General features: G+C 43.4%; 2 protein-coding genes across 5 annotated transcripts; one reads left to right on the top strand and one right to left on the bottom strand.

The window, feature by feature from the left end:
* Positions 1 to 14,953: 14,953 nt before the first annotated feature.
* On the bottom strand, positions 14,954 to 28,015 carry EAF2 (ELL associated factor 2). The gene is made up of 6 exons (XM_082285097.1): positions 27,875 to 28,015; positions 25,414 to 25,508; positions 24,610 to 24,746; positions 23,700 to 23,845; positions 20,182 to 20,448; positions 14,954 to 15,698 (listed from the first exon to the last, which is right to left on the bottom strand). Exons 1-6 carry the CDS (start codon positions 27,975 to 27,977, stop codon positions 15,652 to 15,654), a joined length of 795 nt encoding a protein of 264 aa, XP_082141223.1. The 5' UTR covers positions 27,978 to 28,015; the 3' UTR covers positions 14,954 to 15,651.
* A 230-nt stretch (positions 28,016 to 28,245) lies between these two features.
* Positions 28,246 to 48,215, top strand: IQCB1 (IQ motif containing B1). Of its 4 annotated transcripts, none has more exons than XM_082285369.1 (15): positions 28,452 to 28,539; positions 28,687 to 28,922; positions 29,727 to 29,889; positions 31,523 to 31,652; positions 34,295 to 34,388; positions 35,435 to 35,534; positions 35,918 to 36,090; positions 38,591 to 38,703; positions 39,777 to 39,886; positions 44,599 to 44,741; positions 45,145 to 45,293; positions 45,757 to 45,885; positions 46,266 to 46,422; positions 47,501 to 47,730; positions 48,011 to 48,215. In XM_082285369.1, exons 2-14 carry the CDS (start codon positions 28,829 to 28,831, stop codon positions 47,728 to 47,730), a joined length of 1,785 nt encoding a protein of 594 aa, XP_082141495.1. In that variant the 5' UTR covers positions 28,452 to 28,539; positions 28,687 to 28,828; the 3' UTR covers positions 48,011 to 48,215. The 4 variants fall into 4 exon arrangements, with proteins under 4 accessions (XP_082141493.1, XP_082141495.1, XP_082141494.1 ...); XM_082285368.1 differs by having other exon boundaries at positions 48,001 to 48,215; XM_082285367.1 differs by lacking the exons at positions 28,452 to 28,539; positions 48,011 to 48,215 and adding an exon at positions 28,246 to 28,368 and having other exon boundaries at positions 47,501 to 47,944.
* The last annotated feature ends 22,930 nt before the right edge of the window (positions 48,216 to 71,145 follow it).

The following is a 71,145-nucleotide window of genomic DNA, read 5'->3' as shown; positions in this document are numbered from 1 at the left end:
TGGGACTGACAGGAGCTCAGGTTTTTGCCTGCACGTTCCCACCTGGCAAGAGGCGTGGAGCTAGCAGTGAAAGAAAAATAGCTTTCTGCATCCCAAGCAGGTTTGGCTTGTATTTTAGGACACACTAAGTCCCTTTGGTTCCATCCCTTCCTGTCTCAGGGACTCTCTACATGCTGCTTACATAAAGCCACAGGACCTCACAGGCCAAAGAAGAGGCTTCTTTCAGGTCTGTTTGCACACCACAGACCCTCACTGCTGCAGACGTGGTAGATGCAGAGTGCAGACCACTGCTAACTGAAACCCCTGTGATTCCTCTGCTCATTTACAGGCCAAACACACCACGTAAAATCGATTTCTTGTTCAGAAGCTGGAAAACCAAAGGAAGTCAAGTTGCAATAACTGCATTCCTTAAAGACACCTTGAGGAAAGAACAACACTTAAAGGCAACCAAAGGTTGCAGATGGTAATCCCATGTTGCAGTAGGAACATCCTGAACAACACTGCACATGAACTCAGATAGTCTGGGGCACCAGATGATCCTCCAGTGGAGTCAGCTGGCAACCCACAGTACATCTGGACTGGCCCATCAGCCTCTCTGCCCCTACACATGGGAGGGGGATAGCTGTAGTACCAGTGAAGGAGATACTGTACAAGAACAAGGCAGATGATGCTCTGAAATGGGGCACAAGGTTGGAGATTGTTTGTTTTCACTGTGTTTGACCTGCAAAGCCAAAGCAGCAAGGGAGCCTGCCCATCCAGTGGGGTTCTTTTAATTCAGATTCACAGAGACTTTTTAATTTGAGGAGGTCAGGGGTTCAGTGCTCTGTGCCCTGTGCTCGCCTGGTTACTTCACAGATAATACCTAATAGAGTTTGAAAGGAAACTTATGTTTATGTATTTTCAAAGATTTCTAGCAAGCATTCTGGGCAATGTTTCCAATTTAGAATTTATCTGGAAACTAGAGAAACCTATTGAGTTGGAGTTTCGTTGTCCTATTCCATTAGAGACTGCATGGATATGAACACACTGCACAGTAAATCCTGCATTTCACTCCCATAGCTGTTCTACTGAGACAAATATTGGGTAGAAAATGGGTTACCAACCTAAAAGAGATTTTTTGCAACTTTGAAAAAGCCCATTTTAAAATAAAAACAAGGCCTCTCAAATCCTTTCTGAAATAAATGCATGTGTACCCCAGTGGTGAGGGGCTATCAACTAGGACAGGGTGAGACTCTTCAAATCCAGGTTGAGTTTTCAGCAGGTCTCCTCCAAGCAGGCTACTGGGCATGCTACAATCTCTGCTGCTGGAGCTTCTTCACACTGCATAAACATCACAGCTTCAACCAAACAGTGTCTTGAACCCAGCTTTCTCAGGGCTAATCGTTATTTCTCTTCTACAAAGTGGAACCATTTCAATAGGATGAATTTATAAAAACTTTACCCAAAAAACCCAGCCTGGTACACAAAGTTGGGATACATTCACCCAAACTCGCATTCAGCATTCTCTCTCAGCTCCTGCTGTCCTGATGAGTGCTGTTAACTCCCATGCTCTGCGCTGTAATAGAGCATGCAATCATTTCTCTCTTTCATCCGAGCAGAGTTTAATCAAAACCACCCCCCTTTTGAGAAGTGTTTTCTGAACAAAACTATTTCATCAAAATATTTTCAGCCATTTTAAGTACAACAGCTCAAAACCATTTGTTGCATTGTGCATACTCTGCAATTTAGAAAATCAGTAGGAAATCTTTGCTTTTGTCGCTAGCTAACAGTGAGAACCTTTGCCATGCAGACACTCCCTTCTTTTTACGTGCTTTTAAGAACACTTCTGCCTTCAGCTTCTCTTTGCATCCAGGCACTCTGCAGATACACTTATAAGCCAAGTCAGCATCTCTTTCATGGGACAGATGAGGCAGAATAAAAAGAGGGCTGAAAATACATCTCTCTTGCAGAAGGAAAAGCTGAAGTCTCTGTAATTCTGCAGGGCAAGTTGAGCAAGCAACAAAGACCCTCGCTTTCCTCAGTGAATGACAGCTCCAGGAAGCCAGCTGGGAGTGCAGAAGCACATTGTGAGCACTTAGGCTAACAGAGCAAACTCCCAAACGGCGAGGGACGGAGAACGTTCCCTGTGCTCTGCAAACTGCAGCTGACCTTCCTTCCACATCCCTGCTCCATCCTCCCAGCACAAGAGAGCCTGCCCAGCACCTCCCGCGTACCAGCACACGCCTTGCCTGGGCTGACGTCTGGGCTTTAGCTTTGCTTTCAGTGCCACTGCCTGGCCAGTCCGGGGACTGGCGTGTGCTCCGCGAGCCTCGCGTCTGCCTGCTGCAGCAGTGGTGTTAGACACGGGCTCTCCAACTTGCAGAGCTCATCCCGAGTCACTGCTGCATCAGAGACACACAGGATGCAATCCAGCACGTAGCGCAGAGTGCTTCTTCATTGACGTCCACGTTTGATGGATGAACCAGGCTTTTAAGATTATGTTACACGTCTTCCAGATATTTTATCACTCCTGACCCTTACTAATCAAGTTCTTACAGAAGGACCCCTCAATTTCCCCATCAGCACATTTGAACATAAACAACTAAAGACACCAAGTCCAGCCCCTCAGTTTCAAGAAAAAGAAAACCCAAAAAACAGCGTTTCCCAACATAAAGACCTCACAGTCACCACCAAATCTTGGGGCATAGCTGCAGCAGTTTCTCCCTCGTCCTCCAAGGCTTCAGGGCTCGTTACCAAACTAACAGATAGATAGGGTTTGTCTCTTAGGAGCTTTTCCCCATACGACAATCTATCTGCAGTTCAAACAGATTAGAACACAGCAGGGACACCACATAACACAACTGAAAACAGCTTGAGCCTGGCACTGTTTGTCTCAGAAAACAGGGCTTCCTCCCAGTGTCCTGGAGATACACAAAGCTGTGTGTCAGAGGTGTGTAGAGGATGATGCTGAGCACTTCCTACTCAATGAGGAAAAGAAGGCTGGCAGCCCTTCTAGGGGCTTGCTCCATATCCTAAAGCCCATCCGTAGGATACAGTCACCAGTTTCAAGTAGTTATTTGGAAATTGTTATCACTCCACTGTGTTCTTCACTGAGGTGCAAGCCAAATTCTTCCTGCAGGTGAGAGCAGCAGCAAACTGTAACTCTGAGATAAGAAAAGCATCAGGGAGTCCTCTCATCAGTCCAGGCTTATAATGATGAGGACACAGAGCTTTGAATGATAGCTGAGAAAAGAAATTATCATAACCCATAAGTTAGTCTGACCTCAGGCAGTTCAAGGTTTTTTGAGGCTTTTTCAGTCAGCTCTGAGCTCTTCCCTCCCCCAGGCCACACTACACATCCCATTTTCCTCCCTAGAAATTGTAGTGATTTAAACAAACATCACTTTCCATGAAATGTGTCACACTTTATTCTGAGGCTCTCAAAAAAACCCTTCCTTGAAAAAGTTCTCCATCTTCATTTTTGCTCAAAACAATTCGCTGAACTCAACACAGACTCACAGACAATTTTGTTCTGCAAAACTGTTTTTCAGTGAATTCAGTATTCCTCAAAAGGTATGCTGATGACCTCCATCACCTTCTTCTTTGATGTGGTAAATAATAAAAGATTATTGAACAAGAACAAAACACTCCTTTACTGCTACACAATTGATTCCACACACAATTTCTAACATCAGAAACAGGCTTCTCAGACTTTCAGAGACATGAAGTTACTCCAGAGAGAAGAAATTACTTGCCTACAGTCACACCAAGCCAATGGCAAAGCAAAAGTGGTCCCTTGCATTGTAACCCTGCTTGAACCACAAAATACCCTAGAGAGGAAGAGATTTATTTCTATAGTTTCCTGTTTTTCAACAGAAGCACCACCACAGGGGTTCCTGCAAGGAATAGTCATTAGCAGAAATGCTCTCTGGTGCCTAAAAGCACCAGATAGAACAACTGCATTGTGCAAGATGTCATCTCCACACCTAGTGAGAGATGGGCCTTGGAGCAGAGGGCTTGCAGTCTGGGAAGATGGCAGAAGGATGGGATGGGGAGTGCTAGTCCCTTCCAAAGGCACAGAGGCAGTGACTCCATGACATTTCACTATGCATTCCCACAGTAGCATACCCAAAGCTTAGCTAGGCCAGACTTTCTTCATCAGTGCATATTAGCCAAGAAATGCAATTCATTTTTGTAAATCTCCTATTTCTCACTGGTTGCTTGGTTGTCTCACTCATTGCAGACCATGGAAGGATCCATCCAGAGTTGCAGTTATCAGGGCAAGGACGTACTGATGAGATTTCTTTTTGATCCCTCAGATAACAACCATGAAAACCTCTTGAGGCTGACCCTGAGTAAACTGAGGGAACCAGCATGCAGTGTACCATGCCTCTTCTTAACTCCTACAGCTCTGTGAAACCTCAGCATGATTGCTAAATCCTGGTCCCCAGAACCCCACCTTCAGTCAATGCTTAGCAATGACTGAGTGTTACGCCCTCCTCCTTGAGACACACTGAATTCGGGAGGCTCTTAAGTGCAAATAAGATCTTTACTGAACACCTCCACAGACTCCGTCGGCATGTCTGCATAGACAGGCACAGCTCCCACCAGTCTCACGCTCTGACCTGCCTGGCACAAGCCAAATCTTGCCTGGAAATAGGGAGCAGGGTGAGTGCAGCACCGCCTGCTCTGACTCCCGCTCGGGACAGGGTCGAGGTACTTACCCAGCCCTCAGAACGGGTGTCTGACGGGGCAGTACACATCCCACCACCTTCGCCCAGGAAAAACACCTTTCCCATGGCTTCCTGACACGAATGAGATCGGTGCATCTTCTTTCCCGTGTTCTCATAGTTAGCATTCTGCTGGGCAGAATAAGTCCAAGGACTCCCAAGGCCACGAGGCCTGCATGGCCCACGCTGCCCCGTGCGAAGCCTTGCCACGCCAGCGCTGGCAGTCAGCCCTCAGCGCGTTCTTCCACAGCTGGCAAAGCACCTGGGACCGCGCTGGGCTCTCTGCCCCGAGCTGAGCGGGTTGAGAAACACCGGGCTGGAAGTGATAAAAGCCCCCGTTAGCAACTGAGGAAGGGGAGAGGAGCACAGATCCAGAACACAGAACACTACTGGGGGGTTTTATGAATGCCCGCCTCTCCTCCAAGCTGCTAGCAGGCCGGCGGAGCACCCTGGCTTGAGGGCATCGGGTTGTTCTTCGACCACCGACTGCACTTGGACGTGCCCTCCCAGCCGCGGTGCGGGCGTTTCCCCAGCCCGGCTGTGCCCCCTCAGCCGTGCCCAGGAGGTGGCGCCGGCCCCTCGGCCATGGCCGCCCTGCCGGCGGCACCTGCGGGCTCCGAGGTACGGCACACGGGGAAACCCGCGCTGGCCCCGGGCTCCGGGAACGCCCGGAGCAGGGCTCCCCTGCCACGGGAACACGGGGCTCGGGAGCGGGAGTGAGTGCGGTCACCCCGGGAGGGAAACATCAGGTTTTGTCAGGGCAGCCTGCAGCGGGCGGGGTTAAACAGAGGCCTGAGGAGACCCGGACATTTGCTGCTGAAGAAGTTTTGGAGCACCAGCCGGAGGAGCCCAGGGGCCCCGCGAGTGCCTGGACCTGAGGCCAGGAGGATGTTTGCTCTGGGCCGGGCTCTCAGCACTCTCCCTGCCGCTCTCCCCAGTCGTCACTACCTTCAAATCTTGAAATGGCCGCTGAGCCATTGCAAAACAGCTTATATGCCAAGCTGGTGCTCTCAGGCTGTGTCAGGGGTTCTGTGAGGGTGACTGTAGGATGAGGTGCTTGCAGCCAATCTTGGGAATTGCAGGTGAAATTTTCCTCTTACAAACAACAAAAATGCAGTGTAAAATCGTAGAACCATTAAGGTTGGGAAAGAACTCTTAAGATCACCGAGTCCAGCTGTTAACCCAGCACCACTGAATCACGTCCCAAAATGCCACATCCACACACCTTTTGAACACTTCCAGGGATGGTGATTTCACCACTCTCCTGGGAAACCTGTTCCAATGCCTGACCACCGTTTCAGTGAAGAAATTGTTCCTAGTACCCAACCTAAACCTCCCCTGGCACAACACAAGGCCATTTCCTCTCATCTTGTCACTTCTTACTTGAGAGAAAAAAACAACCCCTACCAGGTTACAACCTCCCCTCCCTTCAGGTTGTTTGTAGAGAGTGAGAAGGTCCCCTGAGAGCCTCTTCCTCTCCAGGCTAAAGTTAGGGGTGAGGCTGTGGAAAAATGGTCTGCCTTCCTTGGAAAACTGTGGCTGCACAAAAAAGAAAAGCATGCAGCATGTAAAAATAACAGATTTAAGAAAATTGTGGGAAGAGGCCCCAAACCAAATAGCTTCATATTTCCTTGCAAACCACAAGTCCAGGGAGTCAAACTATTCCTGAACACAGCACCATCTCTTGTCTTGCACACAAATGCCACAAACTGCTCGCCCAGTGCCATGTGCTGAAATACTGGTTTTAAGGATAGTTATATATGCATGTCACCCATATTTGACTCTAGCTTTTTGGGGAAAGACAGTCTCCTGGAAAACTGTGTATCCGAAGGAACTGAAACTTAAGCAAAGGTTTGCCCAGAGAGGGTACAAACCAGTGCTGGGGGTCAGTCTGGTCAAATAGGTTGAACTATTCGGCATGCCAAGTTTAGGCTTTTGGAAACCTTCAAGCACATGAAATACAAGCACATTTACCAATTGGGGTGTCCTCTAATTGCAACTAAAAAAAAAAAAAAAAATCCGGCTTCAATTTAAATTTCCTCTATGCTGAGGAGCAGCTCTAGCTCAACCCACGTCCAGGCACCAAAACCTCCAGGAGAAGGGATGCTCCCTGGTTCTTTACTCTCTTCCCACCAACAGTCCAGCTGTGCTAGTGCATAGGGATGAGCAGTCCTGCTGGTAATCAGTAGAAGAGTGAAGTACAGAAAGACCAATCAAACCACACCAGTCATTCAAAATAAGCTGAGAACAGGGGCTGCAGATGTCATTGGGCATTTACTGAACCCTCCTGGAAATTACTTTTCCATGCCTGAAGAAAGCCACTTGGATATTTGTAAATTCAAGTTGTCATTTTAATCAGGTGGAAGTCAGTTAGAATTTTGCAATTAATTTAAATAATGGTCAGAATTTAAAATCCATGTTCCTTCTCTAGGGCAGTTAAAGCCATTGTAAATGAGAAATTAAGTTTATCAACCATTTCTCCCTTGCACTGAACAAGTGGCCTTCACTGAACAATTGCTGCGTAAGACTTGTCTTTATCTTGCTGAAGCTGAGACCAGAATCTGCAGCAGCCAATGCTCTTTCTTCAGAGCTATCTGTATCTCAGCACACACACACACACACGCACAAAGGAGAGTTAACAGCAGGCCTTGCCAACACAGGGGTTTATCTTAACACAGCTAATGCATTACCAGCTAATTCCTGGAAATTCAAAGCAGCCAGGTCTCAGACCCTGCTCACACATGTTGCTTGTGATAAGAAGCCTCACTTTTGTATTTCTGCATCTGCTTGTTAGTGTGACTGAACAGGTAAGCTGCTTTACTGCTAAAGGTGCCCTGACTGTCTTGTTTCCTCACAGCCCCGTGCCAGCCTGCTGCTCCAAGGAGTTCTTTTGGCTCTGCTGGTTGCTAGCAAACAGCCATCACAGTCTGGGGGAAACTGCACCATGCCTATGGTTGGGGACATACACATTTTACACTCTCCATAGAGGGCCTCCCAGTTAAATACTTAATTTTATCATACCCTGAAAGCTCAGATAAAGTCATTTGAGAAAGGAGTGCTCTAATTTCCAGTTGTTTTGTTGTTCAAGAACTAGCAATGTTAAAAGCAGGAACAAGATTCTGGTCAGACAAATGTCTCTCTGCAAATTGCCAGAGATACACAATTAGTACTAAACTGTCATTAACCCTGAGTACAGCTTTACAAAGCAGAGTATAAAGTAATCTGAAATTGTGTCCTTGCCAATTTCATCAGGACTTGCTTTTTCAATACAAAGACACCAATTGTTTGAAACAGCTCCTAATGAGTCATTTTGGGCCACACATAAGTTGTTTCTGCCTCAAGGGATTTGACTGTCAGATGCAAGAGCAACAATGATACATTCCTAGTTTGCTTTTTATCACTGATTTTGTGTTGTCTCTGTGTAAATCCAGACAGATCCAGGCCTGGGATATCATTTTGGCAGGGTGGCCCAGGATCAGTTAAAATGTTTCTGCACCTTTCAACACCGCCTTGAGCTTTAGCACAGCCAGATCCATTTCCTTCAGGACAAATTGGGAGCAATACTTGCCTGTTGTTGGGGTGGGTTAGTCAGCACAGCCTCACCTAAACCTACTCACCCAGCCTTTGTTTGTGACTCAAACATTTACACTTTATGATTTTTCTTTCTTCATGGGCAGTAGTGCTGGAGGCTGGGAGACCATGCAGCTGGGTGGGTTATGTCCTGACAGGACTGTGAGCTTGGATGTGTGACTAACTCAGACCCAGAGGGAAAAGGGCTACCTGGTGTGGTTCCCAAGGCTTGTCTCCCTTCTGAGATGTTCTTTATGCTTCAAAATGGGCACCTTTTTAGGAAGACTGGGCCTCATTCCTTTGTCAGAAGAGGCATAGCAATGATGTAAAATACTGTTACATCAGCTTGAACAATATAGAGTAGCTACATGAAGAGTAGAGTGAGAGACTCATGGCATAAATTCTCTCTTGCATGAGAAGGGAGGAGGGAAGCTCATGATAGCATGGGGGAAAAGAAACCTGTGAGGCCAGGTGGCCTGATTTCACTGGAAGTGGGTTTGTGGCAGTCTGGAAACACTGTAGTAGCACAACAAGCTGGTTGGGTGTTAAATTGTGTGGCTCTGTCACCTGAGCAGAGTCCAGCAGTGAGGAGCCCTGCTGCTGAGCCACTGCACTACCTGGAACAGTCACCTCACCTTATTGTGGGATGACCAAAATATTTCCCTCCCCGCTGAGCACCCTGCCAGTATCCCTGTAAACTGGAAAGCTGTGAGAAGTGCCAAGGCAAGCAAGCTTGAAATTACAGTTTTCATTTAGCTTGGAAAACAAATTTACCATCTGTAAAGCCCATCCTTCTTGTCAAAGAAGCACAAGGTGAAGAAAACACAGCTGTGAGGCAGCCTCTCGCAGCTGAGCATCTCTATCAGGAAGGAGGTCTCTGTGTGGTGTGAGCTGCTGATAAGACCCAGGAGACTCACAGCTACCACACAGCAGGGAGCAGTTTGTAGCCTCAGCCCTTCCAGTAACAAATGCACCTGCCTGGGTGTTGCTCTCAAAGCCCCAGGAAGCAGCAGATCAATCCATCATTACATTCCCATGGACACTGGGGGTTTGTCAGCCTCCCATCACAGAGCTGTTCCCACTGAACAGCAGCTGAAGTTACCTGGCAGCAATCGTTCTGCAGTACAGCACAGACAATCTCACATGAATTTTTCTTGGATTTAGGGAGATTCGTGCAGCATGAGCATGTACTGTTTCCACCATGGAGGGCATTTGGATCAAAGGCTCTGATGTAACACGGCAGACTCTTTCGCTCACTCAGCTCAGCTCATCCCTACAGAATTATAAATATAGGCAAGACATTATTAAAATTTTAACAAGTTTCTCTCTTGGGGCCCTCACTTATTCACCTGTGAGTAGCTGTTGTTTCATCACCAGGAGGGAGTCAAATGGAAAGTACAAAGGCAGGGATTGGTTCTAATCTTTTAGCAGTCATTTTGTTTTACAAATTAATGGGGATAAAAAGTCCCCACTAAGCTCAGTACACTGCTTCCAGGTGGTACTTTCTAAAATGTAATCATTGTGGAAAGAACTTCTTAAATAGCTTAACGGTCTTGCATCCTCAGTTAAACATAGCCATGGCCACTGATGATCACTGTCCTTGACAAACACCGTGTTGGTGAAGGCTACTAGGCAAAGTCTGGCTTGTAAGGGGAGAAAGAGTTCAAACAAGGGAGTAACCCAAGTGTAGCTGATAATCTGCATGGAGTTTTCCCCACCTGCATTCAGGTCACATTTGGCAAACATTTTTGATGACCAGCATTTCTAAAAAAAAGCAGTTGTAAAGTGTTAGCTAAATGTCAGCTTTCACACATGGGGGGGGGAAAAAAAAGAAACAAAAAAAACCCCAAAAGCCCAGATCATTGTGCAGCATGGGAATGGAAGTTACTCCACACTGTGGTGGGAGAGGATCATAAGGTACACAAACACTTCCAGCAGAATCACTGAAGGACAGATAATTCCAAAATAGTTTGTTGTGCCCTCATTATTCCAGCAAACTGGCACAAAAATGTTTTTATTTGAAGGAGGAATTTCAATCACACATTGGCCTTTAAAACAGCCTTAGCTTTTAGAAACACTTCACAGTGGGAAATTTTTTATTACTACCGTGAACACTTGGATCAAAACTCTGGTAAATGCCTAAATATTTTCATAAATTGCCAATGTGCAGAGAGTCAGGCATAAAGAAGATAATTGGATAAGGGATGAGTTGGTATTTTCATGCTACAACCAGCTCCCATGTCCCTCTGGGAGCTGTATATGAGGATGCCCATGAGTATTTATTCCAAAAGTCGTAGCAATGAAAAGGCACAAGGAAAAGGGGGGTCTGCAGAGTTTATTGGTAATTCAGCACATATTAGAAAAGGTACATCCTATTAAGTGAGCTCAAGTTTAATTCTGCTGGTTGCTGAAAGGAAGCCATTGTGCAACTGTTTTGCAAGAGCATTGAAACTGGTAGAACAAGATACACAGCATGTGGAAGTGAAACTAAAGATATTAAAGAAGAGTTTGGGCTGCTGTTGGGTCTTCTTTAATTACCTTTTTAAGACACTCCACTTTTCTTTAAACTTTAAATAACAGCATGAAGAAGGCCTCATCTCTTAGACAGAGCAAGTAATCCTCTGTCATGCGTAAGCACTTACGAGAACAAGCCAAGCTGCTCAGCGCATGGGAGATGAGAGATGGAGAACAGGTTCTGTAACAAGGGCCCCTGTTCAAAGCGAGTCAAGAGAGGTCTCAGCAGCTAACTCACCAGGTATGTGTTGTACATCAACAAAGCCTGCTCTGTTGAATGAAAGGCTCCTTCATCTTTGCCTCTAACCTCCATTCCTTCCTCACCACAGCAGAGGGATTTGCTTTTCAGAGAAGGAAAATCTGAGAGCACACTCATTTCTTCTATGGATTTAGAAAACCACAGAAACAACTAGAGCCCAAGCCCTGTTCCCAGCAGATGTGGCACTGGTTTTACACAAACCCTGTATGAAGTTGGGATCTCTGCTTAGGAGCTGAGTCGTTCTCCATGCCAACAAAAGCCTTGAGCTCTGAGTCTGCCCTTCAGGAGCTTTTCTCCATCATGAGAATCCACAGGTGGGGAAGTAAACCCCACAGTAACAGATTCTTTAGATACTTTCACTACTTCAGGCCACTCCTGTGCATGTATCTGGTAAGCAAGGAGCTGCTGCCTTGGGATGCTACTGCTGACCAGTTAACAACCAGCTGTTACTGCAGTTTCATTGAACTGGGCAGATTAATAGGTGAGACATCCTCCCTCAGATGTGGATGACTACTCCTATCCTATTTGAGGTCTAAACTGTGAAAGAAATTATCATTTCTCACTTTTTTTCTCTACATTTCAGTGCATCTTCACCTTCTTATTACATTTCCCTTACCTCCATCAAAGCAGCAATAATATATATTTTAACAATATTCAAAACTATTCTTCCTCATTCTTCTTTTTACATGTCCTCAAAAAGCTGGTCTGAAACCCATACGTACTTAAGACTGTCTTTAGCACCTTATGTGGTTGGCTGAATGACCTCAAAAAGTGGTGAGAGAAGGAATTCACATGTACTGCAAGCATTCAGCCTATCAACCATCGTGACCCAAGTTTCTTCCTCTGAGCTTCTTCATTTCTGTCCAGCTTATGCATCCTCATCTCTTCTGTTTAAGGAGGATTCAACAGTCTGCTTGGCTGTGCTCAGAAACCTTCCTTTACAAGTTCTAAAGAAAATAAGAAGTGTTGGCCCAAAATGGTACGATTTTTGTAGATCAAAGTCTTGAGTACCAAATCAAACTATTATCTGAGATGATCTGTTCATATTTGGTTCCCCAGAAATCCATCAAGAAAGACCCAGCAAATAATTCCTAAAAATACTGTGCTTCTGTTCTGAAGGTGATGCACTGTCTGTTAGCACAGAAGTGACTTAGTAAAGTCCTTTAATCTGAAAAATTATTATATCCTGCCTTCAGAAAACCCCAAGTAAATGGCAATCCCAGTGTTTATCATGGAATACAGGGGTGCCAGAGCTACCCTGAAGGGATGACCTCAACCTCTCCACATGCCCCAGGGCAGCATTCATGAAAAACAAGAGTGGGACAGAGTTCTTAAAAAAATGGAAGCTGCCAGGCAAGGTAGGTACAATTGGAAAGCACACTTAATCCCCATTTCAGGACTTAATGGGGGTTGAATACTGCAACTGTGAAGGAGCTACCAGACAAACTGTGCTTGTACCACATGCCATGCAGAGAGAAGGGGCAGGTGAACTGGGGCTGCAGTGGTCCTTAGCGCTGAAGACTTAAATTTCTCAAGTTTTCAGCTGCATTGGGAAGGTGGTTTTGATTTATCAATAGAAGTGATAAGCAGCTGTTCTTCAAATCCAAAACATACACAATAGCTTCATTATAATGTCACAGAAAAATATATAATGTCTCAAAATATTATTCAAATGTATCTGCTGCTTAGAGATACACATACAAATGCTTTAAACATCTGGATGTAAAGACGTAACTGAAAGCAACAAGATAGAACCAGATGTATTTCAAGTCATTTTGAAAGAGGTACTCAGAGGTTGTAGGAACAGTGCTCATGAAACTTACAGCTGTTACTGATATTATTACTTTGTAGTTAAATTAATATCACATGAATAAAACTACTTTTAAGGGAGAAGAATAGAATTTTCAAATCAGGGTCAAAAAAAGGAAAGTTGCTTTTAAATCTCAACGCAATCCCCTTCTCACTCCTGCCATTTGGGAACAACCTGCAGCAGGAGATATGGAGGCTCAACACCACTCAGGGCACACGACCCAAGCCTTATGGGAGGAAATGCCCCTGCAAGTCCCAAATGAGACTCTTGACAAGTCCACTGCATGCCAAGAGGCTGAACAAGCTCCTTAGCTCACCTGCCAAAGTTTGACAGGTACATGGATAATGGGGGAGCCAATCACATATATTTGGGCTGGAAATAGCAGGCAAAGCTTTATTCCTTAATGCATTTACATGTTATCTTTTCCCCCTTCTCTCTCCAAGAACTGTTAGAGAATCTTATCTCCTGTCATGTTACTTAAAGGGAAGCTTTCCTGAATTATCACAATTGTGCATCTGACAAAATGCCAGACTGGCTACTCACCACTCTTTACTACACACTATACAAAAGCTTCACTAACATTCTTCTCTTCCTAGAAAGCTTTCAACCCAAAGATCAAATCCTAAAGATAGCACAGGCTTAGTTACAGTCCTGAGACCCAGGAACTTGGAAATCTTCTTTACTCCCAGAGCTATATTTAAGCACATATATACCTGTGAGGGCAGTTATATACAGATTGCACACAACAGTTTTATCACTGAAGGATGACTATAATCCATGAATACATGTGCTCTGCATGATTTAGACTGTGGCCTGCTCAGTGCTTCCACACATCTGCTTGCTCTGTACATCCTGAAGGCCCTGTTATTCAGAAAAATTCTGGCTGGAATTAGAATTTAGCATCATCCTAAGGGAAGGCTGATGTAAATAAACCACTGGGGACAGTGGAAGGCAAAGAGAAGACAGTTCAGGACACTGCATTATCATGCACCCCTTTATTGAGCACACAGGGCTGCTCCTTAGTGTGAAGGAGCAACATCTCAGCTCCTCACACTGCCCTAGTAGACTTTTATCAGCAGCATGTGCCAAGAGAGTCAGGTACTCCGCTAGAGTTCCCACACAACAGCTGGGATCCATCAGAGACCTCAGTACCCTTTCCCTCAAGAGTTTAAAATGTCTTACCGGGGTTATTACATAGCATCTTTCCTCAAGGTTGGGTATTAGCCCTTCTCTAACACCTGCTCGCCCATGGCTGCTAACTGGAGCTTTTTCCTTTGAGTATAAACACAAAAACATTTTGCTTCTTATGATACCAACTTTAGGAAGCCAGAAGACTAATGAGCTGTGATTTAGTGCAGAGCACAAGGTATGGAAGCATTGGAAAGCAGCATTTCCCATATATTACTGGGATAAGCTCCTCTAGTACCATCTATCGTATACATTTACTAAGTGTGCATTTTTTTCCATGTCTGCGCATTCGGGCTGACATATGGGATTCAACCCTCACCGTTTAGACACAGAGCTGTGACCCAGTCACTGCAATCCAGCAAAGGAGACTCCTGTGTGAGACTGAGGAGACTTATCTTGTCAGACCTCACCCTACAGACATTTGCTACTGTTACAAAACTCTTCAGTAGCAAATTACAGGATGAAATTTGGAGTCTGATCCCCCGTTCTTCAGGTCTTGAAGTATAATTTCAAACGTGGAAGAAATAAGACCTTTTCTTGTCTAATACTACAGTATTACTTTCCACGGGCATTTGGATGTAATCTGTAATAAACATTCAGTTACATCACCATAAACTTTTGGCAAGCTCTTACTAAGGGTCAGCTCATGTAACAAAAGCAACAAACATTTCAGTCTTGTAGACAGGGTGGAGAGTCCTTATTAGCTACTATTTCAATGCTTTATTTCTTTGCCTGACCCCTTCACTGGCATGACTACTTTAGGTAGAAAATCGAATTCATAAGCAGTAAAAACGGAATCTGATGCATGAAAATGATAAATATTTGCTTTATTAAATTACTTTTATACTTCTACAAAGAAATTTTCTGACTTCCATTACAGAATTAAATGAAGGAAATTCATTGCTGTCTCTGCAGTTACCTACATTTAGATACAAAAAGGTTGTAAAAAGACCGCCCTAGTCAAGTTACATAAAAAAGGCAGAGAATAGATAAGTTCCCTTAGGAATCTTGAGGCTCAGAAATACGAAGTCCCATAATACAATGAAATTAATAATTCAGCAATGTGTTGAACAATTGTAAACTGTAACTGCACTAGTGGACCACATTATTCAGCAGTTTCCTTAAAGGTATGAACTGTGAACTGAACAAAAAGTGTAGCTGACACAGCAGACCTCATTTAGTTGTTCTCCCTTTCACTCCCTCCAAGTCAAAGTTGTGAGATCAGCATTTAAATGATAGGAAGGAAACTTGCCTCCATAAATATCAGAAATTTCTCCATTCCATAGCTATTTATATAAAGTAACTAGCTGTTACAAATCAGTTTCAAGTAAAACAGGTGGCTGAGGCAAAAATAATCAAAATCAGATCATACACAATTTTACTGTAAATACAGTAATTTGAAAGATAAACACATAACCATAGCACTGACAGGATATCAATGCTGCTGTATTATAGACATGATGTGTCAGTAGAAAATTAGGATGTCTATTATCAAAATTGAGGACATTCATTCCAGTCTCTGGTAATCTAATCTTAGTGCAAAACAGATGCTAAGACATATTTAGCAAAAAAAGGTGATACATTTAAGGCCAAAAAGTTGTTCAGTCATCACTGTCGCTTCCAGATTCACTCAGCTGCAAGTCATTTCCTAGAAGAGAAAGAGTCAATAGATTAGTCATTTTCAAGGAAATAATTTTCTTTCAAGGTATTGCCTTTCCCAATTAAGGCTTACAAAAGCTAGTACCAAACAGGTCAGGGAAGCTGGACTACATGATCTTTCAAGTCCCTTCTAACCCAAATTATTTTATGATAAAAGAGTAAATAGGTGTAGAACCAAACTCCCCTTTGAAGAACCTTAGAGATATCACTTTTCTACAATTTTAAAATCTTGGCAAGGAAGCCATTAGCTTATTTGCACAAGAGCATTTATTTAATATCACCGGATCACAAAAGACAACACCTAGCTATCTCTGCCACCCACATTTTCATGCTTCACAAGTGGAAAAACTGCTGGTGAATGCAGTTTTATGAAAAACAAGTTGTTGGTTTTTTTTGAAACACATCTGAATGCTACTCAGCTGTGCTTGAAAACAAAGTGGTGTCTCAATCAAGAAGAGCAGCTCTTTGACATACCACTTAAAGATGTATCAGTGACCTACTATTTCAAACTGGTTTTGGAACAAGTGAGCAAACAAAACATCAAAAGGAATTTTACACAGCACTTTAATTTGGTGGCTCTCTCTCTATATATATTTCAAAATGAGGAAGTAAAAAGACTACACTGTGCTCGCCCTGGATGTCCATAAGCTCAGGGGGTGGGAGGGAGGGAATCTTCCCAGGATGACAGATAAGTAACAAAAAATACAGCAGCATGCTCTACACAATCTACATCATATCTAGCAACTTCCCACACATTTTTAGGAGTCTGTTCCAACTGGTATGCTTTTATCCACACCTCCCTTGCCAAACAACCATTACAAAAGAAAAAAAATTCATCTCAGGTTGTGCAGAAATGGCCTGAAAACAAAAGAAAAATCACTGAAACTGAGAAAAATGAGTCAACACACTATTTTCACGTGCCCTTTCCTCAGCTGCAGCACCCTTCACAGATCCCTTTTGCAGATGGGTGAAAAAGTAACCTCAAGGGAGTAAACCCCACAAGACACTCAGATTGGATCTTTTGTTCTCAGGCGTATCATTTCTTCCAGAACACTGGAGTCTTTAACATGGCCACATTTAGCCTTCCTTTGTTTTCCACTGTGTCATCACTAAAGCTTAGAAAGTGGTACATGCTTCTCTGCAACAACAAAAACACTTTATATAAGAAAAGAATAGTGAAGATGGCTGTTTCCAGCAATCTTTAAAGTATTACTGTTGACAATTTTTTTGTTTCCAATCCTCTATATAGAGAAAATATTTACAGCCATATTATTTTAAGATAAATTTAAAAAGCAATTTAGAAAGAACAAAATCAAGTTGTTAATAATTATTCAGAACAATGTAATATCCTAAAAAATCTTTCAAGACAGAGAATGGTATTGGTAAATTAAACTCATGTATTTATCACTCAAAGGAGAATTACAGTGAATTCTTAGAAATCCCAGCCCTGTTATGCAGTACCTACTTTATGAGAAGATAGGGAGTGTGAACAAGAAGATAACCTTCCAAATAGTGTTTCTACAGCCTTCAAAAGTTATTTCAACACAGTTAATAGAAATTACACAAACCCTGTAACACCAGCCAAAAATACCAATGCTTGTGAAAACCAGCAGATGGGAAAAGCAAGAACTCCAAGTTCCAGAGTCAGAATTAATATGTTGGGATTTACTTCAGGCTAAACTTTCTGCCTCATTTTTGCAACCCTACCTCCAAAAAACACCTTCAGAGAGAGGGCAAAATAGCACAATCTAGAGCTGGTGGCTTTCAGATGGATTTGGTGCAAAGATAGAAAGTTCATTTAATGAGGACCATGAAGAAACATCTAGACTATCGTACTTACGAGGCAGCAATGAAGGGGGGGAGAGCTGTTGAATTGTTTGCTTTCATGGTGCCAGTTGCTTATTAGCAATATTAATTGGGGAAATAGATTGCACTGCAAATTACAGTATTTCCTAAGTTTTTAAATCGGTGAATATAATATACTCAACTGAATTCTTGCTAGTTATAGGGGACAGGGAAACTCATAGGAGTGATCACTGCTTCACAGATCTTAGTGGTCACACCAACACCAAACTAATGTAAGTTAGTACAGTAAGTTAGTAAGTAAGTTAATGTAAGGGAAAATTATTACTTGACAAAGTAAAACAGCTATGTTTGTACCAGTATCAAAAGTGAAGTTCTGCTGAATACTAAGTACCTAACACAAGGCCCCAGAATAGCCCATCTGTGCTGGGTTTTCTTTGGAAAGTTACTTTGTTTAACATAACCCTTGTTTAAACAAAAAGTAGATATAAAGCAACATATGATCAAATATTCATGAAGAACAGATTTATTAGTGCCACCATTTACAGACTTCGTTATACAGCAAGTTGTGAGCCTATATAACCATCTTCTCAAGGTAGCAAGGGAAAGAAACAGTATTCTGGGAGTGAGGGGCAGTCTTGAGCCCCAGATTCCTGAAGAGGTACATATGTATTTGACAGAAGTATTTGGTTACCATGCTCTAGACACCACTTCCTCCATTTTCCAAATTCTACAAAATCTCACCTGTATAATTTCTACGTGCAAGATAAAACTCTGCTCTCTAAGCTTCCCCCAGCCTTCTCCCTGCACACAGAAAGTCAAAGAACAACTTCACTAATTACCCAGTATGGCTGTGATTCTACAGAGGTGCACAAGACATGAGCACACACACCTCAAAGCAAGATGAGACAAGCAAGCAGCTTGTGCTGACATTTGTTGATTCAATATTTTATTTTTGCAAAACCTTGAGATGGAAGAAATGACTGTACAAAATCCTGACTGAGAACTCTTGCCATTCAAAGTAGAACAATGTGCTATCCATTTAGTTTCTCCAGGTTTCACTCTCGTGCCAAATTCCCTCAGCAACAAAGCTAGAGAAAAGCAATCTCCTTGGAAGTAGCTGGTTTGATCTTTAACTAGTGGAAGTGTCTTGTAAGTGTTAACTGCACTGGAAGTTGGGGATGGAATCGTTTTAAGCAGTAACAAATCTCTAACCATAATAGAAGTAAATGGCATTAATCTCAAGAGCTGGACAAGCTCAAGAGGCCTGAGGTTACAGGCAGAGGTTCTACCTGTCAACATGGATGTGGAACAACATCAAGCCACCAACTTCCCCTGAAACAGTCTTGACGTTGTCATGGTTTAAGCAGCATTTTCTCCCTATGCTGGAAATGGTGGACTTAGTCACCTGTACTTGTATTTCTCACTGGAAGCTTTGCCAGCTGAGATTCTGTCACCGGCGCTAGAGCTTAATCACATTTTCATAATAGTTTTATTTAAAGCATGGAGAATGGGGAATCGCATTCGTGAGTAAGGGCTGAAATAAGCGGCACTCTAACGTTACGCAAACTGTAAACATGAAGACATTGTTCTCTGCAGTGACAGTAAAATGAAAGCAGCATTTAGTTCTCTGCACATGAAGTCACAGGACTTTTCAGTCTGATCTTATCTGTTAATGCAGTGCATAATTAAATAACAATTCAGATTATTTAAGTATTTAAATACTAGCTAAAAACAAAAAGAAAAAATAAAGAAAAAAATCCCATTCAAGTTATCCATTAAGACCTGAAATAAAAGTAGATCTGCCAGTCTAAAATTTCAGTATAACAAGTTTACATAGAAATGATAAACCATAAAGATCTTAGGCTGCAAACCAGGTTGATGGAAATCTCTTCAAACCAAGAGCCAACAGCTAAGGAGCTAATTAAAAATGTAATCATTTTGGAAGAGTTACCATAGCTGAATACTCACTTCTATGTCTGAGTATTCCTGTTATTTAGGTAGTGAACTTAAGTTTCTCTACCTAGTGGGGGTTTTTTTTATGTGACTGTTTTCCAAACTCTCCTTTTTTTGAATGCATTGAGCATTCAATTCCAGGCTGTGCAGCAACCCCTCTTGAACATCACAGCTACTCTTCAAATTACATTTTCAGTTGCCTGAATGGGCAGAATAAGATATCACCCGAAAGAAGATCACCTCCTTCCTTATATGTAAAGGATAGTTTTGCCATGTTGGCCAGTGGAACACTGCCATGAATAGTAACTGACACAGCTAAGAATACACCATCTCTTCTGTAACTCAGAGCATTGCAACCATAGTATCCTTCCCATAGTTCTATTCAAGAAATTATAAGCATATGTTTAGGGAATGCCCTGTTAGTTCAAGTATTTTCAATACAAAATTACTGTTCTCCAGTCCCAATGTATAGAACTGGGAGGAAGCCAGAATAGGAAATATTTTCAACTGCTTCAGCTTTAATTTAATATCTCTGTGAACCACGAACCTTCTAGCTCAGTGTCTAATTCAGCCTGCTGCTGAACAATCAAACCCTAGCATCACTTCCCACAGTTTTAATTATAACAGAGACATACTTAAAAACAATATGGTTTCCTTTCAGAATCTTGATGTCTGGAATTGTGCACTAAGAAAAGAACAGCCTTTGTACTTACGTAGTGTATTCATCATATGACCACTGCTCTCTTGGGATCTGTTATGACTGGCATCTTTGTCAGGAACAGCCTGTTGTGGTATGGCAGACACAGTAGGCTGAGGCTGCAAATACGGCATCGACATAGGAAGAGAGGGCTTCATTTCCTCATCTTCAGAATCACTAGAACTATTTTCACTACTTGATGAAGAGGACGAAGAACTTTTAGAGTCAGATGAACTGTCAGAGCTACTCAGCTGGTCCATGATACTGGCTTCTGCTTTTAGCTCTGCAAACAATATGATTTGTTTCTCAGTTTACATTCATCATAATTGAAATATAAGGAAGAGGGAAAAAGGAAAAAAATCAACAGACATCGGGCACACACACTACAGCGACTTAAAAAAAACCCAGAACAAGCCCACCAAAACTCTTCAGAACAAAGAAAAGGGCACAAGTGAGTATCCAGCCTGTCATGTGATTTTCTTCTCTCATAGCTTGAGCTCCCTTTCAAGCCAAGTGTTAGAACAAGGGTGACTGTGAACCCAAATGCTTAACCCCACATTCCATGGGGTAGTGCATCCCACACAGCCTTTAATTTCTGCAACTAGCAGAAAATGTTCTGTGTTTTCCTTAGCACCCAAAAGATGGCTTTCACTGACTAAAAACTGCAGTTACACAGATCAGTGACTGTAAGATGTCTGCAGCTGCACCCAAAATGCCTCCCAGCAGTTCAGCATTACAATCAATACAGTTGTTCGGACCATGTGACATTTTGCTCAAAATCAAGTTAAGCACGAAGAATATCCAAAAGAACCATCCAAAGTTCATATTAGGAAGGTTTCTCCAAATCCTCATTTCATTATAGATTTGGAGGAGCGAATAATGCTGCACAGTATGGATTTCTGACATACATTAGCTTAAGTCCAACATCCAGAGGAAGTTAATCTTTGCAGAAAGGTACACATAATAATTGTGCAAAACATGAGTGCTGAGAGAAGTCTGAAACAGACCTCTGAATCATGGTGGAGGGAGGACTTGAGGAGTTATGGTGCAGAAGTTCATCACTATTCAAGACTGTAAGTACCTAGACATTTAAGTTGGTCTTACAAGCTCTTAGAATACTTCAGGAACAGCTATGATATAGCAGACACAATAAGGCAAGTAGAGGAGTGGCTCATCTCACTTCAGATTTACCCAATACAGAATAGGTTGAAGGTGAAAGTCACTGAGATGCAAGACAGTGCACAGTTTAAAAGAAAGGAGAGGGGAAAAAAAGTAATTAAATTAATCTTTAACACAAACTTCCATGAAACAGACTCTGAGTTATCAAAGGCCAGTCTAAAGGAAAGGCCAGTTTTACCAAAGGCCAGTCTAAAAGAAAATGGTGTTCAGGAAAAATGACACCTGAAATAATGCAGCAATGGCTACAGGGACAAATTAACCCAATGCTAGGAAAGAAAGAACAATAAAAGACTGGGCTACTCAAACATAAGCAAAAAGATAAGGGAAGCAGAAGACAAATAAGAATTGGAAGCATCTAAGCATCCTTCTTTTGCTAAGGATGTGTATAAGATAATATGATCTACCACACATCTGGAGGTGTAAGACACCTAACTGAAAGACACCACTCAAGTCATAAGCATTTAATTCCACTTCCTGCTAAGCAATGTCTAATATAAGAAAAATTTTAAGTGAATGGCCAATACCAAAAGCTGAGAAATAAGATCTCTGCCTTGAATTTTGATGTAATTTAATCAGACAGAATTTAAATTAAGTATTTTTAACCAGTGAAGGAAGAGCTGTACATACACTAGAGGATAACGGCAGAATGAGCTCCCCCCACCCCAGAAAACAAAGTTGGTACCAAGTTCCAGGTAGCGTACCTAAGCAGGAATAGTAAGTTACACAACCATGGGATGAAGAACGATGAAGCAGAAACGCTTCTGAAGAGTCCGAGAGTCACCGGGGATCCCTACACACTGTTCTACCACACGATGCTGTTGCAGAAATGACTTGATACTATTTGGTCTTGTGATACTACAGACATGATACTATTTGTTCTTTGTGTATAAAGATGAATGGTGCCTGTAAGACAGCCCTCTTGCTCAAGTCAGCACTGCTAAAACCTTAGTTGAAACAGTAGATGCGTTTAGGGACTACAGGAAGTTTTTGGACTCATTGCAAGAAAGCTAAAGAAAACTGACAACAAATCAGAGATTTAGAAAGGAACTTCTAAGGAAAGATTAAACCAACTGGTGTAATTTTGCATAAAGAATGGGAAAGACAGAGGAGTTTAAGTCCATGAAGGACTGCTCAAAAGCAGCACAGTAATCTGGTCGGTACTTGTGTACTTGCATGATAAATATGAAAGTAGTAATAGGCTTGTTGTCAGACTATTTATACAGGAGAATCCAAACAGTAAGGAGAGCAAAGCCCTGGAATGGCTTGCCAGCAAGTACAAGGATCTGTCAGTGGAAGGTTTTAAGAAGAGGTTAAAAGTTATATCAGAAATCTGACTTTAGGACAGAAGGATGGACTAGATGACTTGATAATATTTCTACCATCCTTTTCAATTTTTCTGCATTTTAAATAGTACTCAAAATTGGACTGGCACTACACAAGAGTTTGGTACATTGGCAGCTACTTTGGAGACTTTCAGTGTTTGACACCACCACTCCCCCCAAAAGAACAGACCACCTAGAAAAAGCCATCATTTTACTTCATGTGCTCCAGTTTTCCTTCCTCTTTGCAACCTTAGATGCATTCTAGTACTGTTCTGCCATATAGATTTCTGGTCAGAGCTTAAGACCAAAATGGAAACAAAAACCATCTTCATAATGAGACGTCTAAAAAAATCTGTTTAAAAAGGAATTCAGAACAACTTAGGAAGCAGATGTCAGTTCCAGTCAATGAAACTGCCACCTGTCAGCATTTCTGTAGCAAGTAATTACCACCTGCCATCTTCCTTGTCCTCCAAAAGGAAATAAGGCCTCCTATTAAGTGAAATATGAGTGTCATACTAAACCAGAGTCGCTCAAGGAAACAGTACACAGCACTGCTCAAGGGTTGATTTGTGCAAGTTTTTAGCTGTCTTTTTCATTGGAACCTCATCTTTCACAAGGCTCTATCTGGTAATTTAAACTGTATGTTGAGTTGTAAGGTACTGTAACCCATGTTGGCTGAGTGCACAGAAAGAAAAAACAGCAATGTCAAAATGGAAGTGACTTAGCTCCAGTACCACAATACAACCAACTAAATACTTGATTAAAGTAGCAGTGGAAGACAGAGTCAAGCAGAGAACAGCAGGACCCTTGGCATTATAAAGCCTAATGGTTCAGCTGGATTTTTACCTTAGCAAGCTACAAATACTGCTCTTTTACCCACTTGAGCCAGAGTGGCCATTTCCATATCAGAGTAAAGTTGCTTCTCAAATAACACAAAACAAAACAAAAACAACCCACACACTCAAAAACCTCTTAAAAACTAATTGCTTGTTAACAGCAAAGTTTCTGAAACTTATGTGCCAATGGAGCTTACGCTGTTCAATATCATCCATAGGAGAAGATGGAAATGTTTTTTCTTTTGTTGGAGAGTTTTTAACGTTGTTTGGAACCTTTGTTGCATTTCGCATTTGCTGCTGTTGCTGCTCAATGCGAGACTGGACTTTACTGCTTCCTTCAGCTCTGTGTGTGAAAGGAAAAGATTTTTAATTACTAGAAGGCAAGATACAAGGAAAAAGGCAGGAATAAAGGGGATATGGTACCATGGAATTATTTCTCATGCCTTTCTAAATAGCACCATTAGATTCTTAAGTAAGTTATTATGCTAACACACATAATATATTAATATTATACTATTAATATCATCTATAAATGTGTTAAAAATGATTTTTTGATATAGTGCTAATAACTTTATAACACTTTGTCAGTTGATTTGTTTTTATACCTTGCTACCCTTGCCAAGGATCACTTAATAATAATTCTGCTGGAAATCACTTATATGAACTCAGCAGCAGAAAAAAAATATTTAAAAACTTGGTATGAGAAAACAAAGCCATTAAAATTACTGAGAAGTGTCACAAAATTTTCTTTTTTTTAGATTTCCTCATTTACAAGTCAGAAGACAGTAGGCAAGTACCAGCCAAACAGATATTTTTTTTCCTCCCTCTAAACACACCAGAAGATAGTTACTATTTCTTTCAATAATATAACATCTTTTGGTTACAAAAAAATAAATTTCCATTTCTTCTGCCATCATGACTCAAAACACGTGAAGTCAGTTTGCTGAGAAAGCAGGCTTTTCACTCCTTTGAACAAGGCCAGGTACTTTCTAAAATTATGTTTTCCTAAAAATAGTAATGTGTAGTAATATATCTCAATTTAGACTCGTTAAGAAATTGATTTTCATAATGAGTAAAGCACAGTTTTTTCTCCTGTAAATCACCCACCTGGTTTTTTTCACAGTGATGTTGCTACTAAGTTTCTCTAGGCGACATTCTCCAGTGTCATGGTTGATAATTAAGATACATTCTTTTAAGTAAGGCTTCTTTGAGCCCTTGAACACAGTCACTGGTGGAGTTGAGCCCTATTGAATCAGAAGTCCAGTAAGTGTTACTCCTGTAGTCTTTTTTCTTAGAAACAACAATCCATCAGTGATGACAAGTTCACTACAAGTGATCATTTCTAGCCATTAAAAATGTTACTGGTTAATTCAAATTAGATTCACAGTAGCCATGTCCAAAAGCAGCTGGTGTTTGACTGGCATGGGATTTTACTTGCTTAGCTTAGTTTGAAACTGATTAAATGCTTATTTCCCAAGGAAAGCAGACTCTCTCTAGGAGTCCTCTCATCAAAAGGGGTTTCAGTTCCCGTATCAGCAGAGCAGTAAAGCATGGCAGGTAGTAAATTTCCCCTTTCCAGTCTTTCCTGCTTTAGAACTGCACTAGAGCAATAAATACCAGGGGGAAACTTGCACTGCCAACATACACATGAAGCTTTTCTGTGCACGCAACACTTCTGGGTCATCCTACAGCATATTTCCAGTGTGGCAAATACACTTAAAGTTACAGTGCACCTTTGTGTCTTTTGTAATCTTGCATTCTTAGAGCAATTGTTTTTCTACTCTAAAAGTCACACAGGCAGCTCTGAAACAGCACTGAAACTTTATGCCCTTCCATAGTCAGGATATATACTTAGGACAACAAAATAAATCGTTCCCTTAAGCCTGCCACTCTTCAGCCACACCAACTCACCTCAATATTTGGCAGCGTTATTGTCACCTGTTCACCTTTGCCAACTTCAAGGTCTCCTTCACAGGACATATCAATAGATGCAGGCTTGAAGTCATCTAAATATAAAAACAAACTAGATTATTTACAGGCTTTTCAGGAATCTTATAAATGTAGGCACCACTTAATTGCAGTTGGAGGCTGTTAAGTAAAAGCCTTTTTTGTTAGTGTATCATCTACCATTATCTACCATTCCCCTGAGCAGATCATTCCATAAGTCAGTAGAATTCAAAGTCAAGCTGCTTTTCTCAGGATTCGTTATAAGTGTTTAAATCTTTTGGTTAAAATTAGAAAAACACCTTTAGGTTTTAATGGATAAAAAGGCTGAACAAGCTGTCTTATATTTCAAAAGATAAATCCTCATATATAATTATCTTCAGAAGAATCAATAAATAATTCTTGAAAATGTTAATCCCAAACATGGGAGATGTAGACAAGTGACTGAAAATGCAAAGAACAACATCAACCCTCAACAAACATCAACCCTCTTTCTGTTTCTGACTTTACTGTAACAAGCATGTCAGAACTTGACAAAAACTTGGGGTTTCAGTATAGTTCTTTTTGTTACAAGTGAAATTCTTTCCCAATTTAACACTGATTTACATTTTGTCTTTTTCAGCATCTAAAGTACTAGTTAAAATAAGTTTTGAGCAAAAGAAGGTATCCATTTCTGGTCCTTTTCAAAACTCTGAGACATTGCAAACGAGCATGTGTTCAGGCATCAGCACGGCAGGTCTGGTACATACCATTACCTACAAAGCATTATTTCCACCGCAAATAAATTGGGAAAGGCTACAGCCAAAACTCTGCCTGTGCCGATTTAGGGAGACAGGATGGCATCAAGAGGCTCTTCGAGGTCTGTGATAACATATGTGGGGTTGAGCCCGCGGCTCCAGGTGAGGCAGGGCCAGTCTCGCACCCCGGGGATGCCGGTGCCCTTCCTCGAACGCCGAATGAGGGCGGAGGGGACCCATCGGCTGGCACACACTCCATGGCCACACCACGACACACGCTCCTCGCCTGGCTGCCTGCCCCATCTCACGCTGCTGGTCACTGGCGGCGGCATTCCTGCAGCTGGGGAGCTTCCCAGTTCCATAACTCGGCCTGCAGCCACGGGCCGGGTGGCACAGACCGCAGCTGGGAAGCATGGCTCCAGCCAGCACACCAACCGGGCAGGAAAACCAGGCTGCAGGAGCTGGTGGGTAGGGCTGTGAGCGCAGCAGGAGGCTCGGAGCCCAGACACAGGTGACAGCCCCTGCTAACCTTGCTTAGGACAAACCCTTAAATGTCATCTGACAGGAATAAGCGTACAACAGTTCCAAAGTTTCTCATCAAATCAGAGAATATTTCCTTTAATATGTGGCCACTGGGCTGTTAATACTTTAGAAAATGAAGATACTGATACTTCTAATCTTAACTTCTAACCAGCAGCTGTTTTCCCTTTACTCAACTGTTAAGAAAAACGTCAGGTATCAGAGGATATTTCTTCTGCATGTGCATTTGATAGAACTGATGAACGTGCCAGTTTCTATGTCTCATTTGTTGGAAAGGAAGAGAGATTTCAAAACAGATTTCAGAATAAATCATCAAATTACAAGAGTCAGCATGAAACTCTAAGGGTAGGAGGTACCAGACGGGGTTGTTACTCCTCTTTAAAATTAGGGTAAATTTCAAATTGCAGCATTTGCTTAAATCCATTTTATAGCTTTTTTCCCACTCTCCTCCGCTTGCACAGTTGCAGACTATCTGCCTAAGTGCCGTTCCCTTTGCTCACAGAGAGCACATTACCCATCCTGCACACAGGACACTCTCCAGAGAACATACGTGAGAATGAAGCTTGGGGATATCAGTCTATAAATAACTAGACAACAAAACCAGAAGCTACAGTCCTAAATTACCAAGGACTATAATCCTGGGAGCATTTGTTCCCTAGCTACCCTCAGAATCTTTGAGCACACACCTCTCTAGATAGTAATTATGTACTCAGGGAGGGCGTACTGGCTCCGTGATTAACACTGCCTGCCTTTAACCTTTGATTGCTGAATTGTACGGAACTTCTAAAAACTGAGCGCAAGGAAAGAGGGCAGAGCCACAGGTTCATCTTAGCTCGGTTTACAGCAGAACAGCAGGGAGACACTATGGAAAAGGCATAAAAAGCGAACTTAGTGCCCAGCGGGTAGCGAGGGACAGCTCTTGGATACAATGGACGTACGTGCTCCCAGAACCGACTGAAACCTGCACCGCTCCCGAAATCCTGGACCAGCACTCCACGGCACTCAGCTCCCAGCTGCGCCCCAGAATCCCGGGATAGAGGCAGCCACCGAGCATGGCCGCAGCCACCCCTCGCCCTTCAGGGGACCACGGGCGGCCGAACCCCTCCCCGACCCCCACAGCCCCCGAGAACTGCCCCAACCCCAGCACTCACAGCGGACGGTGTGGAAGGCGCAGCGCGGCTGCTTCTCGAAGCTCTCCCCCAGCTTTAGCACCCGCGCCTTGGGGTCGTAGAGCGACGGGACCGCTCCGTTCATCGCGGCAGCGCCTCACACCATGGCGGGCCCCGGGGCCGCCACCGCCGCCCGCACCGAGCATCGCTCACACCGCCCGGACCGGCGGGAGCCGCCCACGCGGGCTCCGATAGGCTGCGACCCGCAGAGCCCCGCCCCCGCCGGGCTGGATTGGGCAGGGAGCGCGTCCCTCTCTGGGTTTCCACCAGTGGGGGTGTCGGAGGCGCCGGCCCGCACGCGGATATGCAAATGACACCCTCCTCCCTTAGGGGAGAGTGCTGGTTGGCGGAGACAGGCCGCGACCACGCAGCTGTGAGGGGAGGGGGGCGTGGGGGAGCTGTCGCGTTGGAGACGGCGGGTTCGGCGTTCCAACCCCCCCGCCCTCCCGCCGCAGTCGGGGAGCCCCCGCGCGGCGGTGAGAGGGGTCGGGGGTGCGTGTGGGTCCCCTCAGAGCTCTCCGAGGGGGCCCCGCGGCCTGGGGGCTTTGCGGCACCGGCGCCGCCGCTCCCGGGGACAGTAGGGGCACCGGGGTGACGCCGGTAGGAGAGGGCACCACTCCCTCTGCCCTTTCCCCGGCTCTGGTGAGGTGAGGCCGCTCCCGCTGCCCGCCCCGTGGGGCCGCGCTCAGGCTGCCCGGCCGGAGGTGCTCCCTGCCGGCAGAGCCGGTCTGGCTGCCCGCGGCCGCGGGAGGGAGCCCGAATGGGGCTCCCTCCATGTTTGTTTCTTTTCTCAGGGGGAGTCCTGCGGCCCGAGGCTTCCAGCTGGTGGTGCAGGAGCTGGAGGTGGGATGGAGTAGTGGCGTGAGGACCCCGCGCCTTAACATAAAAAGGAAAGAGGCTGGAATCGATGGTGGTGTGCGCCTCTGGCTGTTCGCTATGGCAGCCACGGACCCCCAGGTCCTGGCCTTGGCTGCTCAGATCACTGAGAGCAGAGAACAGGACATCCCCCTGCTGCTGCTGAAGTTAAAGGGTAATTAATACCGTTCCTAAAAGAAAAGGATGAGCTAGTGAACTATGGACAGTCCTCCCGTCTGCTTCCTTAAATACAGAAGGTTTTTCTGAAACTCTGTAAGGAAGGTTGATACGGCAGCTTTTCCTGAGTGGCATTTGGCTTGGCAACAATAAGGAGGAGGAGCTGGGGAGCAAATGGACAGAAGTTTTATCTGCATTTCAGCTGTCGCCCTGATAAAGTAGGCCTTTTCCCTGCTGCTACGGGCAGGGGTCTTACACTTGGTCAAATAATTTCTCCCAGTACTTTTTGGACAGAGAGCCAGGGTGGTTGTTGGTATTCAGTTTTTAAATCTTAACATAGAAACAAGATCATGAGCTCCTCTGTGATTTCCCTGTCTTTCCTTCTGCTATACAGCCACTGCTCATAGGAACAGTTGAAACAAGTCAGGTCCTGTTCTAAATTGGGATTTAATTATAAGGAAGCTATATGTTTCCCAGTGGTTGTGGTTTTATCTAGCCTAGGAAATTCATACCAATGGTCCATATCCCAGGTAATGTATGTTTTGCTACTAAATATGTAGAGAGAAAATGGAAGGCTAAGTTTAGCTATCCTTCCCAATTGTCATATAATCTTACAAATGAGTTGTAGCTGCAGCAGCAAAGATTGCTGACAAAATATTTTATGCTGTTGTTAGCACTTTTACAATTACTTTAATCCTGGCTCTGTGTACATATACTCTTCTGACATTTTAGAAAAAGAAAAAGTTCTTGCACATCAGAGTCTTATGTTCCTCTTTGTCTCTCTTCTGCTTTCTTCCCACAGGTATTTTAAGTAGTTCTTCCTTAGGATGTGAAGAATCAAATAAAATTAAGCAAGATATATATGATTATGGTCTTACTCAGTACTGCTTGCTGGTCCTTAAGCGAGACCACTCTCAGCTGTGTGGAGCCTGGGCTACTGCTGCCCAGCTAGCAGAGATACTAAGGTAAAAAAAGAAAAGCTAAGAAGTTTTCCTCTAGTTTTCTTTCTGTCCTTTCATCTTGCTCTTTCTCTTTTCAAGCTGTAATACTTTGGCTCCCATCCAGAACAAGGCTTGTTGTTCAGGAAAGGCCAGGGTTAAAGTGCGGGGAGCAGTCAAGAGCAGAGGGGTCAGGCATAGCCTAATTGGTTCTGTTTAATTCATTTGCATTGTGTTTCATTGAGCTGGGGGAACTGTATGGTGGGAACAGGGTTTATGTTGGCTTTACCTTCTTTTGTGGACAGTACTCACCAGTGCAACAGTTCTTACCCAGTAATTATGTAATTCTGAATTGTAGTTATTTAAAAAGGTTTGTTTGCTTAGATTTCATCTTGAAAAATCTTCAGCCTGATTGACTCACTGCTCAGCTTGACTGTATTTAAATATTTATTTAATATACCCATTTTAAGTATTTACATTTTTAAATATAATAGATGACACAGTTCATACAGATTAGATAACCTGATGTAGTGAAATTGCGAGAATGGCACTGTAAATAAGAGAACTTTAAACTCAACCCCCCAGTGAGCCGATCTCAATTTTAAATGTCAGGAAAAAGAATACATTTAAAGTTTTCCTCAAGTTGTATTTAGTTTTGGCTTAACTAGGGAGCAAAATTCTAAGGCATGAAGTAATTATGTGACCATATTTATGCCATATCTGCAGTATGAATTTTTAATGCAAGGAATTTTAGTAAGGGATGCAAGAGTTATCACCAGAGTAGCGTGATACTTAAATCATCCCTTATAAGCTGTTTCAGTTGCAGAGAGTACTGAAATTTATTTTAGCTGTAAAAATGTCCTTTTGTAACTAGATGAATCTCAGCTTCATGCCTAGAATTTGTTTTCTAAGGGCTTTGGTAGACATCTTTATGTGTGTGCTTTCCCAAAAAGCTAACATAGCCTAGATAAGATATCAGAATGCAAAATTCATAAAAAGTCAGGAAGACTCTTTTGTTGCACTGATATCAGTGCCGAGTGCAGAATTGAAACAACTTACCAGTTGTAAAACATGCAGTTTCTTGTAAAAAGTCTTCCAGAAACAACCGACGTGTTGTGGTGAGTAAAATAAGAGAGCTGAGATCTGAGGAACTGATTTCTAGCCCACATGTCTTCCTCAGTTAGAGAAAAGTTGTAGGCAGGCTCGCTGAAGGTTTTCTGGTATATTTTTTTATACATATTTTCACTGCCTGATGTGCACTCTGTTCATCATCAGGCTTCCTTTATAATTTTCTTTTCTACCTTTCTATTTTGCCTTTTTTTTCCCTTCTTTATGACCATCAGAGCCCTTCCCTAGAATATGGAACAAGCCTGAACAGATTCTTTGAAGCTGAAGGAGAAAGTGCCTTGGATATGTTTTTAACTGAGAGATGCCATAATAAGTAGTAATATGGTCTCCAACCTGCAAGTGATTGCTCTTCCTTGGAGGCAGCCACCTTGGAGCCAGTCACAGCAGTGAGCTGTTGTTCAGGGGGGAATTATCCCATGGCACTGAAGCATTTCTTTGATGATGTGACATTCATTCAAAGTTGTTCAAACAGTCCTTTGACTATTCAGATTGATTTTTTTTTTCCTTTTTTTTTTTTTTTCCTCCTCTGCAGTCATTGTTGTGTAGGGCTAGAGGTGAAAGAAGATCCTGAGGAATTTTGCAAGAAGTTTCTTCCTTCAGCTATAGACAGCCTGCTGGTTTTGGGAAAACGCTTGCATGCACGATTTATCCGAGCAATCAAGGTATTTAAGTTTCATAGTTAAAGGAGCAGAGAATGCCTGCTAACTTTCTGAGGTCACATATTGGATAAGTAGGATGTTATTCTAGGGACATGGTATTAGGAAACTTTATTTTCCAGAAATTGCAGTAGTTTTTCTTATGCCTCGGAGCTCTGAAGCTGAAATCCTGTCATTGTGCAGCATTTGCTCCGTGATTGTGCAAAGCCACTCTGTTACCATAGGCCTGTTTAGATAGTTTGGCTACTACTTTTCACAGGTTTTAAAGGTAGAGGGAAGAAGTGCAATTACAAGAAGGATTGAAGAATTAGAGCAGTATAAGACAGGAAAAAAAAGCCCTACAAAAGGCAGCATCCCTGTCATGGTAGTGTCTCAACTTTGCATACCATTAGTTCAGCCTTCGTAATAACTTAGTTCCCATTGATTTTGTTCAGCTTTACAAAAAATGGTTTAGGAAGTATTAAGATTTTAAATCAGTTTTGCTGAAGTTTATTTTGTCATTCAATTTCTGCTGCATAATTGGCAAAAAAATACCAAGAATGCTCACTGCTTCTGAACTTGCACGTGGAGAATATCAAAGGCAGACTTCATTAATGTATAGATTTAAGCACTTTCTCAAATTTCCCTCTTTTTTTTGCGGTGAAGAAGGGTTTTGCCTGGCTAGGTTCCCTCATGCTTCTGAAGCATTGCAAGTTCTAGAATCAGAAGGAAAAAAAACCCCAACAAACAAAAACCCATGAGTAATTTAAATAACCAACTTCATGGATTCTGACAGTTTCTTTTAATATCCCCATTTCCCCATATTATCTCATTTCTTGGCCCACTGGCTTCTTGCTCTTAGTCAAAGTTTTCCTACAAAGTATTGTGATAGACACCACAAACAATAAATTCTCAGAAAGCACCAGTGCAATGACATGGTTTCTGTTAGTCCAGTACTTGAGAAGTGCATATAGTGCTTAAGGAGGAAGCTTCCTAAATGACATCCCAGGAGACTCTTATCCACAATATGTAATTTCCCCTATACTTTCTTATTATGTCTCAGCCTACATGCTACTTGAGTCAGGCTTGTGGGCAAAGATTTCTTTTGAATGCAAATCCAGTCTACGTTATAATTAGTACTTTGGCTTTTAAACTTCGTGGTCTCAGAGGTGACTGGGCACCCAGACTTGGTGCTTGCTCAGTGGAATTTTGGAAATCCCACTCTACCAGTGGAGATTTGAAGTTTATTCTGCTCTCTTTTGCTCTTTGTACAAGTCTTTGAAGTCAAGGGAAGTGCTGAAATAGCTTTCAGAAACTCACATGTTGCCAAAACACAGAGCAGATAATATCACAGCTGAACTTATTAGTGTTATTTTGTATCTCTCCTTGTCAGTATGGACGAAATACAAAGTTAAACCTTGACTGAGGACTGGGGCTCCAGCAGGGATCTAGGAATAAGCTTCCCAAGGTTTCATTTGTGGAGGCTCAGTTAAGGCTTAATATAAGGCCATGTGCTTTGTAACAGCATTTGTCAGCACTGTCGTACTGTCAAATGCCCCTTTGCTTTTCCACACACCAGGATTTCAGATTTCCAGTAGCCTGTGGCTCACACTTGGAATAAAGACTGGAATGTGCATCTGTATGTGCATTCACATGTTAAAACCTGAATTCCTACTGGTCATAGGGGAGCACTGGAGCACCTCTGCAGTGAAGAAAGGCTGAGAGAGATGGGGTTGTTCAGTGTGAAGAAGAGAAGCCTCTGAGGAGAACTTATGTCACCTCCCAGTACCTAAAAGGGCTACAAGAAAGCTGGAGAGGGACTTTTTACAAGGGCATGTAGTGACGGGAGAAGGGGTGATGGCTTTACACTGAAAGAGGGAGGTTTAAATCAGATATTGGGAAGAAATTCTGTGCTGTCAGGGTGGTAAAACACTGGGACAGGTTGCCTAGAGAAGCTGTGGATGCTCCATCCACAGAAGTGTTCAAGGCTAGGCTTGAGCAACCTGGTCTAGTGGAAGGTGTCGCAGCCCATGGGGCTGGAGCGAGATGGGCTTTAAGGTCCTTTCCCACCCTACCATTCTATGATTGATTCTGTGTTTTTTTCCAGTCCAGTATTATCACAAGCAAGCACATAACGTAGTCTGTTTGGCAAATAGATCAAATTTCAGCTAAATAGTGGTTTGGTATTTGCTCCCAGACCTCCAACTAGGTGCTGCTGAAGCTTCACCATATCAATTTTCAGGAATCTTTTTCATTTTGACTTGGTTAAAGTAATATATTTCCCACTTAGTGCATTCAATCTGTGATGCATATTTGCTGAGCCATTATTTGTCTTCTTATCCCTCCTATGCCATCAAATGTTTTTAAGGAGTAAATGAAGCTTTCTCTCTCCTTGTTGTGATTTTTTTTTTTTTTTTCCCAAATGGATGCCTTTTTTTTTTTCAGTATATTCAGATCTTCTTGATTGATCTCTGAATCTCTGACCTTAAAGATCTCACAAGCTGGTTTTTTTTTTTTTTTACTAGTTCCTACAGTTTAACCAACCTCATTTGGAAATTTGGTGGTTTGGTCTCCAGATTCCTGAGGCATACAAACTTTCCCATGACATCAAGCTGAAGTCCTTAGTGAAGATACATACACATGTTTTTACCTACTTCTCTTTTGTTTAGGATAAAGAAAAACAAGACTTTTTACACTGGTTCCAAATAGTAACTGATGCCATCTGCTGGCTGTTCGGTGGGCATATTCAACTAGCAGCATGTGGTAAGGGAAATGTCAACCCACAGAACACCTGAACATTTATTTATGGCAGCTACAAGTACCAAGAATCACTCTTAAGCTAATCTCCACCTAGTCTTCTAAATTGGAGTAGATGGTAAATCAGTCTCTCTAAGTAGTTAGCTCAGCAGCAATATCTAAAATGGTAAACATCCTCTGAAGGGAAATACTTAAGAGCTCCCCTACTAATCTTTCAGAGACAAATATTTGAAGTGTCATCCTGTAATTTCCCTTTGTAAGTCTATACCTTTTAAAAATAGTTTTGGGTTTTTTTTCCAGTTAGGGACAGTTGATCTTTTCCTGTGTGTGATTAAAATATGCAGAAATTTGACCAGAGTACATTTCTGGGCCTGACGAGTAGATAGAGTTGGAGACAGATTTCTGAAAATTTTGCCATGATGGGAAAGTTTGCAAATATCTAGCAAACTTAACTATGTATTTCTAACCAAAATAAGCTTTCATTTAAACTGATGTTAATCACACTGATTTTGAAAAACAGAATTTGGTTTTGTTTCTAGTATTGAACAAAAACCTAAAGATCATAAGATGTGTAACTAAAACCACACATGGTCAAAAAAATTACTGAATATGTAGCTAGAGATACACTAGGATAAAAAAGATGGTGCTTTAATGACATCAGTGGACTTGAATTAAATAACCTGGGGTAACAAACTGCCAAGGTGGAGGTCCGTAACCTTTTTGGATATTGTTGCCCCAGTGTTAATTCCACTGTTGTTGTAAAAAAAGGGTACTAGTGTAACATGAAGGGGTTTAAAGCTTTCATTCCATTGCATCAGTGTCTGAGGGATGTCCAAAGGCAGAAAAAACAGGGTTCAGCATGTTTTTTGGATGTTGAAGTAGTTATCTCAGTAAGTTTCAGTGTAAGAATTATAAATAAAGGAATTTGTTCCAGAAACAGTGTCTGGTTTTACTTGGTATGGCTTATGACGAAGTTAATTTGTTTTATGGTATTTCAAGTCTGGTTGTAATTGCATGATTTCTTGTTTGCTTGGTTTTGGTTTTTTTTTCAGTACTGCAAAATGATCGCTTCCTACAGTTGTTAATAACAGATGATGTTGAAACAGGAATTATAATGATGTCTGTGTTACACAATATTTTGAGGATCAATAGGTTAGTTGTTTTCATATCATTATTTTTCTTGATAATAAATATAAAAGGTAGTTCGTTACTGCTTGGTAAAAAATTTTTTTTCATATACAAGTATTGTTGTGTTTTATTGTTTGGGGTTTGTTTCTTTTTTCCTCTAGTCTTTGTTGTAGAAATTGAAAACATTAAAGAGCTGGGTTTTTAGTGTTCTTAAATGGAGGAAGTGGTAATTGGCTGATTGAAACAGTAGTACTGCCTGGATTAGATTCCTGCTCCAGCTAGCTGGGCATCTTGGCTTGCTGTATATAGCCTGACATAGCTAAAAATAAGTCACCGTTAAAAAGCTCATGTTTTTTAGTGAACACTTCTGTCCCCCTCCTCTTTTTTTTCCTTTCTTATTTTTAAAGTTCTGTCTTGCTTCAAGTTGAAGAAGAGACCCTTCACTCTGTTTTGGATGAACTTGTTTACAAGCTTTCCTCTACCACCAATCCTGCTGTAGGAAGTGCTGCCACAAAACTGCTGTTGTTGGTGGCAAAACTTTGCAAACAGCTTGTGCAGTTACTCACAGCTCGCTACAAAGGTTTGTAAACATGCATGGGACCAATCACTGAGCCTCCTCTTACATTCCCCGTGAAAATAAAAAGACAGGTTTCCCATCGTGGTTCAATAACTCTCCAGTACAGGTGGACACTACAGTGCTGTGTTGCTTTGTTTTTTTTTTTTCCTTCTATTCATTTTCATTGCAGTTTAAGGTACCACTCCTCTTTTTGTTTCCTAGATTTATTTTCTTCTGCATATTGAGGACTCTGCATGTGGCAGCTTGTCTTTTAAAGCTGTTGTTTGTCACTTCCAACCTGATGGGCTTTACTTCTTTCTGTTTCCCTGTGCAGGTTGGTTATTGAGGAATCCGCTGGCAGGGTGCCTGTACTGCCACAGTCAGAGAGCCCTGTGTCACATCTGCCACAGTGTTAAGGCTCACTAATCCAGAATATGAAAATTTTACTTAGATAAAGTAAACCTTTTGACCCTGGCTGCTGCAGTGACTGCTCATCTGATAAAGGGCTGTTTAGTTATCCAGGAGCTGTCTTTTGATATCCAAGTAATTGGAATGAACTCTTTCCAAGAATTCATGAAATGAGTTTATTGTTTTGTCTTGATGCCTTCAGATGATGAGGCTGAGTATGTGTATAATTTGTTCCATGTTTTTCATTCTTTAATCAGGTGCCCCATTTAATGCTTCTGTCTCTAGCCTAGCAGGGAGCTCCAGGAAACCCCTTTGTACACTATCATGCCCATGGAGACTAGGGAAGAGGCATAATGTTTGCCAGGTCTTTTATATTCTGGATGTTATTGTTGGTCAAAACTACTTGTGAGCAGCCTCAGTCCATTAAAGACAAGGACATAAAAAAGAGGGAGTGCTAGGAAAAAATGCCCAATTCCCATTTTTTGCATTTGTGCTGACTACTTATTATACAGTACCAGCCAGATAAATTTCTGGACCAGGTGAACAGCTTTGCCACCCTTTTGCCTACAGAACTGAGAGGAGGGATTCCATATAGTATGGAATTAAGAATAGTGTGCCTGAGGCTGGTATCACATTGTAGATTCTTGGGAAGCTGCTGTGATGGTCTGATCATCCCAGCTGTAGAATGCTGGTTTGTCTAAAGAGGTGCAAATCTCCATCAAAGGATGCTTTATTTTGCTCTAGAATCACAGTATGCCACAGTCATTTAGAAACTCTTCTTCTGTCTCCTGTACGTTTCCTCTTTCCACTAAGAAAAGAAAAAGAAATTACTTTTTTACTCTAGGTTTTTTTTAAGTTAGAATCCTTCTGTTAATTTTAACTCAGGCTTTGGAATCCTTTAGAGATTTTGAGGAATAAAAGCAACAAAGAAAGCATTACAGCCTTTCTACCATCTGGCCATTGAAGTCCCTTGGCTTCACAGTGGCTCAGAGCTGTCAGCAGTGTGAGGTGCTTTGGTGTGACCTTTGCCAGTGAAGGCAGCCTGCCAGAGGTGAGGGCATTTCCAAGACCAGCAGAGTCAGGTTTCCAGGAGGGCCTGGCCTTTTGTCTGCATGGGTTGACACATCTGTGAGACACATTTGAGGTATTCCCTGTCAGTAGCCAAAAGGTGCATATGGCTGTGTAGTCTGTACAGAGACTGGCAAATGGTTGTGTCAGACCCACAGCACTTCTCTTGTGTAGCTTAGCTCCCTGCTTTTGCAGGCTCAGGCAGCCTTGGGCACTCACTGACTCCATTTACACTCCTGCCTGTCTCTCTCCTGAAGTGTTTAACTGTCGTTGTCTTTCCAAAATGGTGCACATGGTGCCACAGAGGTGCCATTTCTGTGTGCTCCAGATCCTGTAAGTACATGTGAGTGTTGGAGTTGCCCAGTGTATGAATATGCTTATGGACAATGATTTGAAGATGGAAAAGTTACTTGAATCTGCAGTTCAGAAGGCGAACACGTGCCTACTTCCTGCCCTCCTTCCTCTTCCCTCCAACTCTCTGCAGAGCCCTTAGGCTCTGGCATTTGTCTGATACAAACATTTTAGCACATGTGTGTGTTGTGGGGGAGTACAAGTGTGCTTTTTAGCTACTGCAGACCCAAAAAGCTGTTTTGTCTCATGGATTGGATGCACTCAGAGTTAAACTATGCTGTACAGATAAGACATCAAACAATTCCAGTTAGAAATAAATAAAATATATAATGAAAAATATGAGAAGAGTGTTAATAACACCCAGAACTTGTGTGGTGCTTTGAATTCTTTTTATTACCTTAAAATGACTTACTGATAAGACACTGAAGTACATTGGCAATTTGACTGCCAGTGGTATAGACACAATACTGCCTTGGACATACAAAATCACTTGATAATACTTCTCTGTGATAGTTGGAGCATGAGATATTCTTTGATAAGATTATGCATTGACACTCAAAAGATGGCTCATGCTGTTCAGCTCTCATGCTCCTTTGCACATAGAATCACATTTGATTTGTTGACTTGCAGTTTGTTACTTTGAAAGCCTGAAAAGAAAAACTCACCTTAGTGAGCTAACTACTTCTCTTTTTCTTAGGATTAAAAGGGCTTTTAAGTAAACAGTGGACTGGCAAAGGATTTGACAGGGAGCTCAATCAACTCTTGGACCTGCTGTATTTGGAACAATCCAATGGAAAAGGAGAAATGCAGGTGATGAAGTTTAATGAGACTTTCCAGATGTGAAATCCTATTTACATGTGATTTGTGTATGTTTAGAATGGATTTACTATATCACTTTGTAGACACTTTTTAAAACTTGTGTTATTATTTCACTATGTTAATTTTTTAATTACCTTTTAAAATTTATTTTATTGTGTTTTTTTAAAAACATCAAGAAATTGCTCAGTCATTAAGATATGGGACTGTGACTCAAGAGACTGACTTTCTGTGCAAATTCACCATAGATTTCAATATAACAATGGGGCAAAATAATTTATTTTTTTGCTAACTGTAAAATTAAAATAACTGCATCTGCTTTTCTGACATCAGTGTTATAAATTTAGATCTCTGAATTCTAGGCAGCATTTACATAGAGCTAAGTCATATGCAGAAAATGTGCAGTAAGAGCACCACCTGGACTGTGTTCCCAATAAGAGACAATGTGTGTTTCATGATCATCTTAAAAAAATTTTACATGCAGGTTTCTCAGAGACAATACTTTAAAGAAAATCAGAGTTATGTTTGCTGAGACCTGCTTTCATCTCCAACAGAGAAGGGTGTTTTGTGTTTCAGTTTGTTTGTGAGGTTTTTTTAAATCCATTTAAGAATGGAATTGATTTTTTTTTCATGTTTGCATTTCAGTGACTTCTGATCATACTGCAAATGTAACATTTTTCCTGCTGCTCTTTCTCCAAACTTGTCTTTCTGTCCTCTCTAGTGTAGGTGTTTTGACTGAATCACCATCTGAAATACCAAGTGCTTCATGTGTTTTAAATACAAATTTCTAATATTGATTATATATATGGGGGGTTTTGTGTGTATGTGCTGTAGATTCATTTGTTTACCACAGAGAGCATCAATACAGGTGATCAGATTAGCTGCTTTTGGGGCAAGTATGGAGTTCATGATAATAACTGTCTTGTAAGACTTTAAATTCCCCAATTTGATGCATTTTAAAACTGATGGGGTTAGGCCAAATGTTGAGATTGTCCAATTATGCAAGCCGTAATAAAGTGTTTTTATATGCTTAGAAAATATTCTAACAACTGCTTTATTAATTTCAGAAGCAGCATCAAGCAGCTTGTATAATCCAGGCTGCATGGTGGGGATTTCAGACAAGGAAAAGGCTGAAAAAGCTACCCCAAGCAGTGATCACTTTACAGAGAAGCTTCAGGTAAACAGCATGGCTTTGTGAAAAACGGCAAAGAATAGAATCTGTAAGAAGGTTTGGGTTGGGCTGGGTTTTCTCAAGTTACAAAGGGACAGGAAAAATTCAGATCATCTAATTCAGTGTCCTGTTTGAAGTAGGCCCAGCCTCAAAATGGGATCTGGATGCTCAGGGTCACATCCTGTTTTGGTGGTCTGCAAGGATGGAGATCCTACCATCTCACTTGATCCCTTTCTTTGTGCTAGATGATTTGCCTTGGGAAGAATTCTTCCATTACAGGCAGTGGGAATTTCCTTGTTGCACTCTTTATCACTGCCTCGTCTTTATTCTGAGCACCCCCATGAGTCTAGCTGTGTCTGCTCTATAATACTTCTTTAGGTAGTGAGAGACAGATTTGCCTTCTTTTAGGCTAAACACACCTTGTCTGTCCTTATATATCCTATGTTCTATGGCCCTAATTGTCTCTGTTCGGACAGTGTCTATCCCTCCCATTTGTCAGTATTGGGCTTCCATTGGGGGGCCCAGTAGAGTGTGACCAATGCTCCAGGTTTGCCAAGTAAAGCCAAATAATCTTCCCATTAAGCTGTAGCCTTTGTTCCTGCAAGGGCTCACTACTGGCTCATGTCCAGCCTGTTCCCCCTTTGCAGTGGAGTTGCTGTCTGGGTAGTTGGTGCCCAGCCTGTGCTGGTTCATGAGGTTATTTTGTACCAGGTGTAGGATTTCCCATTTGAACTTCATGTGGTTTTTATTGAAGCATTTTCTGTGTTTGTGGAGGTTTCTCTGAGTGTCAGCCCTGCCCTGCATGGGAGACTGTGATGAGAGCCTTGGTAAAGTCAAGGAAAATGACATTCACTGCTTTCCCCTCACCCACAGAGCCAGTCATCACAGAATGCAATTCAGCTGGTCAAATCTGATTTGCCTGTGATAAGTCTATGCTGGCTGTTCCCATTCACTTTCCTGTCCTTCCTGGATATAGCTTCCCTGAGAACTTGTTCCCATGTCCCAGGCCCTAAGTTTGGGCTGACCAAGTGTTCTTTCATTGAAGATGCCTTTTTCCAGTCAGCTGTTATTTCTCAAACATAAAGGTAATGTAATGCCAATACGAGCTTTTTCACTACAGATTTTTTTAGCAGAAACATCCAAACAATGTGCTTTTTCAGCAGTACCAAGCTGCCACTTCTGGTGCCAAAAGCTCCAACTGTCCCTTTCCCAGCTGCCAGACTTCTCCATGGAAAAAACTTACTTTTGTGATGCTTTCATGTTTTCTGTGTAAAAATTTGTGGCATATGGAAAACTGAAAGTGTGGCATACTGTGGCATGGGATCGCATTAAATCGCACTAGAAGATGATATACTGGTGGTAGGACAGTTAACTGATTCACAGTTAACTTGACACAAAATTGTAAATTATATTGGAGCTATCCTGGAGCTTCCACATGCCAGAGTGCTGCAGAAACCGAGGCCCACAGTGCTTGCTCAGTGTTGTGCTTTCAAGACCTTGTTCTTCATTAATTTTTTTAAATCTTTGGCTCTCAGAAGTAGAGTCACTTCAGTGACCTAGAAATAGTATCCTCTGCCTTGGAGCAGCACAAAAGAAGGAAGCTATGTAAATAATGCTTGTCTCACTTGAATAAGATTTCAGCAGTAATGTTAGCACATGTTAGGCTAGCTCTTTTGAGAAATTTAGTGTGAATCTAATGTAGGTTAAGGGATCTAAATCAAGTGCAGACTCCACTGCAGGTTTTTCAAACTTTTTTTGCATGTTGATCATTACTGTGTCAAAAGTAGATCTTAGAAATCATTGTCAAATTACATTGCATTGTGACCAAAGTAAGACAAAGCAAACATTTATGCTTTATTGTCTAGACTGGCCTTAAGAGGTTATTGGACTATCTAAGGTGTAATCTTTAAATTCTGAAAGGTTTGCAGTGGCAAGCAGTGTGTCTGTTGAGGGCTACTGATCACCACACTTTTGTGCTGCAGTCAGGCATCCTTGTCACTCCTTTTTACTCCTTGAAGTAAATATTCCTTATACACTTGAAGCCTATATTCCTTCCCTCATCAGGCACCTTGCAAAACTGCAAGCCAAACTCATAACCCAAAAAATTTGGATGATGGGCTCAGACATAACATGGGAAAGCAGCAGTGAAAGGGTGGTGAGACTATCAGCAACCACCAAGCTGCTTGACTCCCTTGTGTCGTATTTTTTATATTGTAAGCATTAGTGTGTGCCTTTTAAGTAGTTCTTGAGTCATTTGAATGGACTTTTGAAAGTGTTTGTTTAATATTGAGAGGAATGGAAACTTACAGTGTTCATGGCTCACTCAGTGCCAGTGTACTGAGCAAATACAGTAACTGTACAGTGCCAGTATTGGTTTTCTTCTGTCTAGGTCAAAACATTACACTGAAAAATAGTGTTTGGAATATTGTAAACATGAGTTTTTAAGAGGACTTTTTAATTTTTAGCAGTCAGGTTCTGGTTATGTTCACAGATTTATTTTAGAATAAGTGTGGTTAAATACTGCTGAGACTGAAACTCCAAACTTTGCTCACCTGCAGCTGCAGAGGAAGATCTTACTCTGCAAGTTATAAACTTTTAAACTGTGGTTTCAGAAATATCTCCTCAGTGAATGTTAAAGCCTGTAGTCTCTCCTTGAAGCTAGTTCACTGTTACATAGCTAATTGTAGGACATTTAAAATGGCAATAATTTTTATTAATAATGCATCAAAAATGAAACCATTTTACATTTCTAAAGAGATGACCAGAGGGAGGCTGCTCTGTGCCATGAACTGCTGAAGGAAGCTTAGATCTTACTCTGTGTGTGTTTTACTTTAGCTCAGAGGCAGTTCCCTGTCACGGTGTGGTCTCGTGCAAACAAATACATCTATCATTAGGAGAAACAGAGGATGAAGACCATGTGTTCTGCAGACTACATAGGAAAGAATCAGTATCAAAGATTTATTTAAATACCTGACAGACACTCTTGGTTTCACAGATGTGCATCTGAGAAGTTCATGAAACATTTCTGTAGTTTTCAACGTAGTGAAGCTGATTAAAAATTGATGGGCAAAATATTAATAGTTTTATCAAGAAAATGACACCAGAAGTCCTGTTTGGTCCTATGACTTCATTCACCTTACAAATATAATATTTGGATTAAAATATTAATTACCTGAATTAAAATTGTAAAAATTTACAGCTCTAATTTGCAGAAATGTGTGGGCTGAAAACCTTTAGTTTCCTTGAAATCATTCTGATATAATCACATGTATCATGATCTGTCTCTGTAGGTAGGTGTATGGGCACACCTCAAGTCTGCGTTACAGTTGTAAAAGGATTATGGTCTGTCAGATTGTGGCGTAGGCTTTTTTATCTGTTAGGGTCAGATCTTCTCTCTCCAACCAGTTAAAAAGACTGAAGAGAAATTATGGTTGGTAGAAAAATTATAGCTCAATTTATACTAGTGATGGGAAACACACAAATAGTTCAGTAGTACTGTGAGTCTAAAGGCATGTACCATGCAGCAATAGCAAAATTGCTGGACATTAGTTCTAGTCTGTGGACATTTTCCTCCTTTAGCATCCCTTATAACTCTGCTCTGTCCATTGGTTTTCTTTCCTAGTGCTTAAAGCACTTCTTTCATTGTCCCCAGAAAAGGGCTAGAGGAGAGCAGGATGCAGGGCTGTGGGCCCAGTGGGAGTACTCAGGTCCTAAGTGGGGAAGTGATTTTGCTGCAATAGGAACAGAGAAGTCCCATTGTTACCTTGTTGTGGGGTAAAGTTGTACATTCTCAGGCCTTAACCTGCTAATGGGGTCTATGGGGATGACAAGGGCAGTGAAGGGAGGGAGAGTCTTAGCTCACACCTCCTCATACTTCACTGAGAGCATGGCCAAGTGATCTCACGAATTACTAGTATTGATACGTAAGTATGTAAAGTATTTATATGTTAGACTCTACATAGATATGTTGCTATGTATATAACTGATGTACATGTTGTTATTAGCTTAAACACGCCAGGGCCAGTTGCAGAGGTTTTCAATTGTCTCATCTGTGAAACATCTGCTGCGGCTTTTTCAGTGCAGAGCAGGGCAACATCCTAACATCAAATCTAGAACACATCAGGAGGAATTTGCAAGAAAATTCTTTCATAGTGTTCTCTTAACAAAGCTGATGGAGCAAATCTGTCAGTCTGTATTTCCTGGAGAAAAAAAATCCCTGCAAAATTAAGAAGTGAGGTTTGGCAGCCAAAATTCTGATCTACTTTTGCAGTCACTACAGAAATAATGATATGTATTATGGGAAGCAGGTGCCATGCATGCTGATGGATGGACTGGAAAAGGTGCATGCTGGAGCAGATGGCTAATGTTGCTTTACCTCTGCCCCAGATGATGGACTCAAAATTTTTGTTCCAGTTCATTCTGGCTGTGAATGTCCCATCATTCCCTTCAGGGTTTTTGGAACTTTATCCTAAGTAAAGATTTATACTTTGATTTCATAGAGTGGTTCAGAGTTTTTCATGGCTATAGATAGCGTGGTAATTTGTTAGTTTGCAGGAGACTTCTCATTGCTTGGTGTCATTCTGCAGCCAACAGCCGGCATAGCAGAGTGTTTTGTGGATTTTCTTTCTTGATGCTGGACCACTTAACACAAATAAAAAGAGAGATACTTTAAAGAAATGTACAGCTTAAGGTAACAGTTAATGATTTTTGTATTGCAGAGCTAAACGGGAACAGGAGCTGCAGCATTTAACAAAACAGAAGGAAGATGAAGCTCTAAAACTGCAAATGCAACTTCAGAGACAGAGGGCCATGAGACTCTTCCATGAACGACAGCTGGCCTTACTGGAAGTTGTCCATGCCAGTATGATTGATATTAAAATATAGCAGAACATTAAACTGTAGACAATTTCCCCAAATCTATTTCCTAATCTTGCATGTCTGTTTGCACTGTAGTCTTACTGTCTCTTCTCCTGACGCAGTTATCTGAAAGAGAATGTGTTAATTCCCCCAGGGCTCAGTAACTACTGATCAAGATCTGCTGCCTTCAAAATGGTGCAGGGGAAAGGGAGAGCCAGTCTTCTTGTGTTACAAAGCTCCATTGTAGCTATGATCTGCAAGACTTGGCCAACAGCTGGCAGACCTTGGGGGCTTTTAACTGAGAGCACCCAAGTTTTTTGGTACTATCTAGTTTGATGATTAACGATGTTAATTGTTAAGAGAACCCAACCTACAGTCTTGTAACTGGGTTTTTGTTACCTTTGTAGGTCAGGTGAATAAATACATGGAGGAAATGGAGGAGAAATCAGCATTAACTATCCAGAGATTCTGGCGAGGGTATAGAGCAAGAAGAATTTTTCATCAGCAGAAGCAATCTCTTAAGGAGTATAAGGCAGCTGTCATCATTCAGAGAGCTGTAAGTATTTATACTTTGTTCTAACAGTAGATAGGACTGAGCAGATTATTGTGAAGGCTCATAAAACCCTGTTCATTCTCTTACTGTCAATGTAGCCATAATTTATTAAAAAATTACTCAAGGGGTGATAGTCTAGAGCCACAAGTTGCTTTAAAGGGTTAAACCTTGTATGGGCTATAAAGCCTAATACAGTCATGAACTAAAATATAAAAGCTGCTTCTATGAAACCCAGGCTTGGAATGTCACCATACTACAAATGAGTCAGTAACTTACTATGAGTGTTGTTAGTTACTATTTAGTGTTCGTGCTGACCTTGTGAGTTGTCTTTTCAGCATCATAGCTGCATTTAGGCTCTAGCAGATGCAGTACTAAAACACTTTTCTTTTGCTGATCAATTACAAACAAAGCAGGAAGACAAACCTTCTCTCTGTGATTGTCATATTCTCATATGTTCCTTACAAAGGCTTGTAAATTCTTGGAGAAACGAAGAAGGAGGAGACCTCTCTCTCCTTGGAAAGAACCCAAGGGACTGGCTGATGAGCAGAGACTAGCTTTGCAGCAGAAGGTGGATGACTACATCAAATTGCATCCGGTCTGTTTCTTAGTCATTTCATAATTTGCATTAATGATGCAACATAAAATACTGTAGGGATGAAATATATTCAGCTTCATAAATTCTGATCAAGATAATCCATTTGAGGTATGTATGTATTAACCCTGCTTGTTTGACAGCAAGACGCTAGAATATTGGGGATTTTAACCATTAATCTAATAAAAAGTGTGAAAGCAAACTGTAATTGGAAAATTTGTATACATGATGATGGATAACTTTGGAGAGAGTTGCAGAGGAAGCAAAATTATGAAGTTAACAATTAAGAACAGCATTTGCCTTCCTTGTTTAGGCATTATTCTTCCCCCAAAAGTTTTAAAATAACTAGCTCCTAATGGTAACAAACTGTTACTTTCCTCCAGGCTTCCCAAATGTCAGAAGAAATGAGTAAAGAATTGCATATTCAGGCTCAGGCAAAGCTGGCACAGTTCCTGTTGAGGAGCAGGCTGGATCAGAGAGCAGCGCAGCGGAGAGAGGCTTTACTGGCTCAGGTCAACACCGACGTGGAGCTGCTAATGAGTATGTGACTGCTCTGATCATGGCTTTGATTACCATTTGGATTAAACCAATTTAGAGGGAAAATTAGAGTGAGCAGTGGTAAAGCCTCATTTCAAAACTGAAATATCTTTCTTCATTTGCCATATGCCTTATCTTGAGATTCAGACTTTATTAGAGATTATCCAAGTGCTGCTGTAGGTTAAGTACACACACCTGTTTTTCAAGGAGCATCTTACTCTTCTTCTGAAAGTGTCTCTCTGATATGTTCACAAGAAAAGCAATGGCACTGTAACAGACATTAGAATTTCTTCAAAGGGGGTCTCACACAACATATTCACCCACATTTTTTTTGCTTTGGTTTGTTTTCTTGCATTGTAAGTAAGCTGCTGGTTAAAGCACTCTCACCCCTTCCAGATAAAGAGGGAAATCTTTGAGCTGTGATTTCCATGTTTTCATTTTATCTGGCCTGGCTTTAGGTGAAACAGAATTCACTACTGTGCTGTCTTAATCCCAGAGAAGTGGCTGCATGAAAGAATGAGAGTAGCAAACTGCAGCCACCAGAGAGCACCCAAGCCGGGCAGAATTCAGCAAGTTACTGAATTCCATTATTTAGTCTGTCACGTGCTGTGTCACTGCAGCTCATCACTCCCTGAGCAGGCAAATCAACAACGCACTCTTACACTGTGCTGGGTCCCCCAAGCAGGGAATTCACAGTGCTACTGCACCGGAGCAGTGGGAACACCATGCTGATGTCACCCTGTACCAGGAACGCTGATCCAGCAGTAGTGACCAGGACATTCTCTGAGGTTATACTTCCACAGGAAGTCATTTTGGTGGATGCCATCACTGCACCTGAAAGAAGTAGTCCATCTTTCCCCTTTCTTCTTTCTGCCCAATGTATTATGTATTTATTTTTATTTGGATTGCCTCTCCAATCAGATTTATGATTTATCATGTAGTCATAAAATTGCAATGCCCGCACAGGGAAAGGAGTGACCTAGGACAGTGGGAAGTGGGAGGGTAGTGCTCCTTTTTTTTTTTGTAAATACTCATAAAACCACAAACAAAATACAGAAAACTCTCCTCCTTGTTCTTGCAGATGCTCCAGGTTTAGCAGAGACCACAGAAAAAGATCTTGGTGCCTTTATGAGTCGATCAATCCCTGTAGCTACCAAGGCAAGACAAACCCACAACACTATGCTGAAATACACTCGTTGGCCGTGGTGGAAGAAGCTTGGGGATGAGTTTATGGAGGATGATGTAATTTCTGACGATGCCATAAACACAGAACTGGAAACTCTCTTTATTGGAGGAAGGAAATCCTTTTAGGTAACAAGCAGATGAATTTCATATTCAACCAGACTCATATCTAGCACTATGCACTCACTTGTGTATGCTTTTATAGAAGGAAAACATTTGAAAAAGACCAAAGCCTTATTTTAGTGGATTTTACTTAGTAAGAATCCCTTCCCGTACATCAACAGTTGGGTCCTATTGATTGTGCTGTTGCAAATAGGATTTAAATACTGTATTTGTAAATGAGGGTATTTTGTAATTTGTATCACTTTAAAAGTAAGTTCATAACCTTTGGTTTTCCAGTTATTCACAGTGGGATGCATAAAGAATCAGGCCATTGTAAAAGCCTGGGATTTTAGAGGAAAACATTTTACTGGGTGATATGCTTTGAAATAGAGATGGATCCAGAACAAACCAAGACACCAGTAAGAAATCAAGCAAGCATGAGGGAGGCTGGATGCTTTCTTTGTATGCCTCCCAGAATAGCTGTGTCGCCGTTGTACCGGGGATGGTGAGAAGAACAGCACAGAATTCAAGTCCAGGATAAATGGCCGATTTATTAATGAATTAAATCTGTCTTTTATAACTTGGCTCGCAACAGAGGAATGATATGATTGGTCCATTGATCAGCCACCTACCAGAGTGATTGGCTGAATGGTATAACACCCATTTCCAAAATATTTTTCCCAGTATACCAAAACACTTCCGCACCTGTGAGATAGTTTACAAAATCTCAAACTGTTTCCCACCTAGTCTGCGTGAGAAAGGAGACTTTCACAGGCAGCTGTAGAAAGCTAGAAAATTTCTCTGCTAGCTTTTTAGTATCCACATAGCTGTCCTTGCTTCCCCCCTCCGTAGATTTCCTTTTATTTTACTTTGTCCAGGAGCTCTTTATTCATCCATGAAGGCTTCCTGGTGTCTTTGCCCGCTTCCTTTTTATTGTGATGCATTGCTCCTGAGCTTGGAAAAGGTGATTCTTGAATATTAACCAGCTTTCTTGGGCCCTCCAGGGCTTTGTCCCAGGGTACTCCACCAAGCAGGTCCTGAAGAAGCCAGTCTGCTCTCCTGAAGTCCAGGGCAGTGAGCTTGCTGCGCACCCTCCTTGCCATCCTTGAACTCCACCATTCCATGGTTACTGCAGCCAAGGCTGCCCTTGAGCTTTGCATTCCCCACCAGCCCCTCCCTGTGGATGAGGACATGGTCCAGCATTCCACCTCTCATAGTTGGTTCCTCTGTGTCTTGGAGAAGGAAGTAATCAGCAGTGCATTCTGGGAACCTCCTGGACTGCCTGTCCCCTCTGTGTTGTCCCTCTAACAGGTATTGGGGTGGTTGAAGTCCCCCATGAGGACCAGGACTTGTGAACATGATGCTGTTTCTTATCTGTTTGTAGAGGACTTTATCAGCTCCATCTTCCTGTTTGGGCAGTCTGAAGCAGACCCCTACTATAATGTCACCAGTCCCTACCTTCCCTTTAATCCTGACCCATAAACTTCAGCCGGTGTGACCATCTGGACCATCAGCTCTGTCTTTTTAAACCAAGCAGAAGTTGCTTAATCCAGAAAGATCTCCAGCACAGGGCCTCTGCAGTCACTGTGACCTGGAGGACAGTAAACACTAGTCAAGAGCTGGATGGTGCTGCCTAGTGATGTGTCTGGAAGAAGAATTTGAGGCTCTGCTAATGCCATAGCTACCTGTGCTATTTTTCAGGTGAAAGACCAGAGTCTCAAAAATTAGATCATGCCTCACTGCAGAGGAGGAAAAAGTGCAGTGGTTTCTGCTGGTTGTATGTGGGCAGCAGTATTGGTTCAGCATGTTTGTTTTCCATTCTCTCTGGAAGGTTTTGAGTTTTAATTTTAGTGGAGATGAATGGAAAACAAATAAATAGAAACAGTGGGCAGAAGACCAAGCCCATTCAGATGCAGCTGATACACGGAAATTAATAACTGGATGGCTGCCAGGAGGAAGAGCTGTGCTCTATGTTAATTTTTTTTAACAGAGTTGTGATTTGGAATGCACTGAATTGGCTCACAATTCCTTTCTTGGACAGTTAACTGGTGGAACAATCCATTAAGTATTTGCTAGGGCACTTGCAGGTGTCTGTTGAGTTACATATTATTCTGCACAGCTCTGTTGGGCATTTGAGTCATGTCCATAACAAGACAAGTGCCCTACAAATACAAGAGCAGAGGGTCTGCGGGCAGTTACCAGGTGCTCCATGGGATGGAAGCTATCCCTCAGCAGCCAAGCTCTGGCACTGGAAATGGCCCAACACCTCTGGATGAACTGCAGCAAACCAGCTTTTCCCTCCTGAATACCTGAGTCCTCTGTGCACATCATTGTCCCCTCAGCTGTGCAGCCACTGGCCCAAACGATTTTGATGCAGACGCCTCTGCTCTTATATTTATTCCTAGTCACCCTTATTCTAACAGCTCCTTAGTGCAGGAAGATGGTCACAAAAGGGCTTTGCTGAATCTATCTTATATGAACAGCTGACCCCCATGGCTAGTGTTAAATACCAAGTGAATTAGAGAGCCATCCTCCCAAAAAGCCATTTATTGGAATGGCCTCTGCCACTCACTGCCAGCGGAGTGGATAATGAACTCCCCCTTTGGAATATGCAAATTGCTAAGTCATGGGGATTTTCAAGTGAACAGAGAGCCTAGTGGAAGATGCTGTCTTGCTGGAGGAACTCAAGTTGCTGGTCCAGCAGCACAAATTCCTCTGCTCCACCACAGCCCTGATAAAAATGCTTTGTTTTACTTTGTGCTTGTCATCAGGAAATCACAGTCAGCTGCATTTTACAGACCAGGAAACCTGAGGCAAGAGAGCCATGAGGGAACATGCCTATGGCGATATATAGCTGTATAACCTGTCACCTGTTCCTGTTACTGTCCCAGGAAGAGCGAGCCAGAAAGGTGTCACATGATGGGGTGGAGCTGGGAGATGTTCTTGGATGCCAGTTGCTGTGGCCAGTTTGGAGCCTGGGCCCAGTAAAAGAGATTCCCAGCCTCCTCTGTAGCCCACCTTTGCTCACAGTGGGAGGGATTTGGCATAGCTTGACTCATCCTCTTTTCAAGTCTTCCTGCACCATGGGCAGGACATGTTGCTGGCATTTTATTTCACTGCAGCTCCTTCTGGAATAAAATACTGCTGCCTGAATAATGGGCACAGATACAGACATCTGAACAGAAGTCACCTCCAGCTTGCTACCAAGTGAACAGTCCTGTCTGGGTTATACAATTACCCAAAACAAGACTGTGGGAGAGGCCGTGAGCTGTGATGGTCCAGTCCTACTCCTGCTTTCCTGTTTGCCACAGACCACAGGCATGCCCAGAAAGCCTGGAGCTGTTACATGGTCACCCAAACCTACAGCATGGGTAGTCCAGCCAGGCAGGAAAAAGGTGCAGAGTTTGGTTGTATCCAGCAGGTCTCGGCTGTGCCCCTTTGGGTAGCAAGCAGGCTTGACCTGGCAGGCTGAAGGTAGACCTTGCTCACCCAGAGGAATTTTAGGGGTGCTCTCCACACTGGTGGAGTGCCACGCCTGGGGGGTACCTGCGATGACGAGAGGGGCAGAGGTGGAGCCTGAGCTGCGAAGGCAGAGGCACTCAGGTCGTTAAATATTGACGCTGTCTAAGCTGGCCTGTGGGGGCGATTGAGCTGAATTGCAGGTTTCTGTTGCTGTGATAAATTGGACCAATTTGTCATGTGGTTTTGTTTCTTCCCTCCCTTAAGTAAAGCCATACAGGAGCATTATTGCTATGGCTTTAGCAGCAGCAAACAATCTGGAAAACAAAATCCTCTGGTGGATATGGATAAAATGGAAGCAATGGCAACTGTTCTTCTGCCAAAGGCGCCACCAAAGTCATGGAGCTGGAAGAAGGCAACAAAAAGAACAAAACAAACAAACCATTACTCAGCCCTTTCAGAGACAGAGACAAAGCAGTGTCCTCTGCTGGCTCCTGCAATTGAGGAAAATTCCTGTTTATGCAGACAGATACTTTTTTTTTTAGCTCTAGCTGTAACTGGACTCTGTAAACAACAGGATGTTCATTTCCAGCAGAGACACAGGCATACACTCGAGACTGTGCTGCTAAGTCCAAGGGTGTCTCCTGGCCTTTCAGACTGGCTGTAACAGGAGCTCTGAGCTGAGGATAAGAGATAACCCTGATGCTATTTCACCCCTCGCCTCTGAGTCTTCTACTGCCCATTTCCATGGGAGCAGAATCTGGTACAAACATCTGCTCTCCACTGCAGAGTATCATATTGAGTACAAGGAGAAACAAAAGCTTTCTCCTAGTAGCAGAACCAGGGCTATTTATAAATTAGCATGCATCAGAAAAGGAGGCAGCTCATTGCAGGGGAAGCTGCAAAGACCATCACAATAGTCTCCAAGTTCTCCTTATCATCCTTCTTTACAGCACAGTAACACTAGGTCATCCCCCAGGCATCCTTGTCTCCAGTGAGAAACCCTTTAATAACGAGATGTTTACTGCATGAGCAATATGGGCCCAGATTGACCAAGGGGAACTAAAGAACAGATGCCTCCTGTTTCCTTCTCCCCTGCCCTCCCTGAAGGCAGGGCTGGGTTTAGCCCAGGTGCCTTCTTGGGACAGAATGGCAAAGTCTGGCAGATGAAGACTAAGGATGGGATGCCACAGCTCTGGCAGTTTTTCCCAGTTGTGCCAGAGAACATCTCTGTGACCTTGAGCACATTCTGTCTCTGTCTTTTCCTCTGTCAGATGAGGCAGAAGAGGTTTTGTACGTTTTATTTGTAATTTAAGAGCCTTCAGTGGAAGATGCTGTGAGCCCAGTGCCACTGAAATCCCTTTCTACTAAGGTGAAATGGGAGTTTGACAGACCTCAGAAAGAAAAAAAAAAAATTGTATAATCAGGTGTTGAACACACAGAAAGAGTTCAGGGTTGCTATGCTATTTATTTCTCTCCACAATCAACTTTTCTCTGCAGAATTTAGTTCTTTAATTAATGTCCTTAAACAGAAACAATGTCTTTACCTATGCTGGATCACTCAAAAAACCCCTTGAATGTGAGTAATTCTGATCAGGGACCCTCCTTTTAACATGTGTCACCAGTCCAGAATGTGCCTGTTCAGAACGAGATGAACACACACACGTACAAGTCTGGTAACAGGACCCAGCTCAATCTAGTATTACATTATAAAGCCAGGGAACTGCGGCACTTAATCCTAGAAACAATCAGCATAACCATTAATTTGCCAAGTCCGCACTGACTGAAAGAGAAGAGGTTCAAGCTGTCATAGTTATCCCTAAAATGAATGGTAATTAAAACAGTTGTAAATGCAGGATACAATTCGTATTCCTATGCCCAGGAACAGGGATAAACGGAGGCGTTACCCCTGTCTTGGCTTTATTCTGAGAGCAGCTCCCCTCTTTCCAGAGACTGCCCGTCACGTGTAAGAGCCTGTGGAGGCTGATGCAGGAAGATAGTCAAGAGAGTCACCAGAACCGAGCTTGCCGTAGGACAAAAGAACGTGCGATCTGTGACCGGAGATAGGGACTCCCGAGGTGGCCAGTCTAAAGAAAAGCTACGGATATGGAAAATGAGGGATCCCAAGCACTGTAAGAGGAAGCCGAGGGCTAACCTAAACCCAGCTCGGAACTCCCCGGCCCTCTGGGGAAGGAGGGGCGCAGGGCTGGGGAGAAGGGCGGGCAACGAGAGACGAGCGCACTAAAGCCGGGGCTGCGGGGCCGCTTCCTCCCGGCCCCGCGAGGACCCCCCGCCCTGTCCCCTCAGCACCGCCCGCTGCCGGCCCCGCGGGGACGCCCCGCTCCATCCCCTCAACAGCGCTCGGGGCGGGGCCCTCCGGGGACCCCCCGCTCGGTCCCCTCAGCCCGCTCGGGGCGGGGCCCTGAGGCCGGTACCTCGCCCGAGCCGCGCCCGCCGTTGCCGCGGCGACGGGCTAAGCTGGGCCTGCGAGCGGCGGGCGCCGGGGGGCCGGGCCGGAGCCGACCCGCGGCTCGGCGCTGCCGGGGCGGGCATGCACAACAAAGGCAGCGGGCGACGCGTCCCGGGCGGGCTCCGCAGGTAGGTGGGTGCGGGCGACGGGCGGGCGGGTCCCTGTCGGCAGCCAGTCCCGCAGGATGTGTCCCCCACCGCCCTGCTGTGAGGGGAGAGCGACCGGGGAGCGCGCTCCTTCTTCATCCTCAGCCCCGGCCCCGCCGCACCTTGCGGGCGCGGGGCTGCAACAAAGGCAAATGGCTGCGCGGCGGGGAGGGCTGCGGGACCGCTTTATGATTTATCTGTGTGCTGGGTCTCGTTCCCTGGGTCCAGCGGTGCCGCTTGGGTCCTACCGGCAGCTCCGCGCCCAGCGTGGAGACGGGAGCGGGGGATACGCGCTCTTCCCAAGCCCTTCCACACCTGCCCCGGCTGACACCTGCTCGCTGCCGGGGTCCCGCATGTGCCCGCACCCCGCACTCGCTCGGTCCTCGCCGGCAGCGGGGGCTCCGCTGGCGCAGCACGGGCCGGAGCGCTCTGCCCGTGCCCTGGTCCGGATGAGCCCGGCCGCTCGTCCCGGCTCCTAAAACTGCACCCGCAGGGACAGAGAGCTTTGCAATCGTCAGGATAGAGCCTTGGTGATGCCTGGAGGCTTTTTGTCATGTGCAAGGCGGGATATCGTGTGTTGGTACGGTACTAGGCTGAGTTCGATCGTTGGGAAAGGGTGGCTGGGCAGCACCTAGCTCTTTAAATCTGCGAGGTCCGAGTGGGTAATTTCTTAATTAATTTCTATGTAATTACGAGTCCAAGACACATTCTCTCAAATTCTTGATAGGTTTTGATACCTGAGGTGTTAGCAAGGGCATCTGTTTGAATCCACAGAGGTAGAAGTTTTACTGCATTATTGAAAGCAGAATTCCCTGGAGGAAAATCTGTAAAATCAACTCGTACCATTTTCATTTACACTGCAGCAAAGCAGCACTGGGTGCATCTACACTTTAGCCTTTCCTCATTTCCTAGTCATTGTGGCACTGAAAAGCATTATAAACAACTCTGCTTGTTTGTTGGTATTATAGTAAGGCCTGAGGGCTTGGTAATGGTTTCTTTCACTCATGGCTCTCAAAATGCTTCACAGACATCAATTAAGACTGGGAGCACTGTTGCAAATCTGGGGAGGTTTTATTGATCTCATTTTACAGATGAAGGAGCAGATAAGAGACCTAGAAAGATTTAAGTCAAATCCAGAACCTAGGCACAAATTCCAAATTCCCTATTTAAGGTGCTCTTCCCCACCTTACTTTAAAAAATTTTCTCTTAATTTCACTGGCTGCTCCATGAGGTGTTTTGGGCACTGTCAGGCCACGTATGCTTTGGGATTTTGAGATACTGCTCTTGCATATAGCCAAAAGCGATGTGCCTTTAGTGCCATACTGTTGAAAAGAATGGTTTCTGAGTAAAACAAGTCTCTCTTATTTGGTTTGTACTGAGGTAGAACCCAAGAGCTCTATCATGGATGAGGATGCATTAGGCAAGGCATTGTGCAGACAGACAGCAAAGCATGCACAGAGCTGATGAGCCAAATACAGAAAGCCTGAGTGTCTGCTGTGGTTTCTTTGATAGCCTCCCTCAAAAAGAGATATGGTCTCTCTTCACTAAGGCCCTTTGAAGGGTATATTTCCAAAAGCAAAATGAGTGGTTCCTATTGTAACTGCAACTGCAAAGACTCCTGATCCTAGCCTGGTTTTGAGTCTGTCCGCTTTCTTTCATGGCCCAGACAGGAGATGGACTGTGTTTGAGATCTGGTTCACATCCTTAGGCGGTGTTTATATTGATCTCCTTTAAGGCCTTTAACCAGAGAACCCCAGCTGCAGTCTCAGATTTAAGGCTTGCCTCTGTCTGTAGAGCACTGTACATGATAGCAACGGTAGCCCCAAAGCATTTATAAAGTTTTAATCTCCTTAAGCTTCATCTGTGTAAGAAAAGCCTACTGCAGACTAGGTGATGATGCACAGCTCCCAGTAGTCACAGAGGAAAGGGAGAGGAATGCTTTTATGGATTTTCTGAGTTTATTATCCATTGCGTGCTTGCTGAGTCTGATTTAGTCTAACAAGATAGTCTGGAAATCCTGGCTTCTTAATATTTAAGTTTGTAGGATATCAAGTTCCACTTCAAATACAGCTTCCCCAACCTCAAACACCTCAGTGCTGGAGGTGCAGGAAGCATTGCTGACTGATGTCAGGCAAGATATGGCATCACAGTTTGTTTCCTTTCCAGTGTTTCAGAGGACAGTTCTTTTAGAGGAGAGACAGCAAGGATAGCTCCAGGGCTTCCATGGCTGGGCATCAGCCAATTACTGTCATATCAGATTAGCTCTATGGCACATCAGCACACATTTATGTTAATACAAATGCAACATGACTGTTCCATAGTATTGATGGAATTATTGCGTTTACAGCCTTATAATATGACTAATTGAAAGGGAGGTTCTGATAACAAAACCATGGACTTCGAAGGTGATTTCTTCTGCAGCTTTTGAACGGGCCAGTTTGGAACTAAGAAATGAACTGCTAGAGGACATATTTTCCATTGATGCAGTTACCCTTTTTGGCAAGCTTTTGGGAAAAAAAACCTGTATCACAAAAGAAACAGGAAGATCTTAACGGGTTTTTTCCACCTTGCCATGATCCTGTTGCAATATAGCCTGTGCTGCTGTAGCTGCTTCTTGGTCTACGACAAAAGCTCTAACCTGCCTGTGTCCTGCAGGAATGTAGCCCTTGGAACCAGCCTGGAGATTTCCTCAGCTGCCACTGCAGTGAGCACATTCTCCTTGTCCAGAGCAGCTTGGCAGCAGCAGTCATGGGTGTTAGTGAGATGAAGAGGCAACACATGCAGCACTCCATAGCCAGGATTGGAAAGTTGTCCACAGCTAGATGAGTATCCTTCTCCCATGTCACCTGCCAGCATTCACAGGACGCACCCATTTGTCTCTGGGAATAAACTGGGCACCTCTGGCCAGCATCTCCACAAGTTTTGCAGTCCCTGCTTCATAATTAGCTCAGTCTCAGTTTCCATCTGTTTTTCAGTTTGCAATGGCCCTCACAGCTGGTTCCTGGCAGCCATTATCACCTTCCAGCACAGGAACAGCTTTAGCTCTGAGTCTTGGGAGGATGGACAGGGCTGGCAGGATCAGTGAGATAAGGGAAAATAACAAAGAGGTAGAAAACAGGTACATGGGCACAGAGAGGGAAGGTGGACTGAGAACATATGTGACAATGAGGGGAAGATGAAGTGACAGGTGGGAGGCACTGCAAATCCTGAGACTTTGTGGGAGTTGCAGACGAGGTGAGATGTGGAGGAAGTCAGGGAGCTCTGCGGCTTGTAGGAACAGGGTGAGAGATGTCTGCTGCCAGGGATGGATTGCATTACAGCTGCCAGCCCACTGCCCAGGCTTCAGAGCTGTTCTGCCAGCCCGAGCCACTGCACAGCTCTTGTTATTTTCCAGACATCCTCCTGTAAGTTACAGCAACAAAGGGTGAGTATCTCCGGGAGCTGCGCGGGAGTGCAGGAGTCAGTAACCTTGTCCATGGTGCCGTCCCTGCTAGGGGAGGGCCCTGGGAAAACCAGTGGCACCACAGCAGGCACCAGCATCAGTTACATGAGGAGGAGCAATTTGCCGCTCAAGGACAGAAAGGACAGTGGAAAGTCTGTGATTTCAGGAATTAGTTATGGAAAGCTGGGATCCTCAGGCTGAGGTAATAAGAATAGCTGGAGAATGAGGCAATTCCCATATTCATGAGCTGACAGACTGCAGTCCCTTTGCCAAAGCTCTGTTAAATACACCAAGGGGCAGAGGAGTTTTCTGGCTTTGCTAACAGCTGCTTCAAGGTGAAGCACAAGGGGAAAAAAAAAATCTCCACTGTCTGCTGATATTCACTTTGCTATGTAACATCTCAGGGCCTGGAACAACTCAGGGCCCTTCGCAGACCTTTTGGAACAGTCTTCACATTCTAGAAATAACCTGTTTGGGAATTCAACAGTACCTGTCCTAAGGATTTCTCTCCAGAAAGGGACTAAAGGTTCTAAGGCTTTTGAAAGAAACCCTGTCCTAGACAGGAAGTCAAGGAGCAGCAGTAAATTTTTTCTTATAAAGAAAAAGCATGGCTTTGTGTTTTTAGCTAGAGAGAGTGTCTACGCCCTTGCCTTCTCTGCTGTTGAAATGCTTAGAGATACGTGTAAGCAAAAATCCATTTTTCCTTTGGGATATGAAGCTTCAGCAGATGGTAGTGGGAGTTTGCAGGCTTGGTTCTTTGTCAGTGCTTGCAGAAGCAGCCTGACACTGCACTAGTTGTGGATGCAATGCTAGAGCTGCTCCAGTCAGACGTGGTGCAGCCCATCTTGTGGCTTCCCTGGCGTCTGGGAGCAGTGCTGGCAGTCTCCTGTCAAAAGTAATTTGTTTACCACACAGCAATCCTACTGTTTCAGTAGGCAAGTTTAGGAAGCCAGTTAGCAACTGGAAGATGACAGTGGTTTTGACCACAATCAAGTGATTCACAAGACTCAGAATACACACAGCTGAACTTTTCATGCAAGGTTCTTCCCCCAGGAAAAAGGAAATTAAAGACCCTCAGACACTGAGCAGAGACAGCTCCATTCAGACCTAGCACAGAAGTGATACACATTAGTTTCTAGTGTCACAGCCTGTTGGAGCTGTTGTGTCATTTATTTGCTGGCTTCCTACCTTGTTGCAAGGACAACTTGCCTACCATTCCCTCTACTCAAGTCTTTGCTTATCTTAAGGATCTTTACATCTCAAGCATCTTTCTCAGTAAGCACACCTTGTAGAGAGGTCTAGAGGCAGAGCAGTGGGTCAGGGTTTGGCTGGAGCAGAATTAGCACCAGCCTTGGCTGGTACTGGATTGAAGCTGAGCCCCCTTGACCAACAGGATATCAGTGCCGGGGGATATTAATCAGCTCTGTGCTAAAATACTGCTGTCACTCATGGTGGTGTGGCTGATCCTTCCAGCCTGCTTCTAGGAGTAGACAGAAGGAACCCCTTCCAAGAGGAGGTCTGTCTTGGAAGACCCTTTTCAAGAAATGCCTTGTAAGTGCCGAGGAGGTGACTGCTTCTCATAAAGGATCGATAGAGTTTCACTACTAATCTGTGCTGTGGTAGTTTAGACTGAAAAAAAACCCTCAGGCCTGAACTGAGACCTCTCAATTACAAGAAGATGAGAGCAGTCCCTCAGGAGGCCTGGTTTGCGGTACTTAACTGTTTTGCACTGATGTGCCCCATTTTTTACCACAGCTGTTGCAACAGCTCTGTTCTCTGTGGACAATCAGGGCTCAGGTTTCCACAACACAAGATAACCTGTCAGTAAGCCCCAGTGTGGCATTTCTCCTCCTATTTAAGGGCTCAATTTTAAGGGAAATTGGCGCTTTATGATTGCAGAAGCCGTACCTGCAGTGGGGAGACCTCACAAGACAGTACTTCAGCTTCCCTTAAAGCTCAGTATCACTGAAAACAGGCATCAGCCAAAGTCACAGGAAAAAGAAAAAGAAAATCTGTTTTTGAAAGAGGAATGGGTAGGTATGGACTCCTTTGTACTGATAAGGAGAGTGTGAGCTGATCAGCTTTTTAAGATAAAGGTGCATAGCTTGCTTGTTTGATCTGCCACTGGAGTTTCGGAACACCTTCCAACAGGTACAGGAAGAGTAGATGTCTCCTTCCTGGCTCTGAGAACCAGGTCTGCTAACTCAACAGCCAGTCCTGTCTTTCAGTGAGGATCCTCTGCCCTTTGTTCTGGGTTCTGTCCTTACCTGGGTACCACAGAGCGACCTTCCCAAGGGAGACAGTCATTGCTTGTCTACACAGTGCTGCAGTATTTCTGGTCACATGCAGACAGTGGAGCAATAACTCTGCAACACTTTTTGTTCTGGCTCTCAGCACACTCCTCAGGCTTTTCTTCATTCCAGCAGTAGCATGAAGTAAATCCATAAAACAGAGCTAACCCAGCCAGAAGAAGCTGCAGGCACTAGCATAGCCCACAACCACATCAGCTATCCTGTTCATGCTTACAACAGTGCAGCATACATTAGTGTGTACTTTGGATATCTTTTTGTACAGGATGGCTTTTGACCTCCATGGGAAGAAGCTCCCTACTCCCCCTGGCCTGCCCAGAGAGATGAGAGTCAGGAACTTTATTTCCTCTTTGCCTGAGAGCCATTCTTTTACCTGTATCACCTCATATAAAGACCGTCAGAGCACATTCCTTTTTGAGTGAAGTAATTTTCAGGTCAAAACTCCAGTTATGCCTCAAGCTAACACTACCTTAAAGAGCAATCCCTTTGAAGGATGTATAAATGCCATACAAATCAACTCAAAGTTCTTGTAATAGGAAAGGCAGATGAGATTTATATATCTGGAGAGATGGTCTGCTATTTTCAGATGGAAATTAGAGAAACAAGGCAGGTTGGCCCCTAGGTAGGTACTTATTAAGGGGCAGATTTCCATTTGCTTTCCTTGCTGGATTGTTTTGAAAGATGCGAGCATCTATTTTTGGTGAAATGTTGAAGCACATTCTGTGATAATATGGCTGTGACTTTTAAGGTGCTGAAGACGTTTAAGAATGAGGCTTTTGTGCTGTTCACTGGTGAATCTGAACATGGTTACAAATGCGGATATGTGTTAATAAAGTGGCTGAACTTTTGAAAGGCATACTGAGGTAAGGCCACGTCAAGTGAGACCTCCACTTTTCCAGACAGTGAACAAGATCATGGTATCTCTGGAAATACAACTCTTAGTCCATGGTTCCGCCTGCAGGACCATAGTACATCAATTTGTAAAATAGCATTAACAATCCACTTTGGATTATCTCTGTAGATTACCATAATTATTGTATGGTAAACATGTCCGTGTGGAAGAGCCCTCGGCAGCACTGTGCATGTGCAGACTGGCATTTGCCACACATGGTATTTAGCAGATGCATCATCCTGCTGACATAGGCATAGCTTCTGTAGGTGGAAGCCATGCACAGGGTGTGGTGACAGGAGGTAAGAGGTTTGTAAAGGTGAAAGCTGGACAAGCATGCTGAGATCAAATCTTTTGCTACACACCATCTACAGAACTTCCCCAGATTGATGTGTTACATCCAATGCCTCCCTCCTTTAATGGCAGTTTCCAGCTCCTCAGCCCTGTGAACCAAACTTTGCATTCTCAGCCCCATACCACTGACTATCACCATCAGTTGCCTCTTTGGGTGCCAGTGTGGCAGCTGCACTGCTGCCTCACACTGCAGTGCTGGGTGGTTGGACACAATGCTGTGTGCAGTGATGAGGGATGGGCTTCCTGTGCTTCACACATCTTCCACTCGATGGGAATCAGGTGCTCAACTGAGCTAAGACAGCGCCTCGGCTGTGGGATAGTGGGGTCTCACACAGGGTCAAGGTACAGAGGTTTGGGCAGTGAATGCTGCTTCAGGTTGAATTCCTGCTTTATAGCACAGCTCCAGCTCATAACACAGGACTGGAGCAGAGCTGTAATGGGAGGGCAAGTGGCTGTGACTGTGGGGCAGGTGATAGTCCTCCTTCAGCTTCTTCATCAGGGATGTGTGTAGGTCAAAAGATAAGGAGTTTATAGGAAAGCACAGAAAGATGGGTTGAGAGCCTTATCCGGCAACAGAATAGCAGAAGGTGCTCTCTGGCAGGAAAAGGCATTTCTTTAGCAACTAAGAGAGTGTGTAGCAAGGGTGCCTGTGTTTAGGAGTGGAGAGGAGAGAGGAGTTAACAGGAAGGCAGCAGGGTAATGCAGGGGAGCAGGGAACAGGCAGGATGAGGTCACAGCCAGAGCTGATGAATGGCAGTTGTGTGTTGGCTTGGGAAGTCCTTAAGTGGGAGCCCCACATACAAATGCCTGGAGCTTTTGAAAGTCAGCACATCAAGCACCAAAGCAGCAGGTATGCAGCATGACTCCACATGAGGAAGAGCAAGCAGCAGAATGCCTGGCTCCTAAAGAGGTTCTGCTCTTACCCTGCCCTATCCTCTCTGCCCATTTTGCCATTCCTGCTGCTGTTGGAAATACATAGCATCTGGAAAAAGCAATGCCCTTGTACAGTGCCTTTGGCTTCAGGAGAGTTCCTACAGCGTTGAATTCGCCCCATAGATTTTAATTACTCTCCACTGTGATAGTAATGAGAGCCAGTGGAATTGTACTGATTTTATTTCCTTTTAATTTGTTATGATGCTCTGGATGCAGATTAACTTTCCTGGCTCAATACATTTATTGATCCATCCTGCCTCGTGTTGCAGTAAATGGCTTGAAGAGGGGGGCAGCCGATTTCACTGTAGCTTCTCCTGGTAGCTCTGTACCACATGCAGTGTCCTCCTCGCTCCTGCAGTAGCCAAAATCATGTATCTTTGCTAGCTTCTGAGCAGGTTTTTTTCATCCACGTAAATGAGGATAAACACTAGCCTAGGGTACTGCTTCTCTATATGCAATAGTCCAGCTTCCTTTCTGTTTGATGTACTGACTATGAGGACTGATTTGTGATCGTTTGGTGCAGATGAGCCTACTCCTAGGCCCAGCACACAGGGATGATCCTCACTGACTGGAACTGTCCTGCAAGGAGAGGAGAGCTGCAGTCAGAGGTGTCTTCCAGCAGTGCTCCTTCAAGCACACATCTGTCCAGGAAGCAGTGGCCAGCCTCCTCCTCCACTTTATTTGGAGAAAGACCCAGCACTCCTTGATGCAAAGTATTTAATGTCTTTTTTTCTCTACTCTTACATCACTGAAGTTATAATGGAGATGAGCCTGAGTTCTCTCCATACAAAGCTCTAACAGAGGTTGAGATCAGGAGGCTAATTGTAACAGGCATGACTGCAAGATAATCTGCAGTCTCATTAGCAGGAATTTGCTCCACAGACTCAGTGACACCCCTGGCTCAGTGGAGCCAGGCTGGGTGTGCCAGTGCATTGGTGCAAGTGCATGGCCAGCCCCAGCCTGGAGCCACCTGCTATCTCTGCACCACACAACCTGCTGCTCCCAGCTTCTGGTGGCTTTCTGGGCCTGGCTGCAGACCTGGTGCTCCACCTAATTGAGTCAGCTCACAGGGCAGTGCAGTGCTTGGAAGCAGTAGGGGCATCTTCTGTTCCCCATGGTGTTCCTATCCTACATCATCTTGGATAGGAGAGATCCAAAGAAGAAAGAGAAGTTGGACTCAGCAGTCCTGCATCCCTCCACGTGCCAGCCCATTGACACAGACTGCAGCAGGAAGCCTCGTGTTCCAAGGCTCATCTTAGAAAGCTTCCTCATCCTCAGCCATGCTCAAAACACTACTTTGTGGTATTCTAACTTTATGTGTCCTTACAGCATGAGGCTGCTGTGCCACTCAAGTCCAGAGGGACACTGACTGCATTGCATGAGTGTCACATCATCAGCCAGAGGCCATCGGGTGTACAAGTGCAGTCATTGCACTGCCAGTGAGTAGCCCAGCAGCTCAGTGATTATTATCTGGTTGCTGATGGTGGTTATCAGTGCCTTGGAGGCATTCCTTGGAGCAGAAACTAAACCTAGGCCAGGGTAGTTTTGCCTGAAATGAAAGTCTGAACAGTCCCTTCAGATGTGAAATGTTACTTGCTTCTCTTGCAAAATAGTCCACCAGCTCTGTGCACAACTTAAATGCACAGGAACGTGTGTACTGACCCTGCAGCACTGGGCAGGATAAAGCAGTGAAGAGGTAAATATCAGTTTGTCATGTCACGTCACACAGCTGTCTCCAGGACTTAGAAGCCTATATGCAATTAAAGCAGCCAGGCAATTAACATGAAAACAGTTGAGTCTGGTCTTAACCTAGTGCATGTCAACATGGCTGTTGCAGCTGCAAGGAAGCTTCAAATTTCTCTGAATGGGCTTGCCCTTACACCCTTTATCTCTACCTTGCAGAATATGCATTTCCAAACTTTGTCATGTGTAATTTGTCCATAGAAGCATGGTGGCAGCAATCTTCTGTTTTTCTTGATCTCCAAAGATATCCTGTGCACCTACCTGCCAATACCCTGCTTATGTGGGCCCCAGAACAGTGAGGAACTGCTCTCACCAGCTTCATGGAAGATACTGGGCAAAATATTTGGAAAATGCTTTATGGAAGATCAGAAAATAGCATTAAGCAGAAAAACTGAGGTAAACTGGGGCACAGTGAAAAGTCAGATACAGAGGATTAGATCCCAAACCTCATCATCCTAGGGAGTTTGGGGCAGAATCCTGCAGACCCTCAGCTGTGGACACCCATCATGCATTAGCCCAGCAGTGTCACTATGTCCTTGTACCTGGCAGCACTTCCTCAGGATACTTGGCATTCATTTAGGAGGAGCAGAAGCTTTGGGGCCTAGTGATTCACCAGAGAAGGTGCCTATGCTGTCTTAGGCAGAGCAGTACAAATACACATTTTTGGCTTAGTTCCACCATATCCTCAGAGAAAATAAAAAAAGCATTTAGCTTTTCTTTTTGCTGTATAGACAAAGCCAGGTTTCACACTTAGCTGGGCCATCAATGACACTGATGATGAGTGTGCCTTTAGTACACCACCACTGAAGGCAGAACTGGAAGAAAGACTCTTTTGCTCCCTCGCTTGTACCCCAGGGAAACATGTGTCTCTTCAGGCAACTTACAGACTCTTTTGTGATCCCAGCCAGTCCAGTGTCCCCAGAATTCTAGCCAACTCAATTTCATCTGTTTTATACCTCTTGGGTTAAAAAAGCCAAAAGAACAAACAAGCTTAAGAGAAATATCAACGTTTTCCTACTCTTGATTTACACCATTTGCCTTCCTTTCTGTCTGGAATGAGAACTAGGCTACTTTGTGCCCTTCTCTAACTTTCTTTCACTGTTTAGGCTGGGAAATGAACTCTATCCCAGCCAAAACCAGGTGTATGTTTGAACAGGCTTCAGCTTCCCCCCTTCCCCAAAAGGGTTTGCATTGAAATGGACTTTTTATATCTTCCTGAAAAAAATGGGTTTGTATTGGAACCAGTGAAACTCTTGCTTCCCTACTTCTTTTGCAGTCCCTACCTCACAGAATCACTTGAAAGGAAACAACATTTCCTCCAGGATTTGGGGTTTTGTGGTTTTTGTTGTTGGTTTGGGGTTTTTTAATAATAAAATCCTTTACTCTCACCTCCCAGTGGGAATTCCCTGAAGTACTCTCACCTGAGTGTACCTCAGGGACGATGCCTTGCTTAGAAAAAATGCTATAAATAACAGCTGGTCTCCTGAAGGAACAAAGAAAAGGAAGCCACATAGCAACTGCTGTTGTCTGGCAGGTCAGAGGGCCACCGTGCCTCCTAAACCAGCTCCCAAGGCAATTGTGCATCATCACCAGCCAGGTGCCCTTTCCAGAAGAGAACAGATGACTGCTTAAAAAAAAAAAAAAAAAAAAAGAGAGAAAGAAGGAAGAGAAGAAAACAATGACGAAAGGTCAAAAGCAGCTGCTTTTGACAGAACCACACACACGGTTATGCTGGTGGAGGGTAAAGAGAGGCATGTATGGGTCATGGACTGGTCTTTTGATACCACAGTCCTGTCCTTGCCCACATACCTGCATTTCCTTGCCACTTCAGAGGGGAAGGCACAGTGTCCCTCAAGACAGCTGGGCCATGCCAGCTTGTGCTCAAACAGTGGCTTGGAGCTCTCATACTTGAGCACAGGTCTCAGAATTAAGTTAATTTCAAGTAATTACACTTCAGTTTTAGGAAACCTTACCTGACTTTCCTTGGTTCTCAGAGACTGAGAGTTCTTGCAGATGCTGGAAGGTAGTTTTATTTTGGCCTCTTACAGATAATAGAGCTGAAGCACAGGAATTGGAATGTCTTGTCTGGGGAGATCTGGGACCAGACATCAGTCTCATATGTTACCAAGTTACAGTTTGTTCACAGCATCTCCCATTCACATTGTTTGTTCACAACATCTCACATGCAGCTGTGAGAGTTACAGTATTTGCTTCATTCACACACTTCAGAATGAGAAGTCACAACTTCAGTTTGTGGCTTCTCCAAATGATCTTAACCTCTGTCCACAAAGAGCTCAGGAGTGTAAATCAATGTCCTGTGACCTCCACAGAGAGGCTATTAACAGACAGCAGGAAGAGAAATTGCTGCCTCCATTTCAAGGCAAGGGCAAGTTGGCTTTAATTTTTAAAACACTTTCACAAGTGATTGATGAAGCAGTATTTTTGGAGAGGAGAGCAAACTGGCAGTCTTCTGGTGCTATGTCAAATGTCTCATGATGCCAATGGTACATCAGAGTACCTTTACCAGCATACTTCAGACACTGAGGCCTTGCTAAAATCACCTGCTCTGGCTGAAGCAGGAATGGCATCTGAAAGTAAAATCTGGCTTGAGGAAATAAGCAAGGCATCATGATCTCTGTATTCATTAGGATCTTAAGTCAAAGGCTGTCTTGTGTCCAGCTGTCTCAATGATCTAGAGGTGCTGTACCATCAGCACCTCACAAATTCCTAGGTACCTGGCGAGAGACAAAGGAAAGCAATGCAAGCTGGAGCTGAGAACAGATCTGGCTATGAGGCCAGTTTCCATCATCACCAGCTGGAAAGAGAGAAAGTGAATGACTTCAGGGAAGGTCTGGAAATGTGGATAGTGGAGACCCCATACCAGCAGCTGGGAAGCAGGAGTATGTTCATTGCATTTATCAGGTTCTCCTCTTTCTTTATTAACTACAATTCCTCTGACCTCTGCAGGAGGACATACAGGAAGAGGAGCATCGGCCATCTTATTACAGTGCCTGATTTTGTTGCTGCTTTACATGTTTATAAAAGGTTTTGCCATTGACATCAGTGGAGTTGAAAAAGAGCTCAAGTGGGACCAGATTAAGTTAGCAAGATTCTGTTCCAGGGCTTCTGACATGCTTCCAAAATCCAGCCTTGCCACTGCCCAGGCTGTGGGTAATTTGATTCTGCTGATGCTGACAAGAGCCCCGAGCAACAGCAGAGATTGCACCTCAAGATCTGCATACTCAGATGGTAGTGCCTATTTCTTAGCGTACCAGGCTGATTTATTTTCATACATAATGATCAGAAAAGCAAGCCAACACCCTCAGACATCCCTAGCTTGTGGTGAATATTGAAAAGCAAATGTGATTCCAGTAAGAATTGTGAAAAATGGAGCCATTATATTCTGCCGAAGTTGATGGCTGAAGCAGAATGTTTCATGCCCTGGCAAATATCAGTGACATTAGCAGGCTGGCTTCCATTTGAGAGATGTGGGTGATTTTCACAGCCGGATGACCTCAGCACCACGAACCAGGGCCTCTCACTTCACATGGAGAAAGCCCTTCAATCTTTAACTAGCCAATCTTTGACTTCATCTTATTTAACGATTTTAGGCACTGTGCAGTGCTAAAGAGGATCTTGCTGAGCTCCTATTACCTCAGCAACAGCTGATATGTAATGAATTATTCAAGACAAGCCAGTTCCTTCATCAATTTTAATAAATCAAGTTTTCCACCATGTTCTCAGCAGTGCTGCTGGCTGGGATATGATGAGGTAAGCCCATTATTTCTTGGGGCCTTTTTCGTTTGGTCCAGGTTTACATACCTGAGGGCCTTGATAACCAAGGGATTAGCAGCAGACAGTGCTAATTTGGGGTAGATCTACAGTGAGCAGAAGAGACAACAGAATTCCCCCATCTCTCAGGAGATCACAAAGCTGTCTTTGCACAGGGAAGATGGCTTTGCATCTACAGAAACAGACTCAGCTGCTACATGCTGACCCCCAGAGCAGAGTGTAGCCCTTCAGGCAGATGGCCTGGACACCACAGCAGCTGAGAGGGCACTTACCTTCTTTCACACAGACTCAGTCTCATGGAATTGTTCCTACGCCTCTAATATTTCTCCTGAGCAGGTACATTGTGGTGTTTATGAACCAACCCCATTTAGGAAGTACTTGTGTGGATCAGCCATCAATGTAACACATGCACACATTGCCAGGCACAACTATTAATGAATACACAACTACTAATGTAAACACAAGCAGCATCTCTCCTACACTGCAGAAATCCCGCCCAGGCTGTTGATAAACTTCACAGAGCAATAGCTCCCACCGAGCTGAGCTGGTGACTGTGGTAAAGCATCTTTCCCTGAGCTTCTGCTCAAACTCAACAACAGAAAATGCTTCCTGACATTGAAGCACTTGTGGCACTTTCTCTACATCTCTTGAATAGCCAGGAACACACTTCTCTCTGTTCATTATCAACCTCAAAAGTGTTCATTCTGTTTTTTGCTTCTCTCCTGGCCACATGGGAACCAAATTCATAATGGAGTCAAAGGCAAAAAGGTGCTCTACATCTCCTGTAGAATTTAATTTTATTACATTGTGCTGCACTGCATAAAGAGGTGAGAAAGGAGGAAATGGGTTTTTCTCTTCTCTGTAAACTGCAGGTTACTTGGGGTAGGGTATTTCTCCAGCCTGGGCTTTGTAGAGAATGTAACACTTACGGTCCTTATCTCTCCTGTACACAAGACATGCAGTTTGTACTGGAGAGAAGCAGAGCGTTCAGCCCAAACCCATTTCTACTGTGGCTGCAACCAGCTCTGACTCTTCCTGTATTCAGAGAACTTACATTGTCATGAGGACATGATCAGATAGCTGCACTTTACAGCACATGCAAGGAAGGCAGAAATCTCCATAGGTGCTTTTGTCATAATGTATTTTAGGAGAGGGAAGATGAATTGCTGAGGAGGAGAGAGGCTGGACATAAGCAATGCTAAGAATGAATTGCTTACAATCCTGGTGATAAATTCAGGCACAGGTTAGTTCCAGAGCATCTAACCTGCAACATGTCTGTGGTGCATCTCATGATTGTGCTGCTGGTGAAGACATCCAAGCACAGCAATTTATCCACAGAGCTGGCATCAAGGCTCAGTTTGATTGATAGATGAAAGACAGACCTTGCTAAAGGAAGGTCACAATTATGAGAGATTTATTGATTTGCTCTTTGGGGATGGATCATAAAAGAATAGCACCTAATTGTGAGAACTATGAGGGTGGCTCCTCCCAGTGTATTAAATAGCAATAGCCATGTATCTGTGTTTCAAGAAGTGGGAGGGATATTTGCAGATCCTGCAACCATTGCACCTGCTGGCTCTTCAAGTCTGCCTCACACAGACATAGGGCTGTTTCCCATGCCCAAGCCATTCCCACTAATCATCACAGCCCCCACTTCATTTTTGGAGTGACACCATGCTGTTTCTAGGACTCAAAGTATTTCAGCTCCTTTATACCATCATTAATCCTGAAGCTCTTTAATTCTCCTTATATCTTTTTCCCCCCTTATCAGTTTTGCGCAATTCTTAGCTTGTCATTTTTATTTACTTCTTTCCCAGTGTTTACACACATAACATGCTTGTTTTCACTTTCCCAATAAACAAGAATCCTGGGTTTTTTTCAAACCAATATATTTACTTTCCTCAGCCACAGGATTATGGCTATTTGAACATATAGGGAGGAAAAAAGTTCCCAATTATCATTTGTATTTTTCTACTCAAATTTCCCTTTATTACCTGGCTCAGTTGTTTTCAGCTCTCTGAAGCTGACATTTTAGAGTTGTAATGAGGGATAATTGGTTTGTACTGGGCTCTGTTTGCACACAGCAAATGTAACTGTGGAGTGATCATTGGTAACTAAGCAACCAGTTATGTGTTATTTCTGTGATCAATTCCTTGCTATCTGTCAAGATTAAGTCTAACACAGCACGCGTCCACAAGGGGTACAACAATTTGTGGAGCTAAGAACCCATCATCTAAAAGACTAAGAGCAACAGCAGCACATGGCTCCTCACTTACTTCCCTGACTGCAGTCTCTTAGAGACACAAAACCTTTCTCTTTCAGTGGATGGAAAAGCTTAATGGTCTTAGAGTCTTGATGGTTAATGCAGAAGAAGTTCATTGGTTGCCACATTTTATTCCTGCAATGCAGGCAGTGACAGCCAACCTATATTTACCCTTTATCTGTTAAAGCAAGTTGTTAATACTCAGAGGCTCTCTTTGCTATTCAGAAGGCCACATGTGACAGACTTGAGTTGCTTTGCTCCTACATCCTAGAAGGTCACCCAGCAATGGTCACTGCAGGGGAACTTCAAAAACCCTTGAATTTCTACTCTCATTCCATGTCAACATTTTTTTCTTCTTTTTAACTGTGGGTAATACTCAGCAACTTCAAAGGCTTGGAAAACTCCTAGTCAGGAAGCAAGCAAGGATGGACATCTCTGGGAAGGAAGGCGAGGTAGAAGCCAGGCAACGTGGGCAGGTTGAGACAGTAACCTTGGAAAAGGAGCACAGTCCCACTGCACCTAAACAGGAAGGGCAGAGTGGGTCCCATAACTGTATCTTTTTTCACCCAACAGGCCTCAGAGAAATCTGTAGTACCAATACAGCTCTGATGTCACCCAAGAAATAAAGCCAAGCAGATCAGGACAAGCACACACAGAGCCTAAGCCAAGTGAGGGCCAAGGCAAGAGCTTAGATGCAGCTCCCAGGCCAGTGGGTGGCAGGAGCAAGGGTGGAGGTCCTGTGTGAAGCTGGTCAAGGTAATTAGAGGCAGCTGTACAACACTCCTCAGCCTAAGCTTCCATCTGCTCTGCTACCCAAATTCTGTTGCAGAGGAATCACTAGGAGACATTTCATATAAAAGAAATCCATTTTAGCTTCATGCAGGAAAGAAAATGTGGTCCATCTGGAGCGGGTTGTAACAACTCTTCCATCACTGTCTATCTACAGCAAATGTTACGTGGTGCTTAGAAAGAAATCTTTAGAAGCTCCATCTCCAGACTCAGTTTGCAACTTATCCTTGTTGCTGCTTGCTGAAAGGAGCCATATGGATTTTGTACTGAACGTTGCATAAATGCTAATATGCAAGTATATTTAGAGGTGGCATATGGGTAATAGTAAATGGAAATAAGTGGGTTTTTTGGTTCAGATTACACAGCCAAGTTCAGTGAAACAGATGTGCCAGTGGGTTAGCCAGGAAGCTTCATTAGCTGGAGTCCCAGGTTCAGATCTTGATGTGGGTTTTTTCTGCACTTGCTTGTGCTGGCTAACTTTTTCAACAGTACTAATGTTTGCCAGCAGATGTAGAAAATCTTGAAGACTTCAGCCATTGTAAAAAAAACCCACAACATACAGTCTGATCTGGATTATATTTTAGGCCAGTCAGAGGCCGCAATCTTTATTCTCTGGGGTCCTGTAGGTACAAAGGTACCTGTCAGAGTTATTTGCATCAATTTAGAAAAGTTACATTGTAGTCTAGTAGCTGACAGAAGAGTCTGCTATAGCTAGTAGATGTAGGAGATTGTTTTTCTTTTTTTTTTTTAATCCTTGCTGAACACCAGTAAGTCCTGGGTATGTGGGAGTTTGTGGGCTTCAGTGCCCTCTCTTTGAGGGAGGGTGACACGATTCATACTGGCACAGTGTGTC

This window comes from Coloeus monedula, assembly GCF_965178545.1.
Source record: "Coloeus monedula genome assembly, chromosome: 7".
In the NCBI taxonomy this organism is placed as follows: Eukaryota; Metazoa; Chordata; class Aves; order Passeriformes; family Corvidae; genus Coloeus; species Coloeus monedula.
Note: the sequence above shows the minus strand (reverse complement) of the source record. Positions and strands in the feature narration are given on the sequence as shown.

Coding starts and splice junctions, on each gene's coding strand:
- EAF2 (XM_082285097.1), bottom strand. CDS start 27,977: ATGAACGGAGCGGTCCCGTCGCTCTACGACCCCAAGGCGCGGGTGCTA. Junction 24,747..25,413: donor TAACGCTGCCAAATATTGAG/GTGAGTTGGTGT, acceptor CTGATTCAATAG/GGCTCAACTCCACCAGTGAC. Junction 23,846..24,609: donor ATCACTGTGAAAAAAACCAG/GTGGGTGATTTA, acceptor TTTCACACACAG/AGCTGAAGGAAGCAGTAAAG.
- IQCB1 (XM_082285369.1), top strand. CDS start 28,829: ATGGCAGCCACGGACCCCCAGGTCCTGGCCTTGGCTGCTCAGATCACT. Junction 29,890..31,522: donor CAGCTAGCAGAGATACTAAG/GTAAAAAAAGAA, acceptor CCTCCTCTGCAG/TCATTGTTGTGTAGGGCTAG. Junction 45,886..46,265: donor ACTACATCAAATTGCATCCG/GTCTGTTTCTTA, acceptor ACTTTCCTCCAG/GCTTCCCAAATGTCAGAAGA.